This window comes from Pan paniscus, chromosome 11, assembly GCF_029289425.2.
Source record: "Pan paniscus chromosome 11, NHGRI_mPanPan1-v2.0_pri, whole genome shotgun sequence".
NCBI lineage: Eukaryota > Metazoa > Chordata > Mammalia > Primates > Hominidae > Pan > Pan paniscus.
Genome location: NC_073260.2, coordinates 222,757 through 294,845, shown reverse-complemented (window position 1 = coordinate 294,845; position 72,089 = coordinate 222,757). Strand labels below are relative to the sequence as shown.

The 72,089-nt window shown below is 37.3% G+C and overlaps 2 protein-coding genes across 15 annotated transcripts; one reads left to right on the top strand and one right to left on the bottom strand.

Moving 5' to 3' along the window:
- Positions 1-14,605: 14,605 nt before the first annotated feature.
- Positions 14,606-28,932, top strand: LOC117977863 (polycomb protein SUZ12-like). Of its 3 annotated transcripts, none has more exons than XM_055117360.2 (4): positions 14,606-21,287; positions 21,845-21,937; positions 25,490-25,611; positions 26,884-28,932. In XM_055117360.2, the coding sequence occupies exon 1, from the start codon at positions 16,481-16,483 to the stop codon at positions 18,698-18,700; it is 2,220 nt and encodes a 739-aa protein (XP_054973335.1). In that variant the 5' UTR covers positions 14,606-16,480; the 3' UTR covers positions 18,701-21,287; positions 21,845-21,937; positions 25,490-25,611; positions 26,884-28,932. The 3 variants fall into 3 exon arrangements, with proteins under 3 accessions (XP_054973335.1, XP_054973336.1, XP_054973337.1); XM_055117361.2 differs by lacking the exon at positions 26,884-28,932 and adding an exon at positions 21,288-21,359 and having other exon boundaries at positions 14,606-20,978; positions 25,490-25,679; XM_055117362.2 differs by lacking the exon at positions 26,884-28,932 and adding an exon at positions 21,288-21,349 and having other exon boundaries at positions 14,606-20,978; positions 25,490-25,678.
- A 13,128-nt stretch (positions 28,933-42,060) lies between these two features.
- On the bottom strand, positions 42,061-71,624 carry LOC129393693 (olfactory receptor 4K3-like). Of its 12 annotated transcripts, none has more exons than XM_055097104.2 (4): positions 70,732-71,087; positions 69,078-69,181; positions 68,302-68,445; positions 42,061-45,265 (listed from the first exon to the last, which is right to left on the bottom strand). In XM_055097104.2, the coding sequence occupies exon 4, from the start codon at positions 45,238-45,240 to the stop codon at positions 44,329-44,331; it is 912 nt and encodes a 303-aa protein (XP_054953079.1). In that variant the 5' UTR covers positions 45,241-45,265; positions 68,302-68,445; positions 69,078-69,181; positions 70,732-71,087; the 3' UTR covers positions 42,061-44,328. The 12 variants fall into 12 exon arrangements, with proteins under 12 accessions (XP_054953079.1, XP_054953081.1, XP_054953083.1 ...); XM_055097106.2 differs by lacking the exon at positions 70,732-71,087 and adding an exon at positions 70,394-70,532 and having other exon boundaries at positions 68,302-68,589; XM_055097108.2 differs by lacking the exons at positions 68,302-68,445; positions 70,732-71,087 and adding exons at positions 68,488-68,589; positions 70,394-70,532.
- Positions 71,625-72,089: the final 465 nt, after the last annotated feature.

Sequence of the window (72,089 nt, the reverse complement as noted above, 5' to 3'; positions counted from 1 at the left end):
AGGAATGGTACCAGCTCCTCTTTGTACCTCTGGTAGAATTCAGCTGTGAATCCATCTGGCTCTGGGCTTTTATTTGTTCATAGGCTGTTAATTACTGCATCAATTTCAGAACTTGTTATTGGTCTATTCAGGGATTCGACTTCTTCCTGGTTTAGTCTTGGGAGGGTGTATATACCCAGGAATTTATCTATTTCTTCTATATTTTCTAGCTTATTTGGGTAGAGGTGTTTATAGTATTCTCTGATGGTAGTTTGTGTTTCTGTAGGATCAGTGGTGATATCCCCTTTATCATTTTTTATTGTGTCCATTTGATTCTTCTCTCTCTTCTTCTTCATTAGTCTAGCTAGTGGTCTCTTTTGTTAATTTTTTCTAAAAACCACCTCCTGGATTCATTGATTTTTTTAAGGATTTTTTGTGTCTCGGTCTCCTTCAATTTTGCTCTGATCTTAGTTATTTCTTGTCTACTGCTAGCTTTTGAATTTGTTTGCTTTTGCTTCTCTAGTTCTTTTAATTGTGATGTTAGGGTGTTGATTTTAGATCTTTCTGACTTTCTCCTGTGGGCATTTAGTGCTATAAATTTCCTTCTAAACACTGCTTTAGCTGTGTCCCAGAGATTCCAGTGTGTTGTTTCTTTGTTCTCATTGGTTTCAAAGAACTTATTTATTTCTGCCTTAATTTTGTTATTTACCCAGTAGTTATTCAGGAGCCGGTTGTTCAGTTTCCATGTAGCTGTACAGTTTTGAGTGAGTTTCTTAATCCTGAGTTCTAATTTGATTGCACTGTGTTCTGAGAGACAGTTTGTTATGATTTACATTCTTTTGCATTTGTTGATGAATGTGTTACCTTCAATTATTTGGTCGATTTTAGAATAAGTATGATGTGGTGCTGAGGAGAATGTATATTCTGTTGATTTGGGGTGTAGAGTTCTGTAGATGTCTATTAGGTCTGCTTGTTCCAGAGGTAGGTTCAAGTCCTGAATATCCTTGTTAATTTTCTGTCTCGTTGTTCGGTCTAATATTGACAGTGGGGTGTTAAAGTCTCCCACTATTATTGTGTGTGAGTCTAAGTGTCTTTCTAGGTCTCTGTGAACTTGCTTTATGAATCTGGGTGTTCCTGTATTGGGTGCATATATATTTAGAATAGTTAGCTCTTCTTGTTGCCTTGATCCCTTTACCATTATGTAATGCCCTTCTTTGTATTTTTCGATCTTTGTTGTTTTAAAGTCTCTTTTATCAGTCTAGGATCGCAACCCCTACTTTTTTTTTGGCTTTCCATTTGCTTGGTAAATATTCCTTCTTCCCTTTATTTTGAGCCTATGTGTGTATTTGCATGTGAGATGGGTCTCCTGAATATAGCACACTGATGAGTGTTCACTCTTTATTCAAAAAACTCTTGCAGCTAGCTCAGTGTCTGCCCAAGCAGCTGCCTAGTTTTATGCTTGAAACCCAGTGCCCTGGTGGTATAGGCACAAGAGGGAATCTCCTGGTCTGCGGGTTGCAAAAACCGTGGGAAAAGTGTAGTATCTGGGCTGGATACCACAGTCCCTCATGGCTTCCCTTGGCTAGGGGAGGGAAGTCTCCAGCCCCTTGCACTTCCTGGGTGAAGTGACACCCCACACTGCTTTTGCTTGCCTCTGTGGGCTGCACCACTGCCTAACCACTCACAATTAGATGAATTGGGTACCTCAGTTGGAAATGCGAAATCACTCGACTTCTGCATTTGTCTCTCTGGGAGCTGCAGGCCAGAGCAGTTCCTATTCAACCATCTTGCCAGATACCCCTGTAGCTATAGTTTTGTATTGAAACTAAGATTCCTGCTGCAGCAGAAGTCATATGACTTTTGTTGGTGGCAGGTGATGGCCAGCTGTGCTAGCTGAAACTATGGGCTGGTCACTCACTTGCTGAACCATCTCAATGGTTGAATAACCATCTTGGACTTCTGGTTTTTGTAAACATTGTTGAAATTAGAGAAACAGAAATATTTCAGATAACAGAATTATCTATGCTCACTTACCAGTTAATATTATTTAAATTAAGAGGAAAAAATTTAATTTGCACTTTTGTAGGAAATATAGTGAGATTAGGAGGCTGCCCTTTGTTTTTACCAGTGATGGTTCATTACTGTTAGCACCAGAAAGTCTCCCTGGTAGCTTGTCTCTGGCTTCTTAAAATACACACAGAATATTTTACATGAGACAGACTGGATATACCGAGGATTAATGCATTCTTTAAGAATGACAAAATACTCCAAACACTTTGCCCTTCAAATGAGACAGTTCTAAATCAGGAGTCTATATAATCTCCTAAAGGGTAGTGGTAGACCTGCATCCCAGTTATGTTTATCAGCATAAGCATGCCTCATTTCTTGGTGTCACCTCTCCACTGATGCTTCCAAAAATTAACTTCCAAATAAACTACCTGCATTCAAAGTTTGTCTTTGGGTCTTCTTCTGAGGGAACCAAACCTAAGTAAGCAAGTAGAGCTCCTAGTCCTGTGTATATAACCATTCCATATGATGATTCCTGACATTCACCAGAGCAAGTTCGCAGTTATTTGTAAACCTTTTAGGAAGCAGAACGGTTGTCATCTATCTTTTCTTAAGTTCAAATAATCAAAAGTTAAATCATAAAAATTCATTTATAGATACTGCTACCGTCTGCTAAAGTAACACATATCATGGTAGATTCACATTCCACTGCATTCCCATAGTGGTAAGAGCAATGATTAAATACTCTGTAGGAGCAGTAGACACATGTTCAGTAAGTAAGTGACATGTCTAGTTGGCCAGTTTAAATGGCAGATACCTAAATGAAGATGTCCAACAGGCAGGCAAATGTACATTTTTAGAGGTACAGCAAAATCTGTCATAATGCCTGTTTGCTCAACCTTTGTATGGCTATCTTCATATCTTTATTCCTTAATGTATAGATGATAGGATTCAAGGCAGGGTTATAGCAAAGTCAGCAATGAACAGGTATTTGCCAATTGAAGATGTGGGGGAAAGGCCACACATAGAGAAACGTGCATGGAGTTAAAAAAACAAACATACAAACAAACAACCACAGTGATGTGAGCTGACAACATGACAAGTGCCTTGGATAAGTCTCCTGAAGAACGCTTCCAGAAGGTGATGAAGATATAGGAAAGTATTAGCAGGAAGAAGTTGCCTATGCTCATGAAGCCACTGTTGGCAGCAACAGGTAACTCAGTCTTGGCTCTATCTATACATGCAACTTTTATGATCCTGGGAAAGTCACAATAAAAGCTGTCTACTATATTAGGACCACAAAAAGGCAAGTTAATAACAAAAGCAAACTGGGAAATGGCATGGATAAGCCCAGTAACCCAGGCAGTGACTACGAATAAAACACACTTCAAATGCCATGGCTGTGAGCAACACCATCTCTGCCCCTCCCATGATGTGGATGCAGCATACCTGTGTCATACAGCCTTGGAAAGAAATTACTTTGTATTCATTTGAGAGGTCTGCGATTATCTTGGGGATTATGGTGGTGGAAAGGCCCACATCAATGAGGGAGAGATTGGAAAGCAGGAAGAACATAGGAGAATGTAAGTGAGAATCAGCGATTACTAAAAATACAATGAAGAGATTTCTCAGGATGATTCCTAAATGGAGCAAGGAGAATATCAGTTGAGAAAAATGTTGGTTTCCCAAGAACTAGAGAGTCCCAGCAGCACAAACTCAGAAACCAAGGAGTCATTTATTCCATCAATTGACTTGAGTAGAGGAGCTGATTTTCAAACCACCTGAGGATAGAAAATGATGAAAAGTCAGAATCAGTGGTGCTGAAGTGTATTCTCTTTTTTATTTTATTTTATTTTATTTTACTTTAAGTTCTATGGTACATGTGCACAACGTGCAGGTTTGTTACATATGTACACATGTGCCATGTTGGTGTGCTGCACCCATTAACTCGTCATTTACATTAGGTATATCTCCTAATGCTATCCCTCCCCCCTCCCCCCAACCTCACGACAGGCCCCGGTGTGTGATGTTCCCCACCCTGTGTCCAAGTGTTCTCATTGTTCAGTTCGCACCTATGAGTGAGAACATGTGGTGATCCTGCTAGTTTGTTTTATGGGTTACATTTATTTAAGTCAGAAATCATTGAATTGGGAAAGACACAAGTAAAGAAATAGAATTATAGTGATCAGAGAGTGACTACACAGAAAGAGAAAGATAATTATGAATGTATTGGGTGGGGGCAAACGGAGTCACTTCCTTCTTATTTCATTAATATACTTTTCCTTTTTCTTCCCCTCAAGGATGTTTAGATGTTTCCCCCAACTACTTAGCTAGATGTTGTCCCATCCTAATAATCTCAGCTAAGAGCAATTATTCACACGTTAATGTTCTCTCACTAACTTGCAACTTCTCTTTAGCTTAATTTCTTATTCCACTGCTGAAATGGAAATTTTTAGGCCAATCATTTAATATATTTCATCTCGTTTCACCTGTGTGTTTTGTTTTTGTTTGTACATTTAACTATGGAGGTCAAATGCACAGACTGAGATTATTCATCATGTTTAGCTCATAACACATTATTATCTTAGTGCGTGGATGGAACTCGATAACCATAAATTATGGATACAAAACTGAATACCTGTTAGCAAGTAAAAATGTTATTTAAACAATGATCATATTAAGAGATAACGCGTGTGTCCTTTCTTCATGAAGAACTTTGTTTTAAGCATACTGTCTCTTTTAACCCTCATAAAATTCCATTTACAGAGACTGTTAGTCCCATTATATAAATGAACTGAGTGTCAGAGGAATCAAGTGTCTGAGCCAAGACTTGTACCTGGAGGTGTGGGACACCATACTTCATGCTCCTAATCATGGTGCTCTGCTCTTTAAAGGATAGCACCCTTCAAGTACATCTTTCATTCTCCCCAAATAGCCTTCAACCTTTTAGGTAATTTTACCTATCAACATCATAAACTTTCTTTTTAAAAGACTCAAATCTCTGCATCTTGTGTCCCCTCCTAATCCTTATTATTCCTTTTTTTTTCAACGCTTCATTGGCAGTTCTTACAGTTTGTTCATTCAATGTCAAAACAATTCAGTTTCCACTGATGGCTTGTTTCATTCTCTATAGAAAGAAACTCTGGATTCTGAATGCTTTATACAATAATCTCTTTTCAATAATCATTTTCCTTGATCTCCCTGTAGAATCTGATCCTATTTATCATGGTCTTATTTCTGTAATTACCTCTCCCCTGGATTCTTGTATTCTACAAAGTCATTTCCTTTCCCATCTCTTACAAACAGAAATCCATTTGTTCATGCTGTGGGTTGAAATCTTTCAATTTTAGAAGAGAGTAGCTTTATTCAAGGTCAAGAGCATGATGTATGATTTTTCCAAACCAGTTGCTATTATCCCATTTTCCTTGGCCATCGGTTTGTCTAAGGTGGGGCAGGTAACCCAGAACTGTTCAATGAGATGTAAACCAATGTCTTCTCTGGAGGACTTTCCTTCTCAAGTTAAAGGACATCCATCATAAATCAAATAAATCAAAGTTATAAAGAATTCTCATTGAACTAATCTATGCAACAGCTACGGTGCTTAGGAGATGGTATTTTCCTGGTCCATTTTTTATGCACTGAATTCTATTGTTATTCCTAAAGGTGCAGTAACTAATGAAGTTCTATGATCCATATAGAACAAATAACATAGTAAACATTTACAAAACACTTAGAACCCAAAGGTCATGTTGAACTGCTTCACTAAAGACAGCAATAATTTATTTCCAGATTTCTCCTTGTAACCTGAGAAAAATAAACCCTAGTTTGTTTCATTCACTGTAAAACAAGTTTTCTGTTAATTGCAGTTGACTGCAATCTAAGTATTTCTATGAAAGCTCTTCCCTAATTATTCTCCTACCTTTCTGATTTCTTCTCTGTGTCTTTAAAACAGAGTGGTGATTTCCCCTCAGCTCAACCTTAATTTTTGGTGTGACTCAGAAGTTCTGACCTATTGGTTTTTAATTCAATATCAGGTTGCTTATTTTAAATAGTATCTACAAATTGAATTCTAAATCTGTAGCTTTATCCCTGAATTCCAGGTTGTGACGTGGTACATACAAATGCAATCCCAACTTCACCTCAGGTTAACACGTGAAAACTGAACTCATTATCTTATAATCTACTTCAATGTTTCAGTACGTGTCACTACCATTCTCCCACATGCCCGGTGTGTACACCTGTGTGGCACTCTTGTCTGTCCTTCACATTCCATCTCCAGGTGCACAATTTTTACTTTCAAACATTTCTCAATTTGATTTCCTCCTCTGTCATTTCTTTTTTTGATTTCAGTTTATGTATTTTCTGATCTCGACAACTGAAAAGACTAAAAGAGTACTGAAGGTACTATCTGCCTCCATTTTTCCCAAATTCGTTCATTTTAATAATCTGTTTTTAGATCTCTCTAACGTCAAATATGATCACTTGGTTCTCCTATTCAAAGTCTTTAGTGGATCTATCATAAGAATATTCTTGGAATCCCACAGCATATCACATAAGACTCTGAGAGGAATCAGCATAATTTGATTTCAGAGAGTATTTCCCCCAAAATTTTGGGGAATAAGTGTACTGAGAAGTTACTGAACAAATTTCAAAATTTATTGCTGAGAAAAAATCTTAATAAAATGGCAGAATTAATAAATATTTTACACAGGATGCTTTAAATACAATTTTAAAACCAATAGTCAGCACCTGATTACAAATGAAACATAAAATGAAGACTATAAAGAAGAAAGCCTGCTAATGCTGTGGCTCAGCGACATAATGTAATGTAGACAAGATTAGATCAAGCAACCTTCTTGAAAAGTAGCACAACTAAAATCTTCACAAATCACCAATTGTCTGCCTTAAAAACTGTAGTCAATTAAATGGATAATGTAAACTCTAATAAGATCATTTAAATAAATATGTAAAATAAAATTTTAAGATATAATTAAAAGATATATCTATAAATGAAGTAATGTGCAATGTATGCATTCTGTTGAAGAAAATACAAACTTTCCTGATATAAACCCTAAATAAGTGGGAGATTCAGCCATGCTAATAGATTAAAAAAATCAAAGTTATAAAGAATTCTCATTGAACTAATCTACGCAACAGCTACGGTGCTTAGGAGACACAATGGAATGTTACAAAGGGATCCAAAATTTTACTTCAAAACTCAGGTAAATTGTGAAAAGAAAATGTAATGGGAATTGGGGAGGCTTTCTGTAAAAGATCAGAATATATCATGAACCTCTAAGAAGGAAACAATCATTATTTTGACTAAAATTAAACAGATAAATAGAACAAAAACACAGGAAGAATTAGATACATATTAGGGAATTTAGTATATAATAAGGAAGGTATTACATTTGTGTGGGAAAATAAAGTATTTCTCCCACAAAATGATAATAGCCAATGATTGGTAAATGTGTAAGTCGATATTGGAATCATATAATTTTAAGTATCGTTTATGACAAAACAAGTTCTAGGTGATATGTCTTAAATGTAAAAGTAAAATTGTAAAACTTTAATTAAATATATATTAATTTTTAAAAATTGAGGTCAGCTACTCAGGAGGCTAAGGCAGGAGAATCGCTTGAACTTGGAAGGTGAAGGTTGCAGTGAGCCGAGATCGTGCACTGCACTCCTGGGCGACAGAGTGAGACTCCATCTCAAGAAAAAAAAAAAATTGAGGTTAAGAAAGCCTTTCTTCAAATTCAAAAGCTAGATTTTATTTTTATGTCATTTCCTGAACAAAATTATTATTATTGTTATTATTTATTATACTTTAATTTCTGGGATACATGTGCAGAACATGCAGGTTACATAGGTATACATGTGCCATGGTGGTTTGTTGCACCCATCAACCCATCATCTACATTAGGTATTTCTCCTAATGCTATCCCTCCCCTAGCCCCCCACCCCCTGACAGGCCCTGGTGTGTGATATTCCCCTCCCTGTGTCCATGTGTTCTCATTGCTGAACAAAATTATTAATCCTTCTGTTGCTTTGGAATTGAGGAAGCAGTGCTTCTCCATCTCAGCTGATGGGAATGTGAAGTGTGCAATCCTTCTAGAGGGCAATGGAGTAATGGAAGTAAAAACTCTTTTAAGTGTGACATAGCAATTTTATTTCATGGAATTCATTTGTAAGGAAATAACTAGACAAATGGTAAAATGTATTTGTAACATTATTTTACTTATCAGTATGTCTGAGAATATGGACTGATTGTAAACATATTAAACCTACATATCCCTAGTGTTCCATTATTGGAACACTAAGTGCATGAGTGTTATTTATATCCTACTGCTCAAGGTCATTGCCAAGGTCTGATTTTTCACACGTCTGCAATTCAAAAACTGGCAACCTCCGGCATAAATGGGTTAACTGTTCAATAAAAAGGGACAGATTAAGTGGATACATTTATCTGACATTGGTTTTGAAATGAGATTAAGTCTGTAGTAGCTAGAATGGAAGGTTATCAATAGAGAAACAGTCATAGAACATACATCTTTTTATTTGAGGGGTGCAAATAAGCTTTCCATGAGTAAATATTTAATATTTACCCCAAATCTGTACAGCTGGAAAGATTTTAACTAATTGTGTGCTGCTTTATTTCCAACCTAACTTGCTATATTTTTAGAAGTATCATTTTTTGTTTTTACAATTTAAAAACAAGACATATCCCATTTGATAAAGGGGAAAGGAAAATTTATACAGGAGCAATGTCTAATATATAAGATAAGGCAGTGTTTAAGGGCGTAGACACGGCCAGGCGCAGTGGTTCACGCCTGTAATTCAGAGGTGGGAGGATCACCTGAGGTAGGGAGGTCAGGAGTTCAGGACCAGCCTGACCAACATGGAGAAACCCTGTCTCTACTAAAAATACAAAAAAGTAGCCAGGCGTGGTGGCACATGCCTGTGATCCTAGCTACTCGGGAGGCTGAGGTAGGAGAATCGCTTGAACCTGGGAGGTGGAGGTTGCGATGAGCTGAGCTTGTGCTATTGCACTCCATCCTTGGTAACAAGAGTGAAACTCCGTCTGAAAAAAAAAAAAAAAAGACACAAGGGGCAACTGTTTGCACCCTCGGATTTTCTATTTACTAGCTGCACTTTCTAGAGTGAGTTACTAAACTGCTTGGTGCCCTAGTTTCTTCTCTGTAAAGAAAGATACCTAAAAGTCACTACCTCCTGTGTTTTGAAATTTGAATGAGTTAAAGAAAGAAAAACATCAGAAAATGCTCTGGTATAGAGTAAGTGCTAAGTAAATGCTATCATAAAAGTGTAGATGATATTTAGGAAACAGACCTAGAGTTTTTCACATTGAGAACAGTGATTGAATTCCTTTGGGAAAAATAAAGCTAGCATGCTTTCTAATGTTGTGTCAGTAGGCATAGGATAACCAAGACATAGACATCACTTTTGTTTTCATGATCCTAATCTTTACAGAGAAAGGAGATGGAAAATTCCAGATACTTCATACGGTATTTTAACAAAGAGAACGGCACTTTGAATATTATTTTATGTGTATATCCTAATATAATTTTAACTATGAGAATAAGACTTTAAAGGATATTAGACAGTATAAGTGCAAATCAATCAAATAAAGAGAGTTAACAAAGGAAAAAGGGAGACAGAGATAAAGAGATTGTGGGGATAAAAAAACTGAGGGAAGATAATGATGGAAGCAGATGCAGAAAAGTTAAAAGAGTGAGTGTCTTTCCTACTTATACAGGCTTAGGTTTCCTCAGAAACTTCAAGGAATGAGAAACACAAATAAATCAACTGCCTTTTAGATTCTTTATTATTGCCCAAGCCACACAGTTATAAATAGTTTTTGTATTTGGGACTAAAACCAATGAACAAGTCTGGGAGTTAATTACCAATAACTAATTCATACATTTACTGGCTATTGTTTACTATATCAGTGTTGAGCACTTTACAAACATTATATTCTAGCAGTCATAACATTTATTGCCATTTTTTCAGATGTGAAAGCTTGATTTTCCAAGTCACACACTAGAAAATGGCAGAGCTGGAATAGAAACTGAGATCTGTCTGACTCTAAAATTTCCAAAATGGCTTCTGATAGGAATCTTGATTTTGAGAAAAATGAGGAAAAGACAAGATTTCTAAAATTTTTTTGTAGGAAGAGAACAAATACAAACAAACTTACATGGCCAATACTGATGGGAAAAGAAGTTCATTTTTATATTAAAATTATTTAATCATCATTGTCTTCAGATTGGAATGTACTTTATTAATGTTAATAACTGAGTTTTTGTGCATTTACTACTTTGACCAAATGGTAGAACAAGCAAAATTAGAAAGGAATTAGAGTATTGTCGCGGTAGGTTGAATGGCCTGTAAAAACCATTCTTCCCCAACCTGAGTGTCTGAGAAGTTCTAGGATTGTAAAAAGACGTTGCCTTTTGTTAGTGTGTGAAACTCTGCTGCAAGAAGTCCAGAAGGCCTAGGGATTAGTTGGAAGAGAAAACTCATAATCTTTCCTGTAAACATATCAGCTAAATAATACATTCAGAACTCTAAGACTAACAGGTAGATATGGAAAAAAATCCTTCAGGAAAAATTATTTTTAAGTTAGTGGATGGGACAAAAGTGGAAGTTCAAAAATCAGATAGTTTGTGATATACTTACCCTACAGGAATCACCTCTGAAACCAGATCCTTCTTGGCTCATAAGGCTTACTCTAGATACTACTTTAAGTCTGGAATGAAGGGACTTTCTGCAGGGACCAATGTTGTTGAGGATATATCCTCAGTGTGGCATACTGTATGTAGTAGCCTCTTTTAAATGTAACCAAAAATTTGAAAAGGTTTTCTTATCATGCTCCTGGGGGAATCTCTTAGCTTCCTAATTTCCCTAAATTGAGTCCTTATGTATAATGCACTCTTTCAAAGCTAGAATCAAGTCAGTCCTGTAAAATAGAATGAGGAAGTTTATTAAAATTTGACAAAATAAAGTTTAACATATGTTTCTCTTCTGCTTTATGGGCAGATATAGCTTGCTTTCTTTTGGTGTGTATCTACCATGTCATAAAATTGAACTAAGATGTCAGTTCCAGTCCCAGCAGAAATTAGATGAGTTATGTAGGTGGGCAGGTGACAGCCAGCTCATTGTGAGCATGTTGCACCTGTTCTCATGATTTAAGAACCTACTTGAACTTCTGCTTCCTGTGACTCAGAGGAACATTTAGGTCTCAACATTCTCCATGCTTTCTTGAGCAGAGCCCTGAAAATTAACAGTATGAATGAAAATCATATTATGGGCATAACTCTAACTGATAAAAAGACACAGTAGTTTCCCCTTACCTTCAGAGGACATGTTCCAAGACCCCTAGTGGACATCTGAAACCACAGACAGTATCGAACAATATGTTATAATAAAGTTATGTGAATATGGTATTTCTCTCTTTCAAAATATCTTAATATTTTTAGACTAAGGTTGACTGTGGCTAACTGAGGTAATGGGTAATAGAAACCGAGGAAAGTAAACCATGGAGAAGGGGAGACTACTGTAAATAGAATGAGATTTTAAAAATTAACCTATGCATATACAGTAATTGATTCTTGACAGGGTGCCAAAATTCTTGACAAAGGTGCCAAAGATAGTAATAGGACAAAGAACAGTCTCTTCAACTAGTGGTTCTGAGACAACTGGATATCCACATGCAAAAGAATCAAGTTGGACCCGTACTTCACACCCATAGAAAAAAAATTAATTTGGAAGGACCGAAGACCAATATAAGAGCTAAAACTATTAGAAGAAAACATAGTGTAAATCTCCATTACCATGGTTTTAGCAATGGATTCTTATAGATATGATAATAAAGACACAGCAAAAAAGAAAAAAATAGGTAAATAGGTAAAATGTACATAAAAATAATGTTCATCAATGGATACTGTTAAGAAAGTTAAAAGACGACCCACAGAATGGGAGAAAATATGCCATCACATATCTGATAAGGTCTTATATTCAGAATATTTAAAGAATTCTTACAACTCCATAATAAAAATACAGGCAGGGTGTGGTGGCTCACACCTGTAATCCCAGCCCTTTGGGCAGCCAAGGAGGGAGAATTGCTTGAGCCCAGGAGATGGAGACCAGCCTGGGCAACGTAGTGAGATCCCATCTTTCCAAATATTAAAAAATTAGCCAAGTGTGGTAGCACACACTGTAGTCCCAGCTACCTGAGAGGCTGAGGTGGGAGGATGGCTTGAGCCTGGGAGGTTGAGATTGCAGTAAACTGTGATTGCACCACTGTATTTCAGCCTGGGTGACAGAGTGAGACTCTGTTTCAAAAATAATAATAATACAAATGCAAATAACACAATTAAAAATACACAAAGAACCTTAATAGACATTTTGCCAAAGATGATATATAAATGACCAATAAGCACGTTAAAAGTTGCTCAGCAACATTTGTCATTAGGGAAATACTAATCGCAACCACAATCTAACAATATGTCAAACCTATTAAGATGTCTATTATATATTTAAAAAAACAAAACAAAATAAATGTTGGCAAGAATGTGGAGAAATTGGGACTTTTGTGCATTGTGGAAGTGTAAAATGGTACAGCCACTGTGAAGAAAAGTATGGCAGATCCTAAAAAAGTTAAACATAGAACTATCATATGACCCATCAATTCCACTCCTAGGTATTTACACAAAATAATTGAAAACAGGTACTCAAAAAAAAAAAACCTGCATAGGAATGTTCATAGCAGCAATTTTCACAATAACTAAAGATAGGACAATCCGTATGTTCATCAGCTAATGAATGGATTAAAAAATGTGGTATATCCAAAAAATTAGCCAGGCATGGTGGTGGGCACCTGTAGTCCCAGCCACTTGGGAGGCTGAGGCAGGAGAATGGTGTGAACCCAGGAGGCGGACCTTGTAGTGAGCTGAGATTGTGCCACTGCACTCCAGCCTGGGCAACAAAGCGAGGCTCTGTCTCAAAAAAAAAAAAAAAAAGTGGTATATCCATGCAATGGAATATTACTCAGCCATGCAAAAGGAATGAGTACTGATACACGCTTCAACATGGATGAACTTTGAAAACCTACTAAGTGAAAGAGGCCAGACACTAAGGTCACATACTGTTTTGATGCCATTTAAATGAAATATCCAAAATAGATAAATCCATAGAGTCAGAAAGGAGATTAGTAGTTGCCTAGGGATAAGGAGAGAGGGGACTGGGCAGTGACTGCTCAAAGGATATGGGATTTTCTTTTAAGATGATGAAAATATGTTATAATTTGATGAAACTGATGGTTGCACATGCATATTGCAACATGCATATTGTGTGTATACTAAACACAACTGAACTGTACTCTTAATGTTAAGTTTATGTGAATTTTTAACTCAATGAAAATAAAATTTTAACATAAAAAGATAATTAAGTAAATATTTTACATTATGAATTAAGATTTGAGTCATTCAGTTTGGCTTAGCACATTTCTTTCAAAATCATATTTGACTTAGGTTTATCTTTCTCTTCATATTAGGTAAAAATATACCTTTGATTTAAAATAGTATGATACAGTTAACACACTAAGTTTTCTCTTATTTTAATCCCTGCAGTCTAGGTATCATATAGAACTCAGGCTAAAATTTAGAAAAATGGGAATAATAAGTAGCGATGTAATTAACAAAAATCAAGTTTGTTAAAATGATATGTTGAAATACAGTTGTTCTTATAATAGTGTTAAATGCTTGAGACTAAGGGTGTGTGGCATTTGGTCTCCTGTTTGGATACATTGTCTTTCTGAGCAGCATTTCAGGCATTCAGGATGCCTAGCATCAATCTGCAAATTAAAAAAAAAAAACACTGATTGAATTCATGACAGGGAACAAGAATTCATCTGCCTTTCTGCCACTCAACAGTAGGTAAGTCACAACCTCATTTTTTCTTTTGTTATGGAAGACTATTGCATTTCTACCTCATGGTCTTATTAGAAAGAATAAATGAGATAATATATGTAAAAATATTCAGAAAACTTTAAATAGGTCTGTGAACTTCTGTTTGTGTATTACAGCAATGACATAAAAAGGAAGTAGTATGTTATAGTGTTTACAACCATGGATTTTGAAATTTAAAACACTGAGTTTGAATATTTGATGACCGTAGCATAGTGATCATTGCCAATATATTTAATGAACATGTTACTTAATATTAGCATCTCTAAAATAGGGATGCTAATTGCATGAATGAGATAAAAAGCAAGTAGTGTTTCTAAGGATATCACATGTATATGCTTCCAAAACAATTTTAAATGATGCTAATTTAATGAGTTTGTTAATAGCTATTCTTTTTTCATTAAATGGTCTTTAATTTATAAATAGACTTTAAAATATCAGATGTTGATTTTCCTTGAAGATATTTTGCTGTTATACACTATTAGACATAATTCCCTTTGTTTTCCATTTACTTTCATATCCAAGCTTCTAAATATTTTTTCCTTTAAGGCCATGGAAATTCAAAAGTAGAATTCCCATGATAAGTGACCTCAGGATTCAGATCACAGTCATAAAGTGGCCACCAAAAGCGTTGCTAGGTTGTTGTTAGAACTGGAGGCATTGTGGGAAGCACTATGCATATAGCATCAAAAAGGAAAACATTTGTGAAAAGATCCAGTAATAGTGGAAACTTGGCATGCTGGCACGTTTTTTTTTTTTTGGCCGGGTAAGTGGGGGACAGTACAATTAAAGTCAACAGCCTACTAAAATTACCAGGTATTTTCTTTATACAGGTAATGCATAGTATCTATACCACAACACTGAAATTCTCTCTCTCCCCCATCTCCATTGCTGTTTTTCAATTCGACAGGCATTTATTGAACATCCACTCGTGTCAACCTTTTCAAGGAAAAGTTAGAATTTTCAATTGCTCCATATGCTTAGATTATGTCTTGGTTTACAAGGAAATTTCTTGGTCTAGGTTATATTATATTTCAGTAGGAACTAGCAACAACCTTGGAAATTGGTTCTACAGTGAATTGCCTCAGACCTGTTGTATGTGTGTGATCATTTCTAGAGTAACAATTATTTTTTTAAATAATTCTATTGGTATCAGTTTTTGAAAGGATTAAGATATAGTATAAACATTCTTTACCAAGAAACCATTATTATCAATTATCCATCTGTTTATATACATATTCATGCCCACATCCATCCGATCACCTGCCTCTCTCTCAAATTTACAAGACTTACTGTGGGCCAGGATTTATGAATAAAATACAGTCCCTGCTCTCCAGAAACTCATAGACCTAGCAAGGGAGGCAAAGAGGCTAGTAATTGTAAATTATATTATGAAGTAGATAATATAAAAGATTTGAAAACACGTTGTGAGAGCACAGAGGAGTAATATCTACCCCAGACTGGAATAGAGAAGGAGACATCCTTGATGAATTGACGCATGAGATGCAATTTTGGAATGAGAAGTAATCAGCTAAATGAAAAACGTCAGGGATTGCTTTAGAGCAAAAAGATTTCGTGAGTGAGCCTCAACAGTCATGAAAGAACAAGGAGTGTCCCTGTAATTCATCAGGTTGTGAGGCGGAGAGGCCACATGAGAATGTGGGGAGATGGGCTGTATGCAGATTCCAGAGCTTTACCGACATCATGAGATGTTTTGAAGGCAGAAGTCTCAGGGATTTTAAGTGGTGAGTAGGCAAGATAAGACGAGGGAAATACTCCATTGCTAGGCTTTTTGACTGCTTCCCTTTTAATTTTTATGGTATCCCTTCTTGCTTGCTTCTATTCTTCTCTCCCGTTTCTTTCCTGTTGCTCCTGTCCCTTTTCTCTCCACCCTTAGTCTTCCTTTGCCTTTCATCTCTTTCCTTACTAATATGAATCAACTAAACAATGGATACATTGTAAAGACACCAGCAATAGACTGCTCAGCAATATGAGGTTTTATCTTGGTAATGAACTCCTTACTGACAATAGTTTCTGTTAAGTGACAGCTGTGATTTTTTTAAAAGAGAAAACAGTTGTTCTCATGTTTGTAAAACTGTATTTTGATTTTTAAATGCTTATTGGAATGGCATTGACATTACTACATTGAATTTGCAGGGTTGTGCATCTTGAACCTCTTATTTTATACTTAAGTCTATTTTTAAGTCAAAAGCAATGCAAGTTTGGTTTAGGTTATTCAATATTTTAATATTTAATACTTAAGTGATCAATCATTTATATTTATAAAAGTCTCATTATAAAATATTCGAGTGGAACTAAATTGTATAAAAGTAAAAAGTTGCTCCTTCCCTCCTCTCCTCCTCCCTTCCCTTCCCCTCTCCTCCCCTCTCTCCTCCTTCCCCCCTCGGTCCGCCGGAGCCTGCTGGGGCGAGCGGTTGGTATTGCAGGCGCTTGCTCTCCGGGGCCGCCCGACGGGTAGCTGGCGGGGGGAGGAGGCAGGAACCGCGATGGCGCCTCAGAAGCACGGCGGTGGGGGAGGGGGCGGCTCGGGGCCCAGCGCGGGGTCCGGGGAAGGCGGCTTCGGGGGTTCGGCGGCGGTGGCGGCGGCGACGGCTTCGGGCGGCAAATCCGGCGGCGGGGGCTGTGGAGGGGGTGGCAGTTACTCGGCCTCCTCCTCCTCCTCCGCGGCGGCAGCGGCGGGGGCTGCGGTGTTACCGGTGAAGAAGCCGAAAATGGAGCACGTCCAGGCTGACCACGAGCTTTTCCTCCAGGCCTTTGAGAAGCCAACACAGATCTATAGATTTCTTCGAACTCGGAATCTCATAGCACCAATATTTTTGCACAGAACTCTTACTTACATGTCTCATCGAAACTCCAGAACAAACATCAAAAGGAAAACATTTAAAGTTGATGATATGTTATCAAAAGTAGAGAAAATGAAAGGAGAGCAAGAATCTCATAGCTTGTCAGCTCATTTGCAGCTTACGTTTACTGGTTTCTTCCACAAAAATGATAAGCCATCACAAAACTCAGAAAATGAACAAAATTCTGTTACCCTGGAAGTCCTGCTTGTGAAAGTTTGCCACAAAAAAAGAAAGGATGTAAGTTGTCCAATAAGGCAAGTTCCCACAGGTAAAAAGCAGGTGCCTTTGAATCCTGACCTCAATCAAACAAAACCCGGAAATTTCCCGTCCCTTGCAGTTCCCAGTAATGAATTTGAACCTAGTAACAGCCATATGGTGAAGTCTTACTCGTTGCTATTTAGAGTGACTCGTCCAGGAAGAAGAGAGTTTAATGGAATGATTAATGGAGAAACCAATGAAAATATTGATGTCAATGAAGAGCTTCCAGCCAGAAGAAAACGAAATCGTGAGGATGGGGAAAAGACATTTGTTGCACAAATGACAGTATTTGATAAAAACAGGCGCTTACAGCTTTTAGATGGGGAATATGAAGTAGCCATGCAGGAAATGGAAGAATGTCCAATAAGCAAGAAAAGAGCAACATGGGAGACTATTCTTGATGGGAAGAGGCTGCCTCCATTCGAAACATTTTCTCAGGGACCTACGTTGCAGTTCACTCTTCGTTGGACAGGAGAGACCAATGATAAATCTACGGCTCCTATTGCCAAACCTCTTGCCACTAGAAATTCAGAGAGTCTCCATCAGGAAAACAAGCCTGGTTCAGTTAAACCTACTCAAACTATTGCTGTTAAAGAATCATTGACTACAGATCTACAAACAAGAAAAGAAAAGGATACTCCAAATGAAAACCGACAAAAATTAAGAATATTTTATCAGTTTCTCTATAACAACAATACAAGGCAACAAACTGAAGCAAGAGATGACCTGCATTGCCCTTGGTGTACTCTGAACTGCCGCAAACTTTATAGTTTACTCAAGCATCTTAAACTCTGCCATAGCAGATTTATCTTCAACTATGTTTATCATCCAAAAGGTGCTAGGATAGATGTTTCTATCAATGAGTGTTATGATGGCTCCTATGCAGGAAATCCTCAGGATATTCATCGCCAACCTGGATTTGCTTTTAGTCGCAACGGACCAGTTAAGAGAACACCTATCACACATATTCTTGTGTGCAGGCCAAAACGAACAAAAGCAAGCATGTCTGAATTTCTTGAATCTGAAGATGGGGAAGTAGAACAGCAAAGAACATATAGTAGTGGCCACAATCGTCTGTATTTCCATAGTGATACCTGCTTACCTCTCCGTCCACAAGAAATGGAAGTAGATAGTGAAGATGAAAAGGATCCTGAATGGCTAAGAGAAAAAAACATTACACAATTTGAAGAGTTTTCTGATGTTAATGAAGGAGAGAAAGAAGTGATGAAACTCTGGAATCTCCATGTCATGAAGCATGGGTTTATTGCTGACAATCAAATGAATCATGCCTGTATGCTGTTTGTAGAAAATTATGGACAGAAAATAATTAAGAAGAATTTATGTCAAAACTTCATGCTTCATCTAGTCAGCATGCATGACTTTAATCTTATTAGCATAATGTCAATAGATAAAGCTGTTACCAAGCTCCGTGAAATGCAGCAAAAATTAGAAAAGGGGGAATCTGCTTCCCCTGCAAATGAAGAAATAACTGAAGAACAAAATGGGACAGCAAATGGATTTAGTGAAATTAACTCAAAAGAGAAAGCTTTGGAAACAGATAGTGTCTCAGGGGTTTCAAAACAGAGCAAAAAACAAAAACTCTGAAAAGCTCTAACCCCATGTTATGGACAAACACTGAAATTACATTTTAGGGAATTCATCCTCTAAGAATTATGTTTTTGTTTTTAATCATATGTTCCAAACAGGCACTGTTAGATGAAGTAAATGATTTCAACAAGGATATTTGTATCAGGGTTCTACTTCACTTCATTATGCAGCATTACATGTATATCACTTTTATTGATGTCATTAAAACATTCTGTACTTTAAGCATGAAAAGCAATATTTCAAAGTATTTTTAAACTCAACAAATGTCATCAAATATGTTGAATTGATCTAGAAATTATTTCATATATAAATTAGAATTTTTTTGCATTTATGACCTGCTGTTTTTCTACTTTGTAATTGTGAGACATTTTCTTGGGGAGGGAAAATTGGAATGGTTCCCTTTTTTAGAAATTGAAGTGGTCTTCATATATCAACTACAGAAAAGGAAAAAAATAGAAATTGAAGGATTTTTATGAAATTATATTGCATTACTATTTGCAGTCAAACTTTGATCCTTGTTTTTGAAATCATTTGTCAATTCGGAATGAAAAATTATAATGTAAGATATTTTTACATTACATAAGTTCATTTTACAATTAAAAAATTGCACTTCTTCATCTTATGCCTGTTTGAGAAGATATTAAATTTTCACATTGTTGACAGTGAAATGCTATGTTGGTTTATAAGATTACAGACCATTTGTTTTCATGTGGATAATTTTAGTGCATTGCTCACCCGGTATGTTTTTTTTTTTAACTTGAACATTTTGCTTGTTTTGTTTTTCTTTTTTAATTAGATAATCACATGGAAAATTAAGGTGTTCATATCTTTAAATTAGGATTGCAAACCAAGGGAAGAACGCATTTGAGATTTTAAGATGTCACTTATAAGGGGAGAAGTGTTCTTAAAAAGTCAACCAGAAAACTGTTATGCCTTTTATTTGTTTGCAAGGATGTCTTTGTAATGTGTTTCATGAATAGAATATCCAATACAGATAAGCTGACTTGAATCATTTTGAGCAATTTTGCCCTTTGTTATATGTGTTTCACGCACATATTTGCAGTTGGATTTTCTCCAACAGAAAGTGGATTCACTACTGGCACATTAACAAGCACCAATGGGTTTTTATTCCAACTCCGAGCACTGTGGTTGAGTAACATCACCTCAATTTTTTATTATCCTTAAAGATATTGCATTTTCATATTCTTTATTTATAAAGGATCAATGCTGCTGTAAATACAGGTATTTTTAATTTTAAAATTTCATTCCACCACCATCAGATGCAGTTCCCTATTTTGTTTAATGAAGGGATATATAAGCTTTCTAATGGTGTCTTCAGAAATTTATAAAATGTAAATACTGATTTGACTGGTCTTTAAGATGTGTTTAACTGTGAGGCTATTTAACGAATAGTGTGGATGTGATTTGTCATCCAGTATTAAGTTCTTAGTCATTGATTTTTGTGTTTAAAAAAAACAGGAAAGAGGGAAACTGCAGCTTTCATTACAGATTCCTTGATTGGTAAGCTCTCCAAATGATGAGTTCTAGTAAACTCTGATTTTTGCCTCTGGATAGTAGATCTCGAGCGTTTATCTCGGGCTTTAATTTGCTAAAGCTGTGCACATATGTAAAAAAAAAAAAAAAAGATTATTTTAGGGGAGATGTAGGTGTAGAATTATTGCTTATGTCATTTCTTAAGCAGTTATGCTCTTAATGCTTAAAAGAAGGCTAGCATTGTTTGCACAAAAAGTTGGTGATTCCCACCCCAAATAGTAATAAAATTACTTCTGTTGAGTAAACTTTTTATGTCATCGTAAAAGCTGAAAAAATCCCTTTGTTTCTATTTATAAAAAAAGTGCTTTTCTATATGTACCCTTGATAACAGATTTTGAAGAAATCCTGTAAGATGATAAAGCATTTGAATGGTACAGTAGATGTAAAAAAAATTCAGTTTAAAAGAACATTTGTTTTTACATTAAATGTTTATTTGAAATCAAATGATTTTGTACATAAAGTTCAATAAAAAAAAAAAAGTAAAAAGTTTAAGCCGCCTTCCTCCCTCCTCTCGCCTCGTTCAATCTGTTACAAAGTTCAGCTAGAGATTTCCTTCTCCCTGTGGAGTTTTATCCCCTGCTCCTGTGGCCGTCCTCCCGACGGATCCCTGTGGTGCCAGGCAGGAATGGCCTGCTAGGGGACCCGTTGAGCTCCCAGGGCCTTTCTGCTGCTTCCTCTACCCCTGTGTTTCATTAGGCTCTCCAAATCCACCCAGCTCCAGGTAAAGTCAGAAACTTCTATTGCAAACAGACCTTCGGCTTCTCCAGTGCGGGTGTGTGTCCGGGAGAGGGGGGTCTGCCTTTTTCACTTCCACAGGTGGGGCCCTGACAGTATTTGCGGTGTCTTCCGGGTCCTGCAGGAGCAGTCTGCTTCCTTCATGGGGTCTGTGGGTCCTCTCAGGATGGCTGGTTTGTTCTCGCAGTCAATCTGGAGCTAAAACTCACAATGCGGGCATCCATCTGCAGGCTGCTCTGTCGGGAGCTGCGATCCAGTCCTGCCTCCGGTCCGCCATGATGATTTCTCTCCCCAGGTGATTGAAACAATACGGAAGTATAGACCACATGGAATTCTTCTCTGCAGGATTCACCGTTGGTAATATTTGGTGTGCATTCTTGGAGAATTTTTTTATTCAAGCACACCCACAAAGTCTCGTTAATTTTATAATGCATTCTCTAGTTTGTCACTTAAATTGGAAATTTTTCTCGATCTGCATATGTAGAACCATTTAGTTGATTGTAATAGCTTCATAATTTTCCATTGTATACATGTCATATATTGTGATTAGTGTTCGCTATTGTTTGACGTGTCAAAACCATTTTATTTTATGTATATAAGTGTATGTATGTGTAAATATGTATGTTACATAAATATATTCTATATATATTTACTCCTGTGCTAGCATGTCTAGAAATAGATTCCTCCACTTTAACTTATATTAAACATTTTCAATTTGTAATTTCTTGAAAAGTATACAGTAATCACTTTTGTTTTAAAACCTTGAAAATACTGGAAATTTTTGTTCTTTCTCTTACTCATTTCTCTTTTTCTATTTCTCTGTCTCTCTTTTGCTGTTGAATGGCAAAACAGAAAACAATGAAGCTCCTAATGACTGACAAGCACCATTGAAAATGGAAACATGAATATATTTATTGGCCATTTGCACGTGCTGTTGCTCCTGTTGTGAGTTACCTGTGCATGCCTTCTCATTTTTTCAAATTCGACCTTCTCGTGGAATTAACCTATTGACTTTTTCTTAATCATAATATTCTGATTGATGACACTATCATACCTAACCTTCCCATTGAATTGTATCAAATGAAGACAGTTTTATTAATAAGGAATTTTAAATTTAGAAAATAAAGAAGAGGAAAACAGACAAAGAAATCACCCATTTTTCTACCACTTAGAAAAAAACCCTGTTTTTACTTTTTCTTCCCTTTTATTTTGGTCTTTAAAATATTTTTTGTTCATCTTATACTGTTGGGAACATACTGAATCAACTTTTTTTTTCATATTCCAGAATATGCATATAGTAACATATATAATATATATAAATATATATATATATAAATCTATAACGTCAAAACCTTTGGATAGAGATTTGACTATAGTTCCCTTTCAAGTCACATCCATTGTCATTCACCTTAGTTACTGTCCCATTCTCATGCCCAATTGTGCTCCATTTTCATCAATTATTGGCTATAAAATTCTTCCTCCATTGCTGTTGTGGCAGGGCCTCCTGGCATCTCTGCTGTAGTGTTTTCTTTTGACCGCAATACTTGTTCCATGTCCATAACACTTAGGATTCCCAGTCCTGTTTGACCTGGCTGCCCTCAAATCCATTCTTGACTCCCACATGTTTATGGTGCTCCCGCCAGCTCCTGCTGCTCTCCTGCTGAAGTGGTGCATTGGGAGCCTAGGCTTGGTGTGGAGCGGCACAAGAACGAGCAAGGACATGAGAAAGTCAAGTGGTGTGGGCTTGAGGGAAAGTGTGTTGATGGCTGTACAACTGGGAATCCCGTGCTATTCAATTCGGGTTGAGAAATAATCATCAATAATGTTTGATGCTTAGAGATAAAGTGGTTTTGAAAATTATGTAAGGAAAAAATGTCAACGTATTAGATTGAAATCTATAAAATTGATATTTGATCATCTTTTGATCTACAGAGAGCATAATTTTATATGGTTCAAATCAATAAATACATGTAAGCCTGGAGATTTACAATTTATTGATAAACACTAAAGACAAAATTTCAAAATGAATTTCTTATATATTTTATCTTTTTCTTTCTATCCAAATATACTTTATTAACTTTTTTTATTTTTACATCTCAACTTTTATTTTAGATATAGTGGAGATTTGTTTTAGGGACGTGCAGGTTTGTTTCATGAGTATATTGCATCCAGGTTGTGAGCATAGTACCCAGTTGGTAGTTTTTCAACCCATGCCCCACTTCCTCTTCCCTCTAATAGTCCACAGTGTCTATTGTTCCCATGTCTGTGTCCATCTGTGCTCAATGTTTAGCTCTCACTTATAAATGAGACTGTGCAGTGTTGAGTTTTCTGTTCCTGCATTAGTTTGCTTAGGATTATGGCATGCTGCTCCATCCATGTTACTGCTAAGGACATTATTTCATTCTTTTTTATGGCTGTATAACACTCTGTGGTGTACATGTTCCCACACTGCCTTTATCCAGTCCACCATTGATAGGCACCTAGGTTGATTCCATGTCTTTGCTATTGTGAATAGCACAGTAATGAACATATGAATGCATATGTCTTTTTGGTGTAATGATCTATTTTCCTTTGAGTATATACTCAGCAATGGGATTGCAGGGTCGAATGGTAGCTCTGTTTCAAGTCCTTTGAGAAATCTCCAAACTGCTTTCCACAGTGGCTGAACTAATTTACATTCCCCCACCAAGAATGTGAGCATTCCCTTTTCTCTTCAGCCTCACCAACATCTGTTGTTTTTTGACTTTTTAGTAATAGCCATTCTGACTGATGTGAGATGGTATCTCACTGTGGTTTTGATTTGCATTTCTCTGATGATTAGAGATACTGAGCATTTTTTTTCACATGGTTGTTGGATGCTTGTATGAATTATTTTGAGAAGTATCTGTTCATATGCCCTTTGCCCATTTTTTAATGGGGTTATTTGTTTTTTGCTTGTTGATTTATTTAAGTTCCTTACAGATTCTGGCTATTAGACCTTTGTCAGATGCACAGTTTGTGAATATTTTCTCCCATCCTGTAGGTTGTCTGTTTATTCTAGTAATAATTTCCTTTTCTCTGCAGAAGTTTTTTATCAGTTAAACAAATTTGCTTATCAATTTTTGTTCTCTCACTTATCAATTTTTGTTTTTAAAAATTGTTTTGTTGTCTTACTTACGAATTTTTGTTTTCATTGCAATTGCTTTTGGGAACATAGCCAAAAGTTCTTACCAAGGCCAATGTTGAGAATATTTCCTAGATTTTCTCATAGAATTTTTAGAGCTTGAGGTTTTACATTTAAATCTTTAATAATCCCCCCAACTTAATTTTTGTATATGATGAAAGGAAAAGGTCTAGTTTCATTCTTCTGCATATGGCTAGCTAGTTATCCCACCACCGTTTATTGAATAGGAAGTGCATTACCCATTGCTTGTTTTTGTTGGCCTTGTTAAAGATCAGGTGTTTGTAATTGTGGCCCTTTATTTCTGAGTTTTCTATTTGGTTCCATTGGTCTATGTGTCTGTTTTTGTGCCAGTACTATGCTGTTTTGTTTACTATCGCCTTATAGTATAGGTGGAAGTTGAGTAATGTGATGTTTCTGGGTTTGTTCTTTTTGCTCAGAATTTCTTTGGCTATTTGTGCCCTTTTTTGATTTCATGTGAATTCCAGATTTTTTTTCTAATTCTGTGAAGAATGGCATTGGTAGTATGATAGGAATAGGATTGAATCTGTAAATTGCCTTGGGTAGTATGGCCATTTTAATGTATTGATTCTTCTAATCCATGAGCATGGAATGTTTTTCCATTTATTTATATTGTCTTGATTTCTTTAGCAGTGTTTTGTAGTTCTCCTTGTAGAGATCTTTCACCTCCCTAGTTAACTGTATTCTCAGGTATTTTATTTTCTTTATTAGAATAAAATTATAAATGGGGTTGTGTTTTTTATTTGACTTTTGGCCTAGACATTATTGGTGTATAGAAATGCTACTGGTTTTTGTACATTGCTTTTGTATCCTGAAGCCTTACTAAAATCATTTATAGTTCTGGAAGCCTTTTGGCAGTGTCTTTAGGATTTTGTAGGTATAGAATCATATCATTAAGTAAAGTGAGATAGTTTTACTCCTTCTTTTCCGACTTGGATGCCTTTTATTTCTTTCTCTTGTCAGATTGCTATGGCCAGGACTTAGCAACGGCTCTCCACGTATTAATTTTTGTTTCTCCACAAGAGATTGAATGCCTTCTCCAGTTAGAAGTACCATGTATATTTTAATTCTCTGTAATATAACAATGGTATAATAGGTAGCCTTGCAGCTATATTTTTAGCTCATCTATTATTACATGAAGTAATGTTGTTGAGATGGGAGTTTTAGTTATAAGTTAAGGAAAAATTTAACCATTTGATATCTACTTAGTGCCTTCTAGAGACATTGTATTAATTTGCACTATTCCTTTAAGTATTCGAGAATGTCTATTTCCTCACAGCCTCATCCATAGAAAATCATCTTTTTTTTTTTCTCAGATGGAGTCTTGCTCTGCTGCCCAGGCTGAAGTGCAGTGGCACAATCTTGGCTCACTGCAACCTCTGCCTCCAGGGTTCAAGCAGTTCTCCTGCCTCAGCCTCCCGAGTAGCTGGGACTGCAGGTGCGTGCCACCGTGCCCAGCTAATTTGAAATTGTTAAGCACAAAATAGCTCTCCATACTATCTTATCTACACATCTTGGATTACTAGTGTCTTACTTTTAGTATGATTATTGACTGTTCAGATTTCTCCTTTTGTCAATAATCTTTTTACTAACTTTAAACCGATTTGCCATATTTTTTTCTTTATTTGGAAGAACTAATTATCAATCACATATCTAATCTTTTACAACAATTTTCAACAATTTATGCTTATATTTTTATAGTGCTTATATCCTCATATAAAACATTTATATGTATATCTGGATATACTATCTTTATATTTACCTGGATATCTAATGTATTTCTATTTTAATATTTTGGATACTATCGATTATTTCCTCCATTATATTTATGAATCTAGGTATATGCTTACAATGAATTTTTCAACCTAATAGTTCTCCGAGTATTCAGATACTTCCTTTGACTTGTTCCTATTTCTGTCATTTAAATATCAGTTTGAAACTTATCTGAGTTTGTGTTCAGAGACAAAGATTTATTTTTTCTCAGTTTTATTTGTTTTGCTAACACCATTGGTTAATAATTCATCCTGCTCACCTGATGTGATATGGTTCTTCAGTAGTTCCTGATAAACTACTTTAAGCTCTCTCTAGCCCTTTCATTCCATTCTTTACATTGTGACCATTTGAAAGCAGAAATATAACCAAGCTACCACTTAAAAATTTTCAGTGATTTTCTATTGCTATTAGGGTAAAAAACTAAATTATTATAATGGAAACAAGATTTTAAGACTCGCCTATCACTCTATGCTAATCTCAGTTGTTCAGCCTCTTGCCGCACTGGCTTTCCTGTCTTAGGGTCTTTGCACAGGGCATTTCCAAAGTCTGGACTGCTCTTCTCACTTTTCAGTAATAATTTCCTGTAGCGGAGTCTGCGCAGGCACTACTGGGATGCATCACATTGTTCTCATAGCGCTCTGTGGTTTTTCTTAAGGTCAATTATCAGAGTATGTCTATAGTTAGGGCTATGTAACGTTTTGCTCCATCTGAAGTCAGAATCAGTGTCTGACCTCAGAACTTGACATCTTTCCTGGAATATAGCAGTTGCATATTAGAAACGTTAGTTGAGTGGGTAAATGAGTGCATGAATTTTTCAACACCTTGTGATTATGAGATTTCTTTTACTTTAATATTGAATTTAAAACAGCTTAAAATTTTACAAACATTTATTTCTGATAAACTCCTTTTTGTTATTATTTTGTTTTTGATCTTTTAGGTAGTAAAAGACAAAGTCAATGAATGAAGCAAATTACACTGAGGTATCTCAATTTGTGTTGCTGGGACTTTCTACATCTACACCAATACAGCATTTCTTCCTTGCTGTCTCTACAGTGTTTTACATAACAATTGTTCTAGGGAATCTCTTTGTTGTGTTTATAGTAAGCTTTGACCCTCATTTACATTCCCCCATGTATTTCCTTTTAGCCAACCTTTCATTTATGGATTTGTGCTTTTCTACCTTAACAGTTCCTAAGATGATTTCTGACCTGTACTCTGGTCATAATACCATATCATTCCAGGGGTGTGTCATCCAGATATTTGTCCTTCATGTCCTGGGTGGATCTGAGATGGTGCTGCTCATAGGGATGGCCTTTGACAGATATGTGGCCATATGTAAGCCCCTCCACTACCTGACCATCATGAACTCATGGATGTGCATTCTGCTTCTGTCTGGCGCTTGGGCTATTGGTCTCATTCACTCAGTGGCCCAGTTGGCTTTTGTTGTCCATTTGCCTTTTTGTGGTCCTAATGAGATAGATAGCTTTTATTGTGATCTTCCTTGGTTTATCAAACTTGCCTGCATAGACAGCTACAGAATGGAGTTCTTGGTTACTGCCAATAGTGGGTTCATTTCCACAGGCTCTTTCCTTTTATTGATTATCTCCTATATCTTCATCTTGGCCACTGTATGGAAACGCTCTTCGGGTGGTTTGTCCAAAGCCCTCTCTACTCTTTCAGCTCACATCACTGTGGTGGCTTTGTTCTTTGGACCATGCATCTTTGTTTATATGTGGCCATTTCCCTCAGTGTCAGTGGATAAATTTCTTGCCATTTTGGATTTTATGATTACACCCATCCTGAATCCTGCCATTTACACATTGAGAAACAATGACATAAAGATGGCAATGAAGAGACTGAGTAGTCAACTCCTGAGTCTGAGGAAGATCTCCTGAACAACTTATAAGGGCACAAGTGATGCCTTCAATAAGCACCACTGTAAACACAATTTTTTTAAAAGTTATGCTATCTTGAGACAATTTATTGTCCTTAATCATGAGCTCAAACACCTTGGAAAGTATATTCCAGTTTAGTAACCAATAATGTGAATACATATTTAATTCCTTACCTATGGGCTATTTTGCATAGTTTCATAACTTTAAAATATAGAAAACATACTCTTGTGTGGCTCGCATTTTAACTAGTCCATAGAACATTCTGAGAAGTTTATGAACTTTATTCCACAGTGCCACATTTACAGATTTACTGGTATATACTGATATTTTCTTCTGTTACTAGGCTGGGAAATGTTCTCATCAGAGAGAATGACTGGTTCCCATCACAGTTATTATTTGGCAAGCAGAGCAGTTTCACATTCTATGTTGATTCAGGTTTGCTGATTTTTCATTTTCTTCCTTTGTACTATTACCTATATTAATAAATGTACTCAGTTCCATACATTTTGTAAGAAATTTAATTTGTTTCATAGAATATTGTGAAATACTCACATACACATAAAATAGTCAAGTGGACAAAGTTAGTTAAGTGGTCAGTAGTGCTTTGAATGCCTTTTTGGGGTCTGGTCACTAAGAGGTCAAAGATGGTTTTCTTTTTCTCAACCTTGAGTTTAACCATGCCCTTTAAAAGTGTGCTGGTGGTAAAAAGTTATGAATTTAGAACAAGTATTCAGTCAAAGAAAGTAGAACTAGGCTAGGATTGAAAAATGCTAAAGAGAGGGACCTCGGATATAATCTTGCTCAGCAGCGGATCCAATGCAAGAATGAACACCACTGTATCTTCAACCATTAAGCAACCTGTTCTTTTAAACTTCCAGGTAGGAGAAACTGACCAGTACCTACAGCAACACAACACCTTTTGTAAACTACCTATTCAAATTGAAGTTGTATTCTTATAGTGAGATGGAATTTGCTTCCCTATAGCTTTCATATTGCGTTTCTCATTTTATAATCTGGAATTGTGCATGATAAAATATTTTTATGATGCCTCCTCCTTTCATGTTGGAAAATAAAGATTGTTCTATTGTGTCTTCCAGTTTTAGTTCAATATTTCCAGTTAATATTTCCAGTTAAATATTTCTTCTGAGATTAAACATATTGAATCTTAAATCTTTTTAGACAAGATCCCCATCTTGAAATATTCACCATAGAATTTTTAAAAATTACTATGAGGCAACCTGAAATATCAGCTCAATTTTCTAATTCCTAATAAATTCTCTAGCAACTATTTCATATATCATTAAACATTTTTGGAAGTTGCAAGAATGGTGAATATAGATTACAGAGATAGCTTAGTCATGTGGCTTCATATATCAGATGGACTAGGTCAAATTAAGTAACTAGAAGCAAATTTGTAGAAAATTTTTGAAGGAACTATAGAATATATTATAATTTGTTCATATATTTGCATTTTGTATGTATCTTTACATATCAGATGTGCATTAAGAAGCAGCTTGATGGCAGTCTTCTGCACATTAAGTGTTAACAGTAGTTGGGAATTTTGCTTTGGAACTTGGTTCTCTCCTGTTAAAAGGTTAAGATTCTGAAATAGCCAAGAGCATATGGGAGCACTTAACAATCAAATTAAAAGTGGCCATAACTGTTGTAATGGATTGTGTTATGAGCTGAACTGTATCTTCCCCAAATTCATATGTTGAAGTGCCAACCCCTAGTACTTCAAAAAGTAACCCTATTTGGAGATAAGCCCTTTATTTTGAAGTGGAGATTAGGTTAAAACAAAACTATGAGGGGTGGGGCCCTAACCCAATATGACTGGTGTCCTTATTAGAAAAGAAAGAGACATCACCAATGTGTTATTTTTTAAGTGACACTCAAGTTGAAAAACAAGTTATAAAATTGTATACCAAAAATATAAAACTAATTTTTTTAAATTCAAAAGAACAGGTAGAGACAATATTATGAAAGACATGTTAATAACACAAAACTAAACCAAGTAAAACTGAAAAGAATAGGACTGACCATTAAAAGGTGTTGACAAGTGATGTCTAATCTAAGGTCAAGTGGGCAACACAATAAGGAAAAGTAAAAATACTCAGTTAACAAAATCAAACCATAGTAAATATTTTGAGTATATGTATATATATTTTTCTAACTCCCTAATGGAGAATATATCTCTTTAAGTGTACACATAACTGAAAATACCATACTTTTCTTCACAAGTAAAATAAAATGTTCTGACTTCAATGCAATGAAAGTAGATATTAATTGATCAAAAATATTTATGACCTCTTGGGGATAAAAAAATTATATTAAACAACTTATTGGAGTATTAACTAAAATTAGAATGCTAATAAAAATGCAGGAGGATTCAGAGTAAAATTTAGAGTAATCTTGTATTTTACTCCAATAGTATTATTTTATTATCGATATTGGTCCTGACATTTTGGAATACTTTTGTATATATTGTAGTATTAAAAAATGGATATTAATGATATTAGGATCAAAGATTTTTCATGGAAGAGAAACTAGATACAAATATAAAAGAAATAAAGCAAAAATCTATAGTATTAAATGTTTATTGACAAATTAATGTTTTAATAAATTTATAGTTATTTGTAACTAATTTAATTATTAAGTTTTGATTGGATTGATATTTACAAATTTGACTTAATCTAAAAGCTTTCATTTATAATGTATAGCACTAAAAAGTAACCACACGTAAAAGAAAGTTGAAAACCAGTAGAAAAACCAGACCCAAAAAATAGACATACAGGAACTCCAGAGATATGGACTTAACAAATAAAATCAGTATGGTCAATTAAGTAAACTATAGGTTGGAAAATTTTGGCAGGGAGTTGGAAATTCCAAAAATGAATTTAATGTAAATTCTGACACTAAAATTGCCAATAATAAAGAGTAAGAACTCAGTGAATGAACTTAAGAACAGATTAGATATAATTGAAAAAGTTAATGACCAGAGGAGGGTCGAGAAAACATTTTGTTGATTGATACCTTCATTAGTTTTGAAAATTTCTCACCTATTACATCTTCGAATATCACTTTCTGTTTATTTGCTCCTTCCTTGTAGGATTCCAATTACACTTACATTAGCCCATTTTAACATGTCCTATATGCTCTATGTTTTATCTTTTCATGTATTTTACATTCTTTTTAAAATGTTCATTCCTCAGTCTAGATATTTTTAGTTAAATAAAATGAGAAAAAAATCTGTCACTTGAGGACTTGCAAAAGTATTAAGAAGGTTTTTCATTGTACAAAATAATCTTATCCCAGATGGAATTTCAAAGGTATAAGGAGAAATAAAAAAACTGTAAAAGTTCTTATGTTGGGAAATCTAATGGTCTATAAAATACTTTTTGTATGTAAACTATGTGTAGAATTTTTAAAAATGACAATAGCACAAAAAGTAAGCGAAGCTGACGAGTTCTAAGGTAATTGAATTGTCTGTGAATTGATAACACATAGTAACTTAAAATTGGTTCTAATAAGCTAAGGGTGGGTGTTGTAATCTCTATGGTAAGAACTAAATGGAGGTAAAAATATATATTTCAGTAGCTCTTAGGAAAAAATAGAATAATAACAATCACAAACAGTAAGAAAGAAGAGAAATCAACATAAGCAAGTGTGACAAGTAGAAAATACACAAATAATTGGTGAAATCTCATGTATGTCAGTAATTATATTTCTGTAAATAAACTAAATACTATAATTAAAAGACATAGAGCCAGACTGAATAAAAAGAAATAAATTTGAACTATATTATGTTTTCAGGAGACTCAACTGAAGTTTAAGTTTACAAAAAAGTTGAAATTAAAAGGATAGAGATACAACATACACATAAAAACCAAAAGAACGCTTACTTAGGTAATGTACACTTATATTAGGTAATGTATACTTTTAAGGCAATATAGAGATGGAAGAAAACATTTTACAATAATTAAAGTGTCAACATAGCAGAAAGACTTAACACTTTAACTTTATATGTCCTTAATTACATACCTTCAATATACGTAAGCTGAAAAAGTTTCACAACTCCAGGAACTCCAACAGGTTCTCATTGTAAATATTTGAAACATTCTCCTGGTTCTACTGGGAACGGGCCTGAGGAAGAAGAGTGATCTTTGTAAAATATACCCAGAGCTGTTTCCATAACAAAGGACAACAGAGAGAACTTTATCACAGCTCAATTTAAAAACTTTTTCCAGCTGGGGAAGAAAATTCTTCCTACTCCAACCCTCTCCAGGCTTCCTTTCCTAACTAAGAGAAAACAAACAAAACAACAATGACAACAAAACTCAGCAGGGTTCGGGGCTTCGAGAAAATAGAGTGAGAATGCTACAGCCATGGAAGGAAGTAGGAGGCAGGAGAGTTAACAAGCTAAACCACTGAAGAAACGCTGTAATAATCCCGGCCCTAAAACACAGACACTTTGAAAGATGGAGATTTAATCAGAAGATTGTAAAACACTACCCTCTCCAACAATCTACCGACATACCGACAGAACTTCTGTATAGTAACAGCCTACAATTGAGAGCTACGTGACAACAGACTTTCTCCGAAGAGAGACACGTAGGGAAGCCCAAAATCAAGAGAAGAAAATAAAACAAAGACACTAGAGAAATTCAGCCTCTACTTGGCCAAGGAAAGAAGCCATGAGCTTGAAGATCCCCAAACTGAAATGCAAAGAGAAAAAATAGACTAAAAAAGAAAGCAGAAGAAAATAGTAAAAAAAAAAAAAAAAAAAAAAAAAAAATTGTGAGAAAATGAAAAGAGATGTAAGTGGGAAGGAGAAGAGAAAGAAGAAAAACAGAACTGACCAGGAGAAATTTTTGAAGTAATAATGACGGACAACTGTCTAAAAATGAAGAATGAAACCACTGATCCAGGGATGCCAGAGAACAGCAAGAATGAAAAATACAACAAAAACCCAACACACGTAGACATAGAATATTAAAACTGCAAAAATCCACAGTCAGAACAAAATACTGAAAAAATCAGGGCAGAGGGTACATTTTACAAATACAGGGGAACAGGGTAAGTATTATAGTGGGCTTCTTGTTAGAAAAGAAAGCAATAAAAGAATAGAGTGAAATATTTAATGGATTGAAACAGAAACCCTTTATTAACCTACAATTCTACATCCAGTGAAATTATCCTTCAAAAGGGAAGGAGAAATAAATTTCACAGACAAACAATAACTGGGGAATCAATTGTCAGCAAAGCTACCCTGAAATAAATATTAAAAGAAGTTATTCAGGAAGCAGGCTAGAAACTTGGATCTACATAAAGAGAGGGAGACCATTGGAAAAGGAAAAAATGAAAGTAGAATAAAATAATTTTTCCTTTCTTAATTGGTTTACAAGATGTTTAAAGCAATGGCAGCATTAATATATAAGGTTGTTATAACATATGGATAAGTGAATGAATGATAACTATGTTACAAGTGACAAGAGGGAGAAATTGGGAATACTCTATTATAAGGTACTTGTACTACATGTGAAACAGTATAGTGTTATCTGAAAATGAACATTAGTTAAAAATGTGTATTGTTAACTATAAGGCAATCACTGAAATATTTTAAAAAGTATAATTGATAGGAAAGAGAGGAGATATAATGGAATCAGTAATACAAAGAAACTAACACAGGAACAGAAAACCAAATACTGCATGTTCTCACTTATACGTGGGAGCTAAATGATAAGAACTTACGAAAACAAAGAAACAAACAACAGACACTGGGGTCTATTTATTTGAGGGGGGAGGGTGGGAGGAGGGAGAGGAGCAGAAAAGATAACTATAGGGGTTCTGAGCTTAATACCTGGGTGATGTAATAATATGTACAACAAACCCCCATGACACATGTTTGTTTATGTAACAAACCTTCACATGTACCCCCAAGCCTAAAATAAAAAGAAATAAAAATAAGAAAGAGAAAACAATCCACAGAGAAAATATTTGCAAAAGACCCACTGATAAAGGACTGTTATCAAATATATACAAGTAACTCATAAAACTCAGCAATAAGAAAACAAATGACCAAATTAAAAATCAACAGAAGACTTTGATACCCACCAGGGAAAATATACAGATAGCAAATAAGCACATGAAAAGATGCTCCATGCATGTCATCAGGGAAATGCAAATTAATACCACAGAGATACCACTACACATCTATTTGAGTGATCAAAGTCCTGAACACTGAAAATATAAAATGCTAACAAGGATGTGAAACAACAGGAACTTTCATTCATTGCTGGTTGGAATTGGTGCAACCACTTTGGAAGACAGTTTGGCAGTTCCTTACCAAAACTTAACATACTCTTACCATATAATCCAGCAATCATGCTCCTTGGTATCTACCCAAGGGAGTTGAAAACTTCTGTCCACACAAAAATCTGTGCATAGATGTTTATAGCAGCTTTGTTCATAATTGCCAAAACTTGGAAGCAACTAAGATGTCATTCAGTAGGTGAATGGATAAATAAGCTGTGGTACAGCCAGACAATGGGATATTATTTAGCACTAAGAACAAATGAGCTATTAAGCCATAAAAAGACATGGTGGAAACTTAAATGCATATTACTAAGTGAAAGAAGCCAGTATGAAAAGGCTATATACTGTATGATTCTAACTATATGATATTCTGGGAAAGGCAAAACTATGAAGAGAGTAAAAAGATAGTAAAGAAGGAATAATAGGTGGGAGCACAGAGGATTTTTAGGGCAGTGAAAATACTCTGTATGATACTACTGTATAAGTATATATATAGAATAATACTGTAATTATACATTTGTCCAAACTGCTGAAATACACAATATCAAAAGTGAACCCCTAATATAAACTATGGACTTCGGATGATAATGATGTGTCAATGCAGGTTTATCAGTTGTAACAGATACCACTCTGGTGCGGGATGTTGGTAGTTGGGGAGGCTACGCATGTGTGGCCAGGGGATACATGGAAAATCTCTGTACCTTCCTCTAAATTTTGCTATGAACCTAAAATTTCTCTAAAAAAAGTAAAGTCTTTTTTAAAAAAGTTATAATAATAATGATAATATCAATCCTTTAGATTGTGGCTAAAACATTGCTCAGAGGTATATTAATAGCTTAAACTTCTCATATACCACATAAAGATAAATAAAACATAATTGTGTTCCCAACTGCACTGTTTTGGTAATAAACAATACAGTGAACCTAAGCAAAATGTCAGAAAAGAATACACAGAAAATAAATATTAATACATTAAAAACCAGATTTATATTGGAATCAACCAATAAATTAAAGGTAATTTTTAAGGAAAATATGGCAGTTGGAATATTAGCTACCTAAAGAAATCACAATTTCACAACACTTTAATTGGATATTTAAAAAATCATTACAGGCATAGATGTAATTTTAAAACAATTATATATTTATTTTCAAAAAGGAACTGGAAATACAAAATAAATTTAATCAATTTCGAGGAAAATATGATTACCAAAACTCACTCCATGGTTCTGCAGACCGTACACGAATCAGTGCCAGGATCTGCTTCTGATGAGAGCCTCAGGAGGCTTACAATCATGGCAGAAGGCAAAGGGGGAGCAATATTCTCTTTGCTTTTTCATTATTTCATTTTTTACTTGGGAGAAATTTTCAAAGGTAGAAATATTCAGCAATATACAAAATTTACAAGAGAAATATATGCACTGAAATAATTGCAGGTATTAAAATACATGGAATATAAACTCACAGTTCAGGTTTGAGATCATTACAAGATGAAGGAAAGTAGTGTGTTCATAATTTCTGAGAAATACATACCACTAGGTGATGGTGAATTGCAAAAAATAGCCATAGCTTCTGCTGCTACGGCCATTTCCAGATCCTACTTCATTTAATGAGAATCATAAGCATCATTAGAAGCAAATAATATCGCTTTGATCTGCAGTGAAGTGTTCTTTAGAATGTGAGATTGGGGAAGTATTCTGAACTGATTGAATTCAGAAATGAATAGATAAACAGGAATTAAGGGGATTGTGGAGGAATGTGAAACAGAATGAAGTATGTTTCCTAAGGAAAAAAATGAGTATTTAGTATTTAGCCAGAAAAGAATAGAGCAGACCTCACTTAGACAGCGGCTTCCAAAAGACCTGTACACTTGTTAGGATGCTCCATCTTACTGCTGCATCTTATTCTATGGGAAATGCTGCCTGCTGAAGACTCTCTTATCAATTATTTTTTAAATAAAAATGAAAATAAGATACACATGTACTTCAAAAAGTCAATTCTAGATTCACATTATCATTTAAATGAACCTCCTTTAAACTTGTTGAATTCACTGTTTTGGCTTGAGACAAAGTGACAGGCAGGTTGTGAGGGATTAATACATCCTGCAGATGCTTAAAACAGTTTCTTGATTGACTCTGTAATTAACCATTCTATGGGAAGGATCAAAACACAGGATAAATCATAACTTACCTAGAAACTGTTATCATCAAATCAAATCATCTTTCCATTCTTCCATCTGTCCAAGTAATTCTGAACACCTTCTGGAACACTTACTATGGGCCAGAATTTGTCAGTAAGAAATGATCTGTCTCCTTAGGGGGAGCTCATAGACATGTTGGGAGTGACAGACAAGGTAGCGAAATGTCAATCATAAAGTGTCCATAAGCATTATGACAGATGCTTGTACAAAGTGATATGAGGACATAAAGGTCTGATACAACTGGGAGGAGGGAGGAAGGGGGAAGAAGTCCATGAGACGGTGTTGCCTGGGTTGTACTTAACAGCAGAACCAAAAGCAAGCACACATCGGTCCAGCCAGGCGGCAAGCAAACATGTGAAAAATGGTTATCCAAGTAGTTAAACTTGGACAGGACTTTGTGGGAGTAGGGCAGAATCAAGATGTGAGACTAGGAAAATAGAAGACGGATTGCCTCTACAGTCTGTACTTTTGTGAAAGGGTAAAAGTAATTTAAAGAGTTTAAGCAGAATTGTAACTCATCAGGGGACTCTCACACAGACTCCCTTCTCGCCTTTCTTTCATCTCTCAATTCCTTACTTCTAGTTTCCTTTTCTCTTTTTTAAATTCTATCACTGTCACTTCCCTTATTTTTCCTCTTTTTAAAATCACCTCCAGCCTTAACCAAGTTTATCAGTCAGCCAATTTTATATTTATATTATGTTTATGCAACTAAGATATATTGAATACTATGGATGCATTGCTGATAATTTGTGCTATACTAATAGTTTTGGTTTTTCATCAGAAAAAAATTGTTTACCTACTATTATGCTTCATTTTTTAAATATTTGTGTGGTATTTCTTCATTTAATGGGCTGTGTGTCTTGAATTTCCACTTGTATTTTGAAAAATCTATACTTTCTCACTAACAAATGTTAATTCTTTGTAAAAGGCATCTAAACTGCAAAAGTAAGGCTTTTAAGAAGTTAAAGCCACCTAAAATCACATTTTGCTAGATTGATCTTCAAAGTTGGGCATTTTTGTTCTTTGAGATGTTTTCATGTATGGACAATACTGAATCATACTATTTTTTCTGCTCGGCAAGATTTGTTTTTTATTTTAGGTGTCTGTTATGTAAGCTATGGCATTTCCTTTCAGTTACAAGACCTCCTCAATGCTCAGTGAATTTAACCCTTTGTTCAGGGATAGGGATCTCAGAGATCTCTGTTGTTGCCTGGATTTGAACATTTTAAATTCTAATAAATATTAATTTCTACTTCCCCCAATCATGTTTAAGAGTTTCTACTATAGGGACTCTTTCAAACACACTGGGATTAATCTGTGTCTCTTTTTCTTTTTTTCATTTTTGTCTTTGCCAATCAGTTAACAAAAATCAGTAAAAACAAAACAAATCTGTTATTTTAAAATTGCATTTTCTTAAGGATTACTGAGGTTTAATATCTTTAAATGAGTTTAGTCGTCACTTATATTTTTACAATTATGAGTTACTTGTTTTTATGCTTTTCTTTTTCTATTTAATTGAAACTTTCCAATTTGTAGTTAGCACACTAACATATAATCATCTATATTTCTACTGATGAAAATATTGTTTCTTTTTCTCTCATTAAATTGGATCAACTAATATCAATTGACATTAAACTAAGAAATTCAGATTTCTAGAAAATAAAGAAAAGAAGGAAAGAAAAAAATCACTAATTTTTATATTACTCAGAGAAAATAATTAGTAATTTCATTTTACTGTATTATCTCTGAGTCTTTAAAACAGTACTTGTTTTTTTTTTAAAGAAAAGACTCTTTTTACAGTAGTTTTTGGTTTATAGCAAAATGGAGAGGAAGGTGCATATATACCCCATGTATCTCACATGTGCGTAGCCTCCCCCATTAACATCCCCTACTAAAGTGGTGTTTCTTACAATTGATGAATCTACATTAACACATTATTATCACCCAAAGTCCATAGTTTACATTAGTGTTCACCTTGGTACATTCTATGGGTTTGGAAAAATGTGTTATGATAGGTATCTACCATTGTAGTATCAAAAACTCTTAGATTTGATACATGAATTTAGTAAATCTTAGTTAAGTACTATGTTGAGTACTTAAGTCAAAATGTTCTATTTCTGGTTTGATTGCTTGTGCTTTTGAGGTCTTTGTCATAAATGCTTTGACTATACCATGTCCAGAAGAGTTTTCCCTGGAGTTTATTCTAGTATTTTAATAGTTTCAGACCTTACATTTAAGTCTTTAATCCATCTTGAGTTGATTTTTGTGTATAGTGAGATATAGGGATGCAGTTTTCATTTTTCTGCATCTGGCAGTCCAATTTTCCCAGCACCATTTAGTCATGAGAGTGTCCTTTCCCCAGGGTATGTATTGGTTGACTGTGTGAAATGTCAGCTGACTGTAGATATGTGATTTTATTTCTGGGTTCTCTATTCTGTTCCATTGGTCTATATGTCTATTTTTATACTAGTATCATACTGTTCTAGTTACTATAGCCTGGTAGTATAATTTGAGGTCAAGTAATGTAATGCCTCCAGCTTTGTTCTTTTTGCTCAGATTGCTTTGGCTATTTCAGCTCTTTTTTTGGTTCCATATGAATTTTAGGATTGTTTTTTCTAATTATGTGAAAATGACATTGGTATTTTGATAGGAATTGTATTGGACTTGTAGATTGTTTTGGACAATATGGTTATTTTTTATGATATTGATTCTTTCAATCCATAAGCATAGGATTTTTTTCATTTATTTTTATTGTCTACAGTTTCTTTCATCAGTGTTTTCCTTGTAGAGATCTTTCACCTCATTGGTTAACTATATTTCTAGGTATTTTATTAAATATTTCTTGTAGGTATTGTAAATGAAATTGCCTTCTCGATTTGGTTCTTGCCTTAATTGTTATTGGTGTAAAAATGCTGATGATCTTTGTACATTGATACTGTATCCTGAAGTTTTACCGAATTCGTTTGTCGAATGTAAGGGTTTTTTGTTTGTTTGTTTTTGAGAAGTCTTCCATTGTGTGGAATATCTTTGGAAAAAGATATTTACCCCTTTACCTTCAGTGTATAAATGTCTTTACTACTAAGGTGAGTTTGTGATAAATAGTGTTTAGTTGGATTGTTTTTTAAAATCTGTTCTGCCAATGTATATATTTTAAGTGGAGCATTTAATTCATTTACATTCAAGGTGAATATTGGTATGTGAAATTATCCTCTTGAGGATATGACTATGATGTATGTTGACTAGGATTGTTGGGATTTGCTTCTGGCCGTGTTCAGCGGTGAAATCTCTATATGATTTCCTTGGTTATAAATAGCTTTAGTGTGGTGCCTTTCTTAAATGCTGGTTGTAGTAGTGGTGTTTTGGGCTGCTGTGTGGGCTCACCACCTCCTTGGTAGCTGGGGTGGTGCCTTTCTTAAATGCTGGTTGTAGTAGTGGTGTTTTGGGCTGCTGTGTGGGCTCACCACCTCCTTGGTAGCTGGGGTGGTGCCTTTCTTAAATGCTGGTTGTAGTAGTGGTGTTTTGGGCTGCTGTGTGGGCTCACCACCTCCTTGGCAGCTGGGGTGGCATAGGTGATGGTGGTAGCAGAGGTTGTAAGAAGCATGTCTCTTACCCAAGTGTGGTATACTTGTGTCAACAGATGTTTACGATGGGTTGTGCAGATTGACTTCCAGTCCAGTAGGTGGTGATTGCAGGTAAACGCAGAGGGGAAGGAGAGAGACCACTTAAGCATCTAACAAAGGACCACATCAAATAGGTCTTTGAGTGAGAAAAATCTAAGTATATCACCCCATGTGCAAATAATGCAGAAAAAAATTTCTGATCCTTTAAGTTTCAAAAATTTAAATCTTTTGTATAAATTATTTAACTAAAATAAATGTAGGAAATAACTGTTAAATGTAAAGGTATACCAAATTTAAAATAAACTCATGTTTATGACAAAATAGGAAATCCAAAAATAGTCAATAAGTATATGAAGAACATTAAAATTCATCTGTAATCAAAGAAATGTAAATAAAAAATAGAATTGCTATTATGTTTGTAAAAAACTATAAAAACTTAAAATAAAAGAATAATATGTCATAGGTGTTGTGGGAAGTCAGGGACCCCGGACGGAGGGACTGGCTGAAGCCATGGCAGAAGAACATAAATTGTGATGATTTCATGGACATTTATTAGTTCCCCAAAATTAGTACTTTTATAATTTGTTATGCCTGTCTTTACTGCAGTCTCTGAACATAAATTGTGAAGATTTCATGGACATTTATCACTTCCCCAATCAATACCCTTGTGATTTCCTATGCCTGTCTTTACTTTAATCTCTTAATCCCGTCATCTTCGAAAGCTGAGGAGGCTGTATGTCACCTCAGGACCCTGCGATGATTGCGTTAACTGCACAAATTGTTTGTAGAGCATGTGTGTTTGAACAGTATGAAATCTGGGCACCTTGAAAAAAGAACAGGATAACAGCAATGTTCAGGGAACAAGAGAGATAACCTTAAACTCTGACTGCCAGTGAGCCGGGTGGAACAGAGCCATATTTCTCTTCTTCCAAAAGCAAATGGGAGAAATATTGCTGAATTCTTTTTCTCAGCAAGGAACATCCCTGAGAAAGAGAATGGGTCCCTGAGGGTAGGCCTCTGAAATGGCCGCTTTGGGGGTGGCTGTCTTTTACGGTCGCAGCGGTGGGATGAAATAAGCCCCAGTCTCCCGTAGCACTCCCAGGCTTATTAGGACAAGGAAATTCCCGCCTAATAAATTTTGGTCAGACCAGTTGTCTGCTCTCAAACCCTGTTTCCTGATAAGACGTTATCAATGACAATGCCTGCCTGAAACTTTATTAGCAATTTTAATTTTGCCCTGGTCCTGTGATCTCGCCCTGCCTCCATTTGCCTTGTGATATTCTATTACCTTGTGAAGTACATGATCTCTGTGACACACACCCTATTCATACACTCCCTCCCGTTTTGAAAATTGCTAATAAAAACTTGCTGGTTTTACGGCTCGGGGGGCATCACGGAACCTACTGACATGTGATGTCTTCCCTGGACACCCAGCTTTAAATTTTCTCTCTTTTGTACTCTGTCCCTTTATTTCTCAGACCGGCCGACACTTAGGGAAAATAGAAAAGAACCTACGTGACTATCAGGGGCAGTTTCCCCCGATACATAGGTGAGCCTTTAAGAAAATAGACACCATCATACTTTGCAATTTATAGGATAAATTATAAATCTTCTACAGATCATAAGTTCAAAACATATATCAAATTCTTAAAAATTGCCATATGATTAAAATCCAATTACAAAATTTTTTTCTTCAGGTAATAACAGATTAGCTAAAATATTTAGCTATTGGGCAAATATTTTACAATTATTTATTTTAAAAATAAAATCCCCAAAAACAGAGAATTAAATTATTCATTACACATCCAGCTGGCAAAGGGATTCAGCCTTATATATAGAAAAATAATACTATGGAAAAGTTTATCTTTTAATTTAAAAGATAAAAGGTAGGACTTGTAGATTCAAGAAGTGCAGTGAACAAGAGAGATGACTACAGTGAAAACGATATCATAGGCATATTGTAGTCACTTTGCTGAAACTGAAGGCAAAAAGAACATGTTTATGGTAGCGAGAAAAAGGAACTTAATATCTTCAAAGGAACAGCAATAAAACTGATGACTATTCAACAGAAAACATGAAAGCCAGAAGCATTGGAATAACATTTTATTATTATTACTTTTACTTTTATTTTAGGTTCAGGGGTACACGTGCAGGTTTGTTACATAAGTAAATTGCCCATCATGGGGATTTTGCGTACAGATTAATTTGTCACTGAGGTGATATGCATACTACTTGATAGGTAGTTTTTTGATCCTCTCCTTCCTTTCACCCTCCACCTTGGAGTAAACCCAGGGGTTTGTTGTTCCCTTCTTTGTGTCCATGTGCACTCAATGTTTAGCTCTCACTCATAAATGAGAACATGCAATATTTGTTTTTCTGTTCCTGAGTAGTTTTGCTTAGGATAATGGCCTCCAGCTTTATCCAGTCACTGCAAAGGACATGATCTCATTCCCTTTAATGGCTGAGTAGGATTCCATGGTGTGTATGTACCACATTTTCTTTATCCAGTTCAAGTTTTGAGAAAAACTGACACATTAGAATTCCAGACTTAATGAAAATATCTTTCAAATATGAAGAAAAAATAAAGACACTTTCGACCGGGCACGGTGGCTCACGCCTGTAATCCCAGCACTTTGGGAGGCCGAGGCAGGTGGATCATGAGGTCAGGAGATCGAGACCATTCTGGCTAACACGGTGAAACCCCATCTCTACTAAAAATACAAAAAAATTAGCCGGGCATGGTGGCACACACCTGTAATCCCAGCTACTCGGGAGGCTGAGGCAGGAGAATGGTGTGAACCCAGGAGGCGGAGTTTACAGTGAGCTGAGATCACGCCACTGCACTCCAGCCTGGGCGACAGAGCGAGACTCCATCTCAAAAAAAAAAAAAAAAGACACTTTCAGATAAACAGTAACTGAGAAGAAATCTAGGAAGTGTTGCTAGGGTGGAAAAAACTTTCCCAGATTGCGGTAAATATTGAATGAAAATCATCAAAATGGAGAAATATACAATATTCACTATTTAAACCACAACCAAAATAGCAACAACAAACAACAATACAATCTGGCATTATACTGCACACATAACTTTAAAAGGTTATTACAGTTTTTACTTTTTTTACTGTGAGTATGTGATAATGAGGACTGCCACAATATCTAGTACAGGATGCCACTGTCTTGCTTTGTGCTAAATTTCACCTGTAGTTTTATTCACCATTGCTTTTCCACAAAAATGAAAACATTCCTCTTTTATCCAACTACATATCTCTGTCAGGCCAGATGGCCTTTATATAATTCTAACAAAAGCACATGTTACAACAGACGCAATGCAGAGTAGATGAGAGAACTCAACTGCTTCTATTCAGCCATATGCTAAAGGAATTTGCAAATAGGTAAAACCATTCCATTCTTCTTTATTACATTTTTGAAAATATTGTTACTTTTCCTAAAATATGATATTTACAGTAACTAATAATGCCTTATTTTTGTTATTTTTAAGCATTAGTACATAATCATTTAATTTTTTAAGATTTCTAAACTGGTAAATGTTAATAGATATAACCTTCTTAAACAGAAGGTCTTTGGGGTCCCTAGTCATTTTTAGAATATAACACAATGTCCCTTATTTTATCTGGTATAGATAATGAACCTCCAACACATTTATTAAAAGAAAGAGAAGTAATACCCTAAGATTGTTAGTGCACTCATCTCTCTTTTTATTGTGTATCTCCTAAAGACAATTACACAGTTTTGCAAATGGCCAAGGCATGAAGTTGAAGGAATAACATTCTCTCTATATTATGACTGATTCAGTCTTATTCCGAGTGTGATGGGGAATGTTTCCCAATTACCTTTACAGTGTCTCTTCAGGTAAGTTAGGTAGAGTGATTATTAATTGAATGACTAATTTATCCATTTGTAAAAATAAAGATAGCAATACTCAATTCACTGGCTTATTGAAAAAAATTAAGAGAAGACTTACGTGACATACTTTGCTCAAGGAAATGCTTAGCATAATAGAAAATTTCAGCATATGGTAGTGGGTGTTGGAAGTAGTAGCACCAAGAGTAATAAATGTCATTAATTAACTTCAAGTCATCCTTGAGCACAGTCAAAATCATAGTCCTAAAGACTGGCCAAATTTCCCAGACAGGAAATAATTTAGCATTCAATAATCAATAAATGATTGTGGAATTGAGTAGAATTGACACAAATCTTTCATTTGGAGACATAGACGACCATCTGTGAACTGGGTAATGTTTCCCAGTTCAAAGTAACAGGTCAGATGTGACTAATTTAGGGACATTACTATAAACATGCTAGGGTGAGACACTAAATACTCACTGCAATCTAATACTAACATAGTAGTCTCTTTATGGCATTTTTAGTATCTTTGTTTCTTAGGGTGTAAATGGCTGGATTTAGGAGAGGTGTGATGACTGCATAAAATACAGCAAGAAACTTGTCCACCCAGGGGATACTGACTGGCCACAAATAGATGAAGATGCAAGGCCCAAAGAATAACACTACCACTGTGATGTGGGCAGCGCAGGTAGAGAGAGCCTTGGATGCTCCACCCTTAGAGTGAAGGCAGACAGTAAACAGAATATGAGAGTAAGAGCTCAGCAACAGAATGAAGCAGATGGTTGCCAGTACCCCACTGTCAGCATTTATCAACATTTCTAGAATATAGGTGTCTATGCAGGCTAGCTTGATTACCAATGGAATATCACAGAAAAAGCTGTCCAATTCCCTGGGTCCACAGAAGGGCAGCTTTGCAATCATAATTAGTTGGCTTGTTGAATGCACAAAGCCAATAATCCATGATATCATCACTAACCCAATGCACATATATCTGTTCATGATGCTGGAGTAATGGAGTGGCTTGCAGATGGCCACATAACGGTCATAGGCCATTGACACAAGCAGTACCATCTCGCCCCCTCCAAAGAAGTGTCCAAAGAAAATTTGACACATACAGCCTCCGAAGGAGATGGTCTTATTTTCTTTGAGAAAGTCCGTGATCATTTTAGGGGCAGTGACTGAGGAAAGACAGAAGTCAATGAATGAGAGATTGGCTAACAGGAAGTACATAGGGGAATGGAGATGGAGGTTAGTGATAATTATAACCACAATGAAGATGTTGCCTAAAATGGTGATCAAATAAAGTGAAGAAAATATCACTAGGAGTAAGTCCTGGAGCTCCCATGAATCACAAAGCCCAAGAATGATGAATTCAGACGCCACAGACTGATTTACTTCTTCCATTTAGTCCAGTTTGTTCTAAAGTCATCTGAAAAAAAAAAAAAAAAGGCACAGCATCACATTTTCTGAATAAACAGTATGTGAATTTAGAGGATTTTTTTTTTAGAACTGATTCACTTTATTATACTAGTCCTGATTATTTGTATACAGTGCAGCAAGAATAATTATTTGTTTTTACATAGGCTTTTAAACTGGTTTTGATGGAACTTTGTTCCATAGAAGGAATCTCAGATAAAATTTTTAAAGCCAAGCCCAGCCATGGATTTGTACCATCAAATACCTGTGAGTTGGGTGAATTCCTCTCTGAGGTTCCAAGATAAACTTGGGGCTCCTGGGCCTGTCAGAAAGTGACATTCTTTCTAAATTAACTGAGACCTGTCTCAGATTTTTGGGGTTCACAACTTTAGAGCTTTCATTTAATCTCACCTAAACTTGATAAGTTTTATTTTTAAAGCCTTCTTCACTGTTTCCAGTAATAACTTGTATGAACGCAAAAGTATCTGAGAACAGATCTCATTCAATTTAGAAAGTTTATTTTGCCGAGGTTAAGGACGCACTCATGACACACCCTCAGAAGGTCCTTATGACATGTGCCCAGTTAAGAGGATTTCTTAAACATCGCTGATGGAACCAAATACTAGTATAATCGTTTTGGGAAAACAGTTCAACCTTATCCTGGAAAACTTAACATTCACACATTCTATGGCCCAGTGATTTCACTTCCATTTACAACCCAAGATAAACTCTTGCATATGCATACAAAGAGAAATTTATAATAATGCCCATTGACAAAACAATGGGATATTATTCTGAACCATAACAAATGAAGCACAACTACATAAAATCATATAGAAAAATCTTAGTAAAATATTATAATGTAGGAAAAGTCCAAAATGGATCAATTCAGCATAGGTTTTATGAGGTGAAAAGCAATAAAACGCAACAGTGTGCTTTGCAAGAACTTGTATAAGTGAAAATATACGTATGAAATAAAAAAGAGGAAATGTAAGATGTTCTCAGTAACCTCAGGTGAGGGGAAGCAAAGGAGTTATGAAGATGAGCACATAAGCATATGAGTGCTTTATGAATCGTTCAGTTCTTGTATTGCATCATGTTTTCATAGGTGTAATTTCACTAATGGATAAACACATACATAATGGGCGTGAAAGAGCTTATGATGTGAATCAAGGATTATGGTCCATTCAATACTGTGAACCTGAGGTAAAATAATATTCTTTTCTTTTCTTCTTCTTCTTCTTTTTTTTTTGACACAGAGTCCTGCTCTGTTGCCCAGGCTGGAGTGCAATGGCATGATCTTGGCTCATTGCAACCTCCGCCTCCTGGGTTCAAGTGATTCTCCTGCCTCAACCTCCTGAGTAGCTAGGATTTCCTGGCCTCAGCTGATTCACCCATCTTGGCCTCCCAACGTGCTTGGAAAACAGGCATGAGCCACCGTGCCTGGCCAATAATATTATTTTTGAAAAGCACATATTATTATGTAGGGACTATATGGTAGAAAAATAGTGCCTAAATATACGTTTGAAATACTGGAAAATATTAGGACATTGTTTGAAGGTCAATAATTGTTTCATTAATGAATAAATAAAGAGATCCTACTACTAGTCTTGACAAAATGACAAAACGTTTTTCATCAATGAAAATAGCTAATTAAATATAAGGGCAGATAAACCAGTCAAGGAGAAGGTGGTTAACCATCTGTGAAAGAATAACTATTCTAGGCATAAGGAAAAATAATGGGCATTAGGAAGAAATGTTCTCTGATCATGAAACTCGAAGCTTGTGTAGCCTGTAAAAAATTACTCAAAACCTGAGGCATACCACAGCCATTGTGACTCCTAAGGTCTAATCTTCAATATAGAACTCTAAAATGTGTTCAAAAGCCATGTTGCCAGACACGATCTATGACCCTAGAATACACTGTCTTGCATTAAATTTCTAGTTCAAAAGAAGATGATTTTTGAGAAGCTAAAGTCTGGAAATCTCTGCAGGGACTAAAATGAAGCAAAGTCTGTGGTGAAGACTGGGAGAGGGATGTGCATCAAGTTGCTTTAAAAACAGATTTTAGTGTGACAAAGGAGAAGGCCCCTGGGACCCAAGACTCTGGCTACGCACTTTGAGATTAGATAATTCCCTCCGTTTTCCAACGTCACCACAGGAAGCTATTTCCAATCAGTCTCATCTATCTTAGATGAAGAAGCTATGTTTTTTGAAATACATAGTTTCCCCTAATCATCACTGGCAGAAGATTTCCTTTCACAATGCCAGGGTAAATGGCATATACAAACTAAATAGATTCCTTACCAACAAGTTGTAGAAATTTTGTCTCTAACCTACTCATTTTTGCTATTAATTCCTTTAAAAATACAATTCTGTGAAACTGGAAAATAGATTTACATTCTTTCTATTTCTTGCTTTCCCTCTCCTCTCTTGTATTTTCTGTCTCCTAGTTTTCCTTCTTACTCTCCTTCTTTTTCTTTTTTTAGATATCTGGATCTCAAAGCCTTGCTATAATGAATCACTTATTTCCAATACCCATGATAATTTTCTGATGATTGGTGTTACACAGCCCTCTGTTAAGGTTGGGAGCCAGCTAGATTGTTGCTAGATAGTTTAGATAGTATATATAAATATATATATATATGGAGAGAGCTTTATAAATACATAAAACATATATAAAGTTATATATGTATAAAATTATATATATACACACATTGAGAGGGAGAGTATATATATGCGTGTGTATATATAAATATACACACACACATATTGAGAGAGAGTATATACGTGTATCTTTGAGAGAGAGGACAGTGCACTCAGGGCTGTGCAAAACACTTATTTCATAATCGTAATAACAATTATACTCATTTTTACAGCTGAAAAAAAAGTCAACAAAAGGAAAATGTCCATAGATAATAGAGAATGTAGTAGAGTTAGTGTCTAGAAAGAATGATTATAGTTTAGTTTGGTTGGAAAGGAATATGATTTCTATGAATCATGATGAAATAATAAAACTCTTACCAGGACGACGTGTCCTATGAAAAGGTAACTGACATAAGAAATATAAGCGGAAAATAGCTGCATGAAAAATATTCCATGTATCCATAATAATTCTGTTATGATTACTTTTGGAACTTACAGCTTCAAGTTGTTTGAGTCTGGGCTTATCCCCACTGTTGTATATAATTGAAGTTGTTGTTTACATTCAACAGTATTATTGGATACCAGGGATAAAAATAAGAACAGAATTAGAAAGTACCAGATTTAGAAGGGGATTATTTTTTCTACTCTAGTCAACAAGAATTTATTGAATATTTTCTTATTGTGTGCATTAATCTCTACTGGTCATGTCAGATAAAAAAGAAATAGACTGTTGGTACTATACACAAAGAGTAAAAGCCTATGCCTGCTTTTTTACCTTATTACTTATTTTAAAAGTTGTTAGTATTATTTTAGTTAAATTACAAAAGATAAAGTATTACTAATAAAATAAATTATAACTTAATATCAATACTGACAATACAAGTATAATTAATTTTCAGACATACCCTAGGGAGAAGTTACTCTCTAAATTGCAAGAGTATATATTTATAAAATGGAATGACTTAAAGCAGACCTCACCAAAGAGAAGAAAATATAGGGAAAAAAAAGAAGCACAGAAAGAAAATGAAACCATTTCCATTTATTTTGGAGCTGCTGCTTTTAGGGTCATGTGAAAAACTAAAACCCTCTCTGTGTTGCCCTGTCTCTCTGAATACCTGCTGTGTGCCTGAAACTTTCACTCACATTGTCTAAATTAATCTTCACAACAACCCCATGAAATGGGTCTTATTCTGAGTCTGACTCTCCAGGTAACTTGTTAGAAGTTTCAGAGCTCAGAATTAGCATGATTGGGAGGCACACCCAATGTTCTCTGACATTTGTCCTTCTCCTCATGTGGTATTATCCTGCATCTCTATTCAGTTCCCAGAACATAATTTTATTTCCATGGCACCATTGACAGTTATAGCTTTTAACAGATTTCCTTCCATATTTTCTACCAAGTTTCTCCTTATCTCAATAAATTATTAACAATTTTTTCCCTGTTTGAAAATTTCCGCTAATGACAGTCACATATCTGTACCTAGAACAGTCCCTTAATCCAGGAAAACTATGGACTCTGATTATTACGGATATGTAAGAAGAGGCCTTCCTCAACCAGGGCATCTATCAAGGTGTGAGACTGTCTAGCAGTCATTCCCTTTGATGCTGTAGGGAGTACAGAAGTCCCAAGATGTAGCTGGGAGAAAACCCTTGATATTTCTGGAAGCTATGCAGCACTTTCAAACTATCCCAGTTAGTTAGTAGGTGTGGAAAAATGGTGTTAAAACATTGTGAAATTCTCTTAAATGTGATAGAGGAAGTAAGGGATAGGTTAGAATACAGACCATATCTTACTGGACAGACATCATTATCTCACCACATTTTTCTCCCATGGATAAAGCATTGCCCATATTTTAACTGACGTCTGAAATAAAACCCTATTGCAGCAAAATAATGCATTTTCTGCAGTGACCAGTGTTTGTGGGAGAGTGTGAGGCATATATTCACTGCAGAGTAGCCTCTGGGGTGGAAGGCTTTCAAACTACCTATACCATATTCCTTTGGGATCTCATAGTTTTCCAGTTTCTCTGAATTGAGAATATCACTTAATAGAGAACCTTTTGTTAAAGACAAAGAGCCCTAGCGAATACAATTCTAAAGGTTCTAATGATAGAAGTTAAGCCGTTTTAAAACATTTCTTTGTTTAATTTTTTAAAAGAGAAACATTATTTCAGAGCAGAGCTTCCATTTCTAACCCCAGCAGAAGCCAGATGACTTGTGTTGGTAGGAGTGGGTGACAGGCAGCGGGAGATGAGCTGGGCACTGATGCAGCAGCCATGCCTATGACAGAGCAGCCAGCCCTGAACCACTGCTTTTGTATGAAGCATACACAATGAAGAGTAGAGAAGCACGTTAAGGTCTCAAAACTTTCTGTGCTTATGTGAGCAATGTTCTAGGTTTAACATATTATGTAAAAAATAAAATTACTAATATTCTTATAAATAACATCAATAGCAGAAGCTTATCTTTTGTTTTCATTTATAAGGTATTATGCAAATTCAGGTTTACTGTTCAAAGTTCCAACACTTTAAAGCTTGAGAAAGATATATAATAATCTGCCTCTGTCTCCTTTTTTTAATTACTTTTTTTTTTGCCAAAAATAAGTCTTGTACATATTTTTAGGGATTTTGTTCTAGTTTCCTTTTCATGTAATTACATAATAACATGTGCATATGTTAACATGTATATTTTGATGAGTTCTGTTTTTTGATATACGGTACACACGTTTCTTGACTTAAAATGGGGTTACATCTCAATAAACCCATGATAAGTTGAAAATATTAAAAATTGAAATGCATTCAACACATCATAGCTTAGCCTAGCCTGCCTTAAACATGCTTAATACACTAACATTAGCCTACAGTTGGATGAAATCATATACAGCCTGTTTTACAATAAAATATTGACTATCTTATGTAGTTTCTTGAATGCAGAACTGAACGTGAAAAACAGAATGATTGTATGGGTACCTAAAGCATAGTTTCTCAGAATATGTATGGCTTTTGCACTATTGCAAAGTTGAAAAATTATAAGTAGAACCATTATAAATTGGGGATCATCCGTATATGAAAGGTATTTTAATATTTAATGTATTAAAATCAATTTATGCTTAAATATCTTTCATTTAATGGAGTGGTTGCTTTTAGAGAAATGAGGAATTAAGATAACATTATTTAAAAGATACCTCCTTTTTGTTCAAAAGAAAAAACACGTTTTTAAAGTGTTGTCTTTGCACTTTAGGAATGAGCGCTTGGGCTTTGGGAAGAGAATGTGGCAAGGGTGGGACTATTGGGCTTGACATTAATCAGGTAAGTAGTGATGAGTCCTCTGGTCAATTAAGCTGAAGATCAGGTAAAGCAAGGCCTCAGGTCTTGAGACATAACCTAGAAAATATTTTACATAAAAATATTGTTGATTAGATACAAGGAATCAAAAGAATAGATAAAAAGTTGTAAATAAACTATTCAGATTCCATTGTGTGAATATTCCAGACAATATGATGAATATCAACATATTTAAATATAGCATCTACACAATCTGAGGAGATGTATAAACTGGCATTCTATATGTATAAACTCGATCTATTATCACCATTTTAGAGATTATACATTCACCTGGTTTATCTGAGCTGCTTCAGTTACTTTCCAAAAATGTACAAGAAAACAATAAACAAACAACATTAAGATAATACAAGAGCTCCTATTTTAGATACAAAAACATATGAGGCTTGGCATTTGTAACTTGATTAATATCCCATAGTTCATAAGTAATTGTATTAGTGAGGGTTCTCTAGAGGGATAGAACTAATGGAATATATATATATAAATTATCACCTCACATACTCACAAGGTCCCACAATAGGCTGTCTGCAGGATGAGGAACAAGGAGGGCCAGTTCGAGTCCCAAAACTGAAGAACTTGGGGTCCAATGTTTGAGGGCAGGAAGCATCCCTCACAGGAGAAAGATGTAGGCTGGGAGGCTAGGCCAGCCTCTCCTTTCTCATTTTTCTGCCTGCTTATATTCCAGCCATCCTGTCAGCTGATTAAATTGTGCCAACCCAGATTAAGGGTGGGTCTGCCTTTCCCAGCCCAGGGAGTTGAATGTTAATCTCCTTTGGCAACACTCTCACAGACACACCCAGGATCAATACTTTGTATCCTTCAATCCAATCAAGTTGACACTCGGTATTAACCATCACAGTAACAGAGACAAGACTCAGACTATGACTGCCTGGCTCAGAGAATCTGTGTTCTTAGGTACCACAGAGTGAAAGATGAAGATGAAAAATCGAGGAGGGCTATTAGCACAAATAATTACATGAAATTGTGCAAGGTGAGTTCCTGATAATTTCCTCTTTGGCCTCTGTTCTGCAAATGAACAAATGAATGCTTTTCATGGGCTCAGCAGTAGACAGGACAAAGCTGAGAAAAGATTCAGTGAGCTTGAAGACTTTTGAATAGAAACTTCCCAACTGAAATGCACAGAGGAAAATAGAAGACCCCCACCCCCGACGGAATATCCAAGAATTGTACAATTATAAAAGGTATGACATATGTGCAACTGGAATACCAGAAGAACAGTAAAAGAAAAAGGGCAGGAGAAATGTGTGAAATAATAATAGCTCAGAATTTTCTCAAATTAATGGCAGTGATGAAACCACTTATCTTAGACAACACCAAGCAGGATAAATACAAAACAGAACAAAAACCCATCCACACCTAGGCATGTCACATCTAAACTACAGAAAAGCCAAAAAAAAAAAAAAGAAAAAAGACTTGAAAGAATCCATAGGATATAGGGAAATAACCGTACATACAGAGGAACAAGAATATAAATTGCATAATGTTTTTGGTCAATCCATGTAGCAGAGAAAGGAGTGAAATATTTACAGCATTGAAAAAAAATCAAACTAGAATACTATGTTTAGCAAAATTATCCATCAAAAGTGAAGAATGACAAAATATATTCTGAGACACACTTAATCTGAGGGAATTCATTCATTCTCAAAAGAGACATAATAATTCTGAATGTGTAAACATTTAACAACAACGTTAAGGCAAAAACTGATAGAACTCCAAGGACAAACAGACAAACAACCACTGCATTTGCAGACTTCAACACCTTGTTTTCAGTAATTGTTAGATCCAGCAGGCAGAAAATCCCTAGGGACATCATAGGGCTCAACAACGCCATTGATCTACTTGACCTAATTCATATTTAGAAAACTACATCTAAGAACAGCAGATCACACATTCTTCTCAAGCTCACATGGAACATTCATAAAGATAGACCACATTCTACTCCATAAAACACACTTAACAAATTTAAAAGAATGGAAATTATAAAAAACATGTTCTTAGATTACAAAGGAATTAAACTAAAAGTTAGATTACAAAGGAATTAAACTAAAATATTTGGAGATTAAACAACACTTGTTAATAATAACAAATGGATCAAAAAATAAGTCTCAGAAGATATTAAAAATATTTTGAACTAAATATAAATGAAAAGACAAAATTTGTGGGAGGCAATGAATGCAGTGTTTAGAGGGAACTTTATATCATTGATTACACATATTAGAAAAGAAGATAGACCTAAATCAATAATAATAAGCTTCTACCTGAGAAAACTGAAAAAAAAAAGAAGATAAGCCCAATGTGCAAAGAAATGAATATTAGGTCAGAAACCAATGAGGTTGAAAAATGGAATCTCAATAGAGATACCCAACAACAGAAAAAAAGCATTGTTGTCAGCTAAACCTGCTTCTGTTAAACTGGAAACAAAGCCAAAAAAGGCAGCAGGAAAGGATAAATCTTCAGACAACAAAAGTGAAAACAAAAGGGATAAGGAGAGCAAAGGGAAAACAGGCTGAAGGGTGGCTAACCAAGAAACTGATCCGGGGGGGTCGAGCCAAGATGGCCGAATAGGAACAGCTCTGGTCTACAGCCCCCAGCGTGAGCGATGCAGAACACGGGTGATTTCTGCATTTCCATCTGAGGTATCGGGTTCATCTCACTAGGGAGTGACAGACAGTGGGCACAGGACAGTGGGTGCAGCACACCATATGCGAGCTGAAGCAGTGTGAGGCATTGCCTCACTCAGGAAGCGCAAGGGATCAGGGAGTTCCCTTTCCTAGTCAAAGAAAGGGGTGACAGATGGCACCTGGAAAATCGGGTCACTCCCACCTTAATACTGCGCTTCTCCAATGGACTTAAAAAACGGCACACCAGGAGATTATATCCTGCACATGCATCGGAGGGTCCTATGCCCACGGAGTCTTGCTGATTGCTGGCACAGCAGTCTGAGATCAAATTGCAAGGCAGCAGCGAGGCTGGGGGAGGGGCGCCCACCATTGCCCAGGCTTGCTTAGGTAAACAAAGCAGCCAGGAAGCTCCAACTGGGTGGAGCCCACCATAGCTCAAGGAGGCCTGCCTGCCTCTGTAGGCTACACCTCTGGGGGCAGGGCACAGACAAACAAAAAGACAGCAGTAACCTCTGCAGATTTAAATGTCCCTGTCTGACAGCTTTGAAGACAGCAGTGGTTCTCCCAGCATGCAGCTGGAGATCTCAGAATGGGCAGACTGCTTCCTCAAGTGGGTCCCTGACCCCTGACCCCCGAGCAGCCTAACTGGGAGGCACCCCCTAGTAGGGGCAGTCTGACACCTCACATGGCTGGGTACTCCTCTGAGACAAAACTTCCAGAGGAACGATCTCACAGCAGCATTCGTGGTTCACGAAAATCCACTGTTCTGCAGTCACCGCTGCTGATACCCAGGCAAACAGGGTCTGGAGTGGACCTCTAGCAAACTCCAACAGACCTGCAGCTGAGGATCCTGTATGTTAGAAGGAAAACTAACAAACAGAAAGGACATCCACACCAAAAACCCATCTGTACATCACCATCATCAAAGACCAAAAGTAGATAAAACCACAAAGATGGGGAAAAAAACAGAGCAGAAAGACTGGAAACTCTAAAAAGCAGAGCGCCTCTCCTCCTCCAAAGGAATGCAGTTCCTCACCAGTAATGGAACAAAGCTGGATGGAGAATGACTTTGACAAGTTGAGAGAAGAAGGCTTCAGACGATCAAACTACTCCGAGCTACAGGAGGAAATTCAAACCAAAGGCAAAGAAGTTAAAAACTTTGAAAAAAAATTTAGACGAATGTGTAACTAGAATAACCAATACAGAGAAGCGCTTAAAGGAACTGATGGAGCTGAAAGCCAAGGCTCGAGAACTACATGAAGAATGCAGAAGCCTCAGGAGCTGATGTGATCAACTGGAAGAAAGGGTATCAGTGATGGAAGATGAAATGAATGAAATGAAGTGAGAAGGGAAGTTTAGAGAAAAAAGAATAAAAAGAAATGAACAAAGCCTCCAAGAAATACGGGACTATGTGAAAAGATCAAATCTATGTCTGATTGGCGTACCTGAAAGGGACGGGGAGAACGGAACCAAGTTGGAAAACACTCTGCAGGATATTATCCAGGAGAACTTCCCCAATCTAGAAAGGCAGGCCAACGTTCAGATTCAGGAAATACAGAGAATGCCACAAAGATACTCCTCGAGAAGAGCAACTCCAAGACACATAATTGTCAGATTCACCAAAGTTGAAATGAAGGAAAAAATGTTAAGGGCAGCCAGAGAGAAAGGTCGGGTTACCCACAAAGGGAAGCCCATCAGACTAACAGCGGATCTCTTGGCAGAAACTCTACAAGCCAGAAGAGAGTGGGGGCCAATATTCAACATTCTTAAAGAAAAGAATTTTCAACCCAGAATTTCATATCCAGCCGAACTAAGCTTCATAAGTGAAGGATAAATAAAATACTTTACAGAGAAGTGAATGCTGAGAGATTTTGTCACCACCAGGCCTGCCCTAAAAGAGCTCCTGAAGGAAGCACTAAACATGGAAAGGAACAACCAGTACCAGCCACTGCAAAATCATACCAAAATGTAAAGACCTTCGAGGCTAGGAAGAAACTGCATCAACTAATGAGCAAAATAACCAGCTAACATCATAAGGACAGGATCAAATTCACACATAACAATATTAACTTTAAATGTAAATGGACTAAATGCTCCAATTAAAAGACACAGACTGGCAAATTGGATAAAGAGTCAAGACCCATCAGTGTGCTGTATTCAGGAAACCCATCTTATGTGCAGAGATACACATAGGCTCAAAATAAAAGGATGGAGGAAGATCTACCAAGCAAATAGAAAACAAAAAAAGGCAGGGGTTGCAATCCTAGTCTCTGGTAGAACAGACTTTAAACCAACACAGATCAAAAGAGACAAAGAAGGCCATTACATAATGGTAAAGGGATCAATTCAACAAGAAGAGCTAACTATCCTAAATATATATGCACCCAATACAGGAGCACCCAGATTCATAAAGGAAGTCCTGAGTGACCTACAAAGAGACTTGGACTCCCACACAATAATAATGGGAGACTTTAACACCCCACTGTCAACATTAGACAGATCAACGAGACAGAAAGTTAACAAGGATACCCAGGAATTGAACTCAGCTCTGCACCAAGCGGACCTAATAGACATCTACAGAACTCTCCACCCCAAATCAACAGAATATACATTTTTTTCAGCACCACACCACACCTATTCCAAAATTGACCACATAGTTGGAAGTAAAGCTCTCCTCAGCAAATGTAAAAGAACAGAAATTATAACAAACTGTCTCTCAGACCACAGTGCAATCAAACTAGAACTCAGGATTAAGAAACTCACTCAAAACCACTCAACTACATGGAAACTGAACAACCTGCTCCTGAATGACTACTGGGTGCATAACGAAATGAACGCAGAAATAAAGATGCTCTTTGAAACTAACGAGAACAAAGACACAACATACCAGAATCTCTGGGACACATTCAAAGCAGTGTGTAGAGGGAAATTTATAGCACTAAATGCCCGCAAGAGAAAGCAGGAAAGATCCAAAATTGACACCCTAACATCAAAATTAAAAGAACTAGAAAAGAAAGAGCAAACACATTCTAAAGCTAGCAGAAGGCAAGAAATAACTAAAATCAGAGCAGAACTGAAGGTAATAGAGACACAATAAACCCTTCAAAAAATTAATGAATCCAGGAGCTGGTTTTTTGAAAGGATCAACAAAATTGATAGACCGCTAGCAAGACTAATGAAGAAAAGAGAGAAGAATCAAATAGATGCAATAAAAAATGATAAAGGGGATATCACCACCGATTTCACAGAAATACAAACTACCATCAGAGAATACTACAAACACCTCTACGCAAATAAAATAGAAAATCTAGAAGAAATGGAGAAATTCCTCAACACATACACCCTCCCAAGACTAAACCAGGAAGAAGTTGAATCTCTGAATAGACCAGTAACAGGATCTGAAATTGTGGCAATAATCAATAGCTTACCAACAAAAAAGAGTCCAGGACCAGATGGATTCACAGCTGAATTCTACCAGAGGTACAAGGAGGAACTGGTACCATTCCTTCTGAAACTATTCCAATCAATAGAAAAAGAGGGAATCCTCCCTAACTCATTTTATGAGTCCAGCATCATCCTGATACCAAAGCCGGACAGAGACACAACCAAAAAAGAGAATTTTAGACCAATATCCTTGATGAACATTGATGCAAAAATCCTCAATAAAATACTGGCAAACCAAATCCAGCAGCACATCAAAAAGCTTATCCACCATGATCAAGTGGGCTTCATCCCCGGGATGCAAGGCTGGTTCAATATACACAAATCAATAAATGTAATCCAGCATATAAACAGAACCAAAGACAAAAACCACATGATTATCTCAATAGATGCAGAAAAGGCCTTTGACAAAATTCAACAACCTTCATGCTAAAAACTCTCAATAAATTAGGTATTGACGGGATGTATCTCAAAATAATAGCTATCTATGACAAACCCACAGCCAATATCATACTGAATGGGCAAAAACTGGAAGCATTCCCTTTGAAAACGGGCACAAGACAGGGATGCCCTCTCTCACCACTCCTATTCAACATAGTGTTGGAAGTTCTGGCCAGGGCAATTAGGCAGGAGAAGGAAATAAAGGGTATTCAGTTAGGAAAAGAGGAAGTCAAATTGTCCCTGTTTGCAGATGACATGATTGCATATCTAGAAAACCCCATTGTCTCAGCCTAAAATCTCCTTAAGCTGATAAGCAACTTCAGCAAAGTCTCAGGATACAAAATCAATGTACAAAAATCACAAGCATTCTTATACACCAATAACAGACAAACAGAGAGCCAAATCATGAGTGAACTCCCATTCACAATTGCTTCAAAGAGAATCAAATACCTAGGAATCCAACTTACAAGGGACATGAAGGACCTCTTCAAGGAGAACTACAAACCACTGCTCAATGAAATAAAAGAGGATACAAAGAAATGGAAGAACATTCCATGCTCATGGGTAGGAAGAATCAATATCGTGAAAATGGCCATACTGCACAAGGTAATTTGTAGATTCAATGCCATCCCCATCAAGCTACCAATGACTTTCTTCACAGAATTGGAAAAAACTACTTTAAAGTTCATATGGAACCAAAAAAAGAGCCTGCATTGCCAAGTCAATCCTAAGCCAAAAGAACAAAGCTGGAGGCATCATGCTACCTGACTTCAAACTATACTATAAGGCTACAGTAACCAAAACAGCATGGTACTAGTACCAAAACAGAGATATATATCAATGGAACAGAACAGAGCCCTCAGAAATAATGCAGCATATCTACAACCATCTGATCTTTGACAAACCTGAGAAAAACAAGCAATGGGGAAAGGATTCCCTATTTAATAAATGGTGCTGGGAAAACTGGCTAGCCATATGTAGAAAGCTGAAACTGGATCCCTTCCTTACACCTTATACAAAAATTAATTCAAGATGGATTAAAGACTTACATATTAGACCTAAAACCATAAAAATCTTAGAAGAAAACCTAGGCAATACCATTCAGGACATAGGCATGAGCAAGGACTTCATGTCTAAAACACCAAAAGCAATGGCAACAAAAGCCAAAATTGACAAATGGGATCTAATGAAACTAAAGAGCTTCTGCCCAGCAAAAGAAACTACCATCAGAGTGAACAGGCAACCTACAAAATGGGAGAAAATTTTCTCAACCTACTCATCTGACAAAGGGCTAATATCCAGAATCTACAATGAACTCAAACAAATTTACAAGAAAAAAACAACCCCATCAAAAAGTGTGCAAAGGGTATGAACAGACACTTCTCAAAAGAAGACATTTATGCAGCCAAAAAACACATGAAAAAATGCTCATCATCACTGGCCATCAGAGAAATGCAAATCAAAACCACAATGAGATACCATCTCACACCAGTTAGAATGTCTATCCTTAAAAAGTCAGGAACAACAGGTGCTGGAGAGGATGTGGAGAAATAGGAACACTTTTACACTGTTTGTGAGACTGTAAACTAGTTCAACCATTGTGGAAGTCAGTGTGGCAATTCCTCAGGGATCTAGAACTAGAAATACCATTTGACCCAGCCATCTCATTACTGGGTATATACCCAAAGGACTATAAATCATGCTGCTATAAAGACACATGCACACGTATGTTTATTGCGGCACTATTCACAATAGCAAAGACTTGGAACCAACCCAAATGTCCAACAATGATAGACTGGATTAAGAAAATGTGGCACATATACACCATGGAGTACTATGCAGCCATAAAAAATGATGAGTTCATGTCCTCTGTAGGGACATGGATTAAACTGGAAACCATCATTCTCAGCAAACTATCACTAGGACAAAAAACCAAACACCGCATGTTCTCACTCATAGGTGGGAATTGAACAATGAGAACACATGGACACAGGAAGGGGAACATCACACTCTGGGGACTGTTGTGGGTTGAGGGGAGAGGGGAGGGATAGCATTAGGAGATATACCTAATGTTAAATGATGAGTTAATGGGTGCAGCACACCAGCATGGCACATGTATACATATGTAACAAACCTGCACATTGTGCACATGTACCCTAAAACTTAAAATGTAATAATAATAAAATTTTTAAAAAATAAATAAATAAAAATTTCAAAACATCTTATGGTGGTTCAGGAAGATTTCTTTTTTAATATAATATTTAAGAACAATTTAAATGTTTTTCTCAATATTTATTCCTGACAAATTCCTTTGTTCTTATTTTATTTGTGATCTTTCAGTTTACACCAGACAAAACCTGAGGTCTGAAGCAAATTACTCTGAGGTATCTGAATTTGTATTCCTGGGACTTTCTACCTACAGACCAGTGCAGCACTTCCTGCTTGCCATTTCTAGTGTTTTATGTGACAGTTGTTCTGGGAAACATTATTGTTGTGTTTATAGTGACCTTCGATCCTCATTTACATTCATTCCCCCATGTACTTCATTTTAGCCCACTTTCATTTATGGATTTGTGTTTTTCTACTGAACAGTTACTAAGATGATTTCTGACCTATACTCTGGGCACAATACCATATCATTCCAGGGGCGTGTCATCCAGATATTTGTCCTTTATGTCCTAGGTGGATCTGAGATGGTGGTCCTTATAGCTATGGCCTTTGACAGATATGTGGCCATATGCAAACCCCTCCACTACCTGACCATCATGAGCCCGTGGATGTGCGTTTTGCTTCTGTCTGGTGCTTGGGTTATTGGTCTTATTCACTTAGTTACCTAATTGGCTTTTGTTGTCCATTTGCCTTTTTGCTGTCCTAATGAGATAGATAGCTTATACTGTGATCTTCCTTGGTTTATCAAACTTGCCTGCATAGACAGCTACAGGATGGAGTTCCTGGTTACTGCCAATAGTGGGTTCATTTCCACAGGCACTTTCTTGTTATTGATTACCTCTTATATCTTCATCCTTGTCACTGTATGGAAACACTCTTCAGGTGATTTGTCCAAGGCCCTCTCTACTCTTTCAGCTCACATCACTGTGGTGGCTTTGTTCTTTGGACCATGCGTCTTTATTTATGTGTAGCCATTTCCCACAGTACCAGTGGATAAATTTCTTGCCATTTTAGACTTTATGATTACACTCATCCTCAGTCCTGCCGTTTACTCATTGCAAAACAAGATATGAAGATGGCAATGAAGAGACTGAATAGTCAACTCCTGAGTCTGAGGAAGATCTAAGTAATTTATAATGTACAAATGGTGCCTTCTGTAAGCACCAGTGTAAATGCAAATATTTAACATTTATGCTATTTTCAGACAATGTATTGTCCTTAATTCAGGAGCTCAAATACCTTGGACAGTTTATTCCAAGTTAGTCAATAATACAAATACATATTTAATTCCTTATCTATGAGCAGTTTTAGATAGTTTCAAACTTTACAATACACTTTTTGTGTGAGCTGCATTTTGACTCTTCCATAGAACATCCTAAAATGTTTTAATGAATTCCCACCCACAGTGTGTATTTGCAGGGCTATTGGCATAAGCTGATATTTTCCTCTTGCATTGGGTTGAAAAGCATTCTCATCTAAAGGGAATAATTGTGTACAATTATTTTTTGGAAAGCAAAACAAGTGTTACCTTGAATGTTGATTCAGGTTTGCTGTTCCTTCTTTGCCTTTATGTTATTACATATGTTAAAAATGCATATGTATACAATTATAATTTTTCAAAAATTATATCCATGTATATAATTAAATGTATTATTATTCAATATTCACATAAGCAGAAAACAATAAAATGGGCGAAAAAATAGTTAAACAATTAGTAGTGCTTTGAGTGCAATTTGGGGATCTTGATACTAAGAGGAAAAACTAGTCTAAAACCCCTCTATGTTCAACTAGTAAGCAACCTATTCTTTCAGACTTCTAGGCCTGGGAAACTGGCGAGCACATAGAGCAACATAATACCTTTTGGGAACTTTACTTATTAAAAGTGAAATTATATTATTTTATTGAGATGAAAATTTGCTTCCTTATAGCTTTCATATTTCATTTCCCATTTTATAATCTGGAATTGCATATAATCAAATATCTTTTATGATGCCCCCTCCTTTCATGTTTGAAAGTAAATGTGATCCTACTATGTCTCCCAATTTTAAGGTTAAATATGTCTTCTGAGGCTAAACATATTGCATCTTAAATATTTTCAGGCAAAATTTTCCAATTAAAAATTTCATTATAGAGTTTTTAAATTATGAGACAACTTTGATTATTTGTTTAGTTTTCTAATACCCGGTAAATTTTCAGCAACTGTTTCATAGTGTCATTAGATTTTTTTTCAGAAGTTGCAAGAAGGGTAAACACAGATCACAGAAATTACTTTTTCATATGGCCTCATATATCAGATAGTCTAGATTCAACTTAATTAACTGGAAGAAAATTTGCAGAACATTTCTTCGGGCACTATAGACTGTATTATATATTTTTTGAGATTTTTTAAAGGTATGCATGCTCTGAGAGGGTCAAGGGGATACTTTTAAGGTAGTCACTAACATCTTTAAATAGCACATTTATTACTGTCTTCTGTACCCAAGAATTACAGTAGTTGGAGATTCTGCTACGAAACTTGGTTCTCTAGTATGAAAGGGATAAGACTGGAGAATAGCCAAGGGCAGATGGGACCACTTAACTGTCAGATTCAGGGTGGTCTAATTGTTGTACCAGGTAGCATAATAGGCTAAATAATACACCCCTTATGCCAGTCAGCCTGGAACCTGATGTTTTTGGGGTTGATATAGACAGGAAGTCCCTTAGAGAAGCAGAATATTGCTTGTCTTGCATAACCAGATAAAAAACTGGTATATAATTCTTTTCATGCATTGTTAGATTCCATTTGCTAATACATTGTTGAGGTTTTTTTGGCCTTTATATTCATGAGAGATGATATTGGTCTGGTAGTTTCCGTTTCTCATAATACCTTTCTCTGGTGTTGGTATTAGGATAATGCTGGCCTCAGCATTTAGTTATTTCTATTATCTGTAGCATTTTAAGATTGCCAGAATTGTTACTGATAACATATTAGATTTTTATAAATTTATATTATTTTTGAGAACTTTATATCAACAACATACCCATAAATGCAACTGAAAGTTCTACTATCACTTGTCATTTAACAATATTTCTTATACAAATTACCAAATAATCCTAAACATTTCATAGCTGCACAAAGTGAGACATATATGTCTTTTAAATCTTTCCTGGGGTCCAACTGAAAAATTCCAAAGTTAATATTAGGTTAAAAGTCTTATAATTTAATTTTGGGGAAGTTTGTGAAAGATGTTCAAAGGCTTAAAACACTTGATCAAAATAGGATCATAGGTCATTTGTAAAATAATAATCACTTATGTAACCAGAGTGATAATCAAAATGCTTTACTCAATACCAGGAGGTACATGGATGAAAAAAACCTTAACCTTTTTAAAGCTCAGTTTCTTTTTAAATAACAAAAAGATCTAATAAGTGCAACACAATAAATTATTCTGATAAAATGTAAAATCTTTATTTCTCAGGCCATCTGCCAAAAAGGAAAAGGAAATCTTTTGAAGTGTGATTGATTGTTTCTCCTTGTGGAAAGCTCATTAGATAACCTGGAAGTTAAATTTGATGGAAAAGATGCTTGAATGTAATCAGTCACAGGAAGAAAATGCCCAAGGGTAGAAGGGTAACAAGTCAAACACCTTGAGAAAAAACCAAGAGTACAGAATTAAAGTATACTGGAGAAAAACATTGCCTTTCCAGGCCTTCAAGATAAACATTTCAGGGTCATGCAACAATAGCTGATTTGGAACCAGAGAAAAAAGATACAAAACCTGATAAACAAGTTGAAGGAGAGAGTTATTATCACAGGCCTCCTTAAGGGGAGAAAAAGCTGAAGGCAATAATCTATGACCTGCAAATTATATGCTGTGAGATATTGTAAAAGTTGAACCTCTGAGATGTGAATCTGAAAAATTTCCAATGGAAAACTCTTCCTCAAGAAATGAAAGTACCATTTTAAACAAAGAGCACAGCATTTTAAACCTGAAACCAGGGAAATTAAATATATCTAACAAAAATGTGACACAAATAAAAACTGTCTGTAATTTAAAAGATGGCAGATAAACAAAATCCAAGCCATTTTCAATTTTATTAAGAGAAGTTCAGTACTTTGAAAAAACCTTGATGTTTAAACTCTGTAGAACCAGACTTGTCCTGTATCAGTGCACCCCTGACACCAATGTTTAGAAAAAAATTATAAACAAATTCTTTTCAATCCCAGCCAAGCCAATTACACACACAACGTTTTGTAAGGCCCACCTTTCATAAATCCTCTTTGACTTTTCCAGATATTTCCTCATTTTCTTAAACCCCCAGTCTTAGCCGTGTACTTTTTAAAAAATATATTTAAACCACCAATCAGTTTACCTTAGGACAAAAGATTTACCACACAAGACTCTTTCTTATACAAAATTATTCTAGGGATTACACCCTAGAATACAAAATTATAAAAGACATAAAATAAAAATTATTTTTTGCTGTAATCCCAGCATTTTAGGAGGCTGAAGCAGGCAGATCACTTGAGCCCAGGAGTTCGACCAGCCAGTACGACACAGCCAAACCCCATGTCTACTAATACAAAAATTAGCCAGACATGGTGGCACACAGCTGCAGTCCCAGCTACTTGGGAGGCTGAGGAAGAAGGACTGCTTGACCCCATAATGTGGAGGTTGCAGTAAGCTGAGATCGCACTATTACATTCCAGCCTGGGCAACAGTGCAACACCCTGTCTCAAAAATAAAAATAAAAAGGGCCAGGTAAGATGGCTCACGCCTGTAATCCCAGCACTGTGGGTGGCTGAGGCAGATGGATCACTTGAGGTCAGGAGCTGGAGACCAGCCTGGCCAACATGGTGAAACCTTTTCTCTAGGAAATAATAAAACAATTAGGGCCAGGCTCTGTGGCTCACACCTGTAATCCCAGCACTTTGGGTGGCTGAGGCAGGCGGATCACCTGAGGTTGGGAGTTCGAGACTAGCCTGACCAACATGGACAAACCCCATCTCTACTAAAAATACAAAATTGGCTGGGCGTGGTGGCACATGCCTGTAATCTCAGCTACTCAGGAGGCCTAGGCAGGAGAATCGCTTGAACCTGGGAAGCAGAGGTTGTGGTGAGCCGAGATCGCGCCATCATACTCTAGCCTTAACAACAAAAGCGAAACTCCGCCTAAAAGGAAAAAAAAAATTAGCCAGTGTGGTGGTGCAGACCTGTAATCCCAGCTACTCAGGAGGCTGAGGAAGGAAAATTGCCTGAACCTGGGCGATGGAGGTTGCAGTGAGCCGATATCAGGCCACTTCACTCCAGCCTGGGCGAAAGAGCAAGACTTGTCTCCAAAAAACAGAACAAGAAAAAGGAAATGCATGGGACAAAGTGGTATATCCTGAAATGAGGACTTTCCTTCTGGACTAGGGTTTCCGATGAAGGTGACAGTTTATCCTTCAGTCTCCACAGGTCACGAATTTGTCGTCCAGCAAGAGGCAACAGAGGGAGCCCCCCCAAGTCCCACGCCAGAACTATGACATAATTACATTCCCTCACTCATTTCAGTACCTAAATATTAATAATTCATTAACTTAAATATCTACACTTACTTTACCAATTTTCCATTGCATAGATGAAGAGGTTTCCAAATTTTATATAGGTTGTCATGATGTGGACAGGACTTTTTGATAGTTAACTATACCAAATGACTAAAATATAAGTGTTTAAACCTAAAATACCTTGTAACTGCTAACACAGGGCTAGAGAATACAGCAAGGTAACAGTCTGTCCAGTAAATTCTTCTGAAATTTCCTTTTTTTTTTTTTTAATACACGGAGTCTCACTCTGTCACACAGGCTGGAGTGCAGTAGCACGATCTCGGCTCAATGCAGCCTCCACCTCCTGGGTTCAAGCGATTCTCCTGCCTCAGCCTCCCGTGCAGCTGGGACTACAGGTGCGTGCCACCACACCAGGCTAATTTTTGTATTTTTAGTACAGATGGGATTTCACCATCTTATTCAGGCTGGTCTTGAACTCCTGACCTCAGGTGATCTGCCTGCCTCAGCCTCCCGAAGTGCTGGGATTACAGGAGTGAGCCACTGCACCCAGCCCTGTTCTGCAATTTCAATAATCAATTGTGCTATTTGCCTTTCTTTCAGCAATGAGATTTTATTTTTCTTTCCTAATTATTTCAAACATGAACTTTGGTTCCAGAGAACTAGTATTTCCTTGATTTATAAATTGAGGGCAGCTGGGCACGGTGGCTCACGCCTGTAATCCCAGCACTTTGGGAGGCCAAGGCAGGCAGATCACTGGAGGTCAGGGGATCAAGACCAGCCTGGCAAACATGGTGAAACCCCATCTCCACTAAAACTGCAAAAAATAGCCAGCCATGGTGGCAGGTGCCTGTAGTCCCAGCTACTCAGGAGACTGAGACAGGAGAATCGCTTGAACCCGAGAGGTGGAGGCTGTGGTGAGCCAAGGTCGTGCCACTGCACTCCAGCCTGGGTAACATAGGGAGACTCTATCCTCAAAAAAAAGATAAAAAAATTGAGGGTCGTCTCACAGACGATCTAATAATGAATTGTTTTTTTGTCTTTAGAAAATCAACATTAACTTTTCTACTTTTAGATATCGTAACTGCTGTGACTTGAAGGACTTATCTAGAAAAAGCCTTAAAAAAGTACAGTCAGCACTGGGTGAATGGGTTGGGGGAACCCACATAAAATCCCCAAGACACCTGGGAGTCCATGTCCCCATGAGTGGGACTGCAGGCAGCTGTAGCAGACTGGATGGGAGAGGACAGCAGGCAGGAGAACTCGGGGTCTGGAGTCCACGGTTCTAAGGCCAGGGAAAACCAGGGGCAAAGTGAAATGCGGAGCTTGACAGGATGAAATTTGTGATTGTAAATGAATATTTGCCATTTCCAAGTGAGATCGCCAGTGGTGGTGGGATGGATGGGTGCCCCTCCAAGTGGGCTGCAGTGAGGAGAGCGCAGCCCCAGGCCAGGATGTTCCTGCCAGGAACACAGGATCTGCACATGTTTAGGAGGAAACGCTGGGCAGACCCAGCTTGGAGTCATCTCTGCTCTTTACATCTGTTAAGGCTGTGAAAACTGAGAGTCGGCCGGATGCAGTGGTTCACGCCTGTAATCCCAGCACTCTGGGATGCCGAGGCGAATGGATCACCTGAGGTCAGGAGTTCAAGACTAGCCTGGCCAACATGGTGAAACCCCATCTCTACTAAAAATACAGAAAATTAGCCGGGTGTGGTGGTAGGTGCCTGTAACTACAGCTAATCGGGAAGCTGACGCAGAAGAATATCTTGAACATGGGAGGCAGAGGTTGCAATGAGCAGAGATGGCGCCATTGCACTCCAGCCTGGGTGACAGAGGGAGACTCCGTCAAAACAAAACAAAACAAAACAAAACAAAACAAAACAAAAACAGAAAACTGAGTCTCAGGAACAGTTCCCGAAAAGGAAAATTGGGCCCGCATGGAAATAGACATTTTTCTCCCACCTAGGGCAGGGAGTGAAGTGAAATAGGTCTGTAGACTGGACTTTCACATAGAAACTGTGTATTTCCTAAATTGGGGGTTATTTGGGGATCACCTGGAGGAGTATTCCTGCTTTTGGTGAAACACACGGGGGTATTTTTTGTGAAGCTGCAAATCTGGCACAGCAATAACAGCTGGGGAATTGGAGATAAAGGAGAAGGCATACTAAGTGCTGTTGCAAGTTTCCCAGAAGTATGACATTATTGGGAAGTAAACTACTTTTTAAAACAACCGTGGCAATACCACGTCAGTAAGGCAGAGACAACAACATGAAGTTTCATGACAGAGGCCAAATCCAGCCCAAACCCAGGCCAGCAGAGGCTGTCAACTCAGCGCCCCAGCGAGAGCCGGAAGGTTCCATCCTCAGAGCTGCAGACCCTCTCGTGTGGGCTGCAAAGGCCATGTCTGCATCCCGGGCGGTATGTACGCTCTGAGAGATACATGCGTGTTCCGGGGGTTATATGAGTGTGACGGGTGTGGCGTGAGTCTGACTGTGTCACGGGCGTTCCAGGGGTTACGTGTGTGCTCTGAGGGACACATGCGTGTTCCGGGGATTATATGAGTGTGACGCGTGTAGCATTAGGTGACGATGTCATCTCCGCGTTCCAAGCATTATGTGCGCACTGAGGGACACATCCATGTTCCCGGGGTTGGATGTGGACGGCAGCTTCTGAGTTACCCCGACGGGTGTGCTCTCTGTATACAACGGGTGCTAACACTAGCATCACAGATGCAGTGTTATTAGTACTACGGAGGTTATTATCAGTGTGGCGGGTGTTCTAGTTGCTTTCCTGATGCTACATTTCTGTTCCAAGACCGCAGCTTGGCCCTGTGGCTGCCTCACCTTGGGTGTGGAGAATGAACCTCGAGTGCGCTGGATTCACAGGGGATTTTGGTTTCTAATTTTCCACATGAAGGGCCAAGGCGGGTGGATCACTTGAGATCAGGAGCTCAAGACCAGCTTGGGCAAATAGCAAGACCCTTATGTCTACAAAAAAAAAAAAAAATTAGATGGCATGCTTGCACGTACCTGTAGTCCCAGCTACCCAGGAGACTGAAGTGGGAGGATTGCTTGAGTCCAGAAGTTTGAGGCTGCAATGAGCCAGCCATGATCGCACCACTGCACTCCAGCCTGGGTGACAGAGTGAGACCCTGTCTCTCTCTCTCTCTCTCTCACACACACACATGTTAAATTTGTTGGATTATATATTTAGGGGGTTGAGCACTTTTGGTTATAAAATATTTATGATTGTGGGAACAAGTTAATAAAGACACGAAACTTATTTAAATGTCCCAGAACGTTAAGAACAAAAAGCATTCTTAGTTTAAAAATAAGTTCTACTTTAAAGGTAATAGTACACACATAAATTGTTGTTAAAATCGACAGTAACAAAGAGAAGTAACAATACTAATAGCCTGTCACAAACTGATTCTTAATAACCTATATAAACAAACATTAAGCCCGGGCGCCGGGTGGCTCATGCCTGTTATCCCAGCACTTTGGGAAGCCGAGGCAGGCAGATCACTTGAGGCCAGGAGTTCCAGACCAGCCTGACCAACATGGTGAAGCCCAGTCTCTACCAAAAATACAAAAAATTAGCCGGGTATATTGGCACGCACCTGTAATCCCAGCTACTTGGGAGGCTGAGGCAGCAGAATCCTTGAACCCAGGAAGCAGAGGTCGCAGTGAGCCGAGATCATGCCATTGTGACAGGAGAGAAACTCTGTCTCAAAAAAAAATTATATGTTTACAACAGGTGCATTCCTCCTCTTGCTTTCTGAGGACGCCCTGCTATGAAGCTGAGTAGTCGCTAATAAACTATCTTAACTTCACTATACTCTGTGACTTGCCAAAAGGTATTTCCCATGTGAAATCCAAAAACCTGTTCTTGGGGTCTAGGACAAGACCCATTTTATAACGACAAAACTATACAAATTCTAGAGGAAAACATGGAAAGAAAGCTATGTGACCTTGGGTTTGGCCATGAGTTTTAACACGACACTATCAGAGGCATTTGAACCCCTCCTCTATATGAACTCCAGGGTGGTTTATGTTCCACTGGCTAAGAGAAAGTTTTCTTCAAAAATGTGACATGATTTGAGGTCAAACATTAATATCAAGTAAACTCAAAAGATTGAGAAGCTAGCATTAGTTCTGGGAAAACCAGAAGTGTGCCTTTTTTGGAAATAATCATTGGTAGCACAAACTTAAGAATCTCCAAAGGAAATAAAAATGAGTTATTAACTTACAGTTTTCACCAATTAAGATATAAATGAAGCTAATGAAATCCGTAAATACAATTTCACTGTTTTTAATGTTCATTAAAAAAAAAAAATCCTTATCAAATAGCCCCAGTAAGTCACCAATTAAGTCTTTACTACTTAAAAGCAAAATCCACCTATGTCCTGAACACTATCCACTTTACAAGCCTCATTATATGTACTGGAGACAAAATTCAGAAATAAATAAATATATAGGTACATATATACAAATATATTTCAAATTAAAAAATACTTTTAGAGAGTGGTATGTATTACATTTAGAAATTAATAACGAAGTAAATTATGGGATGTCATCCACGCCTGTCCCAAAGGTACCGAATTTAGAAATCATCTCAGGTGCGGAGCAGGACAGGTTGAAAATAGGAATGACACGAACCCGCGCGGAACAGCTGCCGGCGCGGTGTCCAGGGCAGCACCCCGCCCGGTCCCGGCCCCTCCAGCCCCGGGCCCGACCCCTACTAGGCCTCTGCCTCGACGCGAACGCGGAGCCCGAGCGCGCGTCACGCCGTGTGGGGCCGAAGAGGCGGAGTGCGGGCTCGCGAGGGTCCCCGCCCCACTCTCGCTCCCGCCAGCACCTACGGACTCGCGTCCCCGCCGCGCGCCGACTCGGGAGCAGCACCGCCCCCGGCACAGGAGCCTCACGCGCCTCTTACCTAACAGGAAGTTGGGTGGAAGCAGCGCGGACCCACGGCGCACCGAACTCACTCCAACAGAACCCGACGCAGACACGCGCTTTCAACCGGCGGAGACACCGGCAGGGCCAGAAACGCGCGCAGCGGCGGCCGGAGGTCGGTAAGCGCCCCGCCCCCGGCCCGGCCCCGGCCCCGGCCCCGGTCCCGGCCCCGGCCCCGGCCCCGGTCCCGGCCCCGGCCCGGCCCCGGCCCGGCCCCGCCCCGGCCCGAGACCCCGCCCCGCCCCGGCCCCGCCCCTGCCCGAGACCCCGCCCCGGCCCGGCCCCGCCTTTTTCTCTGCCTCCCCTCCCTGCACGTACGGGCCCCGCCCCTCGCGCGACGTGTTTTGTTGACCGGGAAACGGGTTCTCCGGAGCCAAGGTCCGCTCGGGTGAGTGCCCTCCGCTTTTTGTGGCCAAACCCAGCCACGCAGTCCCCTTCCTGCGGCATCCTCCACACCCGGGGCCTGCTGGTCTCCGCGGATGTCACAGGCTCGGCAACCGCCCTCCTGTCGGCGGGGAGTCCCGCGACGCCCGGAAATGCTCCGGAGCCTGTCGCTCAGCTGCCAGATCTGCGTCTGTGTCCGGTTCCGTCACTGAGGTCGCCCCTGTCCGGCCCTTCCTCCCTAGGTCTCTTCACCGTCCGCCCATCCTGTCGCGCGCCGCGTCAGGTCCCCATTCGGCATGTGGCTTGTCTTCCGTCGTCCCCACCCTCGCCCCTCTTGGCCCCTCAGGGCAGCCCTGGGATTCGGCAGACGCCAGTCCTCCCTGAGATGCTTCCCCATCCTTCCCTCCGCCAGGCCCTACGTCTCCGCAAACCCCACGCTTCGGGGTGGCCGCCTCAGACAGGACCCTGAGTCCGAGACTGGGGCAGGGGACCTGCCCGATCCTGTAACAACCCTCGTGCTTCTGCGCAATCGCCTCCCACTAGCGGTGAGTGTTGGGTGTTTACCTTCCCGGTGTCCCACTGAGAAGCGGGCTCTTCTTTGGCGGGGGCTTCTTCATTGCCTCGCTGTGGATGTCGAGGTGGGGCAGGAGAGTGAGGAGAAAACAGAGAGGAGGGAGGTAGAGCCAACGAGCGAGAAAAGGGGAGGGAAGTTTAGATGGGAAGTGGATGGGTCTGAGGAATTTGAACAAACACTGACAATGAAGGAGAGTGACCTGAGCAAGTAGTAGTGGGGTAAATGGAAATAGACAAAATGGGAATCAGCAGCGATATGGAGGACAGAATACAATGAGGAGGCCTTGACCGTCAGTAGCAGAGAGGGCAACAGAAGCCTAATTCCCAAATTCCTTAGATAGTTTTCTGATTTCCAAATTAGTTTCCCTTTTAAATTTATTGTGTCAGGTTCAGCTTATGAGGCCTCAATACTTTTCAGTCTTAATTGTATACTGAAAATACTTTTTGTTTACTAAATACTTTTTACATTAATTCAGCGTGCACTCCGTAAGGATATTGATGATTTGAGTTAGTTTAGTATTCAACAGCTTCCTCTATTCCTTTATATGATCTCTGTATTTAATGGCTGTGGCATAAAGTTTCCAACTAAGTATAAGTATCAAGTTTTCTTTGTGCTGTTTTCTGCAAATATTGAAGGATGACCTGGATTGTCCTAGAACTTTGTTCCAACAGATTACATGTGTTCATAATGAATAAATTGCTCAAAGATATTTCCAAAG

What these genes read in the sequence shown, in the direction of transcription:
- LOC117977863 (XM_055117360.2), top strand. Translation starts at nt 16,481, where the DNA reads ATGGCGCCTCAGAAGCACGGCGGTGGGGGAGGGGGCGGCTCGGGGCCC.
- LOC129393693 (XM_055097117.2), bottom strand. Translation starts at nt 45,240, where the DNA reads ATGGAAGAAGTAAATCAGTCTGTGGCGTCTGAATTCATCATTCTTGGG.